The sequence below is a fragment of the Glycine max genome, chromosome 4, assembly GCF_000004515.6.
Source record: "Glycine max cultivar Williams 82 chromosome 4, Glycine_max_v4.0, whole genome shotgun sequence".
NCBI lineage: Eukaryota > Viridiplantae > Streptophyta > Magnoliopsida > Fabales > Fabaceae > Glycine > Glycine max.
Window position 1 is genome coordinate 41,437,628 of NC_016091.4, and position 72,089 is coordinate 41,509,716.

At 36.2% G+C, this 72,089-nt stretch overlaps 3 protein-coding genes and 1 pseudogene across 4 annotated transcripts; 3 read left to right on the forward strand and 1 right to left on the reverse strand.

Moving 5' to 3' along the window:
* Nucleotides 1–10,571: 10,571 nt before the first annotated feature.
* On the reverse strand, nt 10,572–19,829 carry LOC100788623 (glutathione S-transferase U9; annotated as a pseudogene).
* A 683-nt stretch (nt 19,830–20,512) lies between these two features.
* On the forward strand, nt 20,513–27,652 carry LOC100807547 (probable methyltransferase PMT2). Its single transcript, XM_003522976.4, has 7 exons — nt 20,513–20,871; nt 21,659–22,329; nt 22,608–22,818; nt 23,285–23,570; nt 24,086–24,451; nt 26,847–26,924; nt 27,170–27,652. Exons 2-7 carry the CDS (start codon nt 21,682–21,684, stop codon nt 27,399–27,401), a joined length of 1,821 nt encoding a protein of 606 aa, XP_003523024.1. The 5' UTR covers nt 20,513–20,871; nt 21,659–21,681; the 3' UTR covers nt 27,402–27,652.
* A 14,301-nt stretch (nt 27,653–41,953) lies between these two features.
* LOC100808081 (NAP1-related protein 2) lies at nt 41,954–46,793 on the forward strand. Of its 2 annotated transcripts, none has more exons than XM_006578514.3 (10): nt 41,954–42,178; nt 42,439–42,561; nt 42,681–42,731; nt 43,263–43,334; nt 43,475–43,588; nt 43,682–43,743; nt 44,523–44,583; nt 44,721–44,780; nt 44,921–44,968; nt 46,480–46,793. In XM_006578514.3, exons 1-10 carry the CDS (start codon nt 42,056–42,058, stop codon nt 46,552–46,554), a joined length of 789 nt encoding a protein of 262 aa, XP_006578577.1. In that variant the 5' UTR covers nt 41,954–42,055; the 3' UTR covers nt 46,555–46,793. The 2 variants fall into 2 exon arrangements, with proteins under 2 accessions (XP_006578577.1, XP_003523025.1); XM_003522977.3 differs by having other exon boundaries at nt 44,724–44,780.
* A 1,130-nt stretch (nt 46,794–47,923) lies between these two features.
* LOC100808610 (1-aminocyclopropane-1-carboxylate oxidase 1) lies at nt 47,924–50,694 on the forward strand. Its single transcript, XM_003522978.3, has 3 exons — nt 47,924–48,671; nt 49,389–49,710; nt 50,171–50,694. The coding sequence occupies exons 1-3, from the start codon at nt 48,319–48,321 to the stop codon at nt 50,438–50,440; spliced, it is 945 nt and encodes a 314-aa protein (XP_003523026.1). The 5' UTR covers nt 47,924–48,318; the 3' UTR covers nt 50,441–50,694.
* The last annotated feature ends 21,395 nt before the right edge of the window (nt 50,695–72,089 follow it).

Sequence of the window (72,089 nt, forward strand, 5' to 3'; positions counted from 1 at the left end):
AAAAAAGAACAAGGGAGGGTACATCCATTGTGGATCTTTGCTTGTAAAAGGATTTCTACAAGGTTGAAAGAAATCTCAAGGACCGCAGGTCGCTTGGGGACTGGATGTAGGCACGGGTTGTTGCCAAACCAGTATAAAAACTCTTGTGTGTTTGTCTCCTTCTTCCCTACTCTTGTACTTTCCGCTGTGCATTTTAATTTTCGCTTTTACTTTTGGTTAAGTTTCTCTTCTACTCTTCCTTCACTTAAAAACATAGTAAAAGCCTTAGAAGAGTAAATTTTTAATTAGTAAAGGTTTAAGAATAATTAATTTAACCCCCCTTCTTAATTATTCTGAGGCGACTCAATCCAACACATGAAATGGCTGAGAGCATTTCGAGTTTTACAAAGGGACATCATTTTGAAATTTCGATCACGCCAATGTGATCGGGGTTCAATGAAGGTCACAAAAATAACACCCATTTCAGAAAAGGATAACTTTTACAAAGTCTCTTTGCTCTAGGGTTTTTCAGAGGAAGCGTAAAACATGAAATGGCGGTTTCCAAACTCAGAATGATGTAAAGGTAAGATGAAACTAACAAGAAAAAAGCGTAGAACCATGGTTACCTCAAAGAAAAATGAAAGGTCAGATTAGGGCTTCGTTCTCTACCGAAACCGCGAGGCAAGTTGGAAGATTCCGCTTCGGTTGAAGGGTTCCTCTCAGTGTGGGGTTTCAACGGAGAACAATAGCAGTTTGTGGTGGCTACTAGTGGCTGTGGGTGATGGAGAAAGTGTTTGGGATGTTGGAAATGGTTTTGGAGGAAAGAAGGAGAAGAAATGGCGTTTTTCCAAAGCTAATTGGACTACAAGGCTCAAAACACACAAGTGACTAAGGCTCTCGGAAACGGAAACGTCGCGCACACTCCAGATGTCTTTGCAAAGATCCCAACGGTCAGATCATGGACAAGTGTTCTGTAAAGCTCCAGACCAAATTTCCAGAAGATTCAACGGTTAATGAAGGTTGTGCAGCATTTTTACTGAGACAGCTTCATGTAGCTTCCTTGAAAAGCTTCATTAAGAGGCTTCCTCGAGAAGCTTCCTTGTGGATTCTTTGAGAAGCTTTCTCGAGAGGCTTCTTGAGAAGCTAGTTTTTTATCTACCCATATTTGCTTTACTGTATTGTCTCACCTCTTGAAAATAAAAACACGGATAAAATAACACAGCAAAATAATCAAACTTCAAATATAATTACTAATAATATTTCAGGATGTTACACATATAGCCCATCATCACTAGTTCCTAGTTTTCCATCGCCAACATCTATCAGCCACAATGAAAACCTTTTAATTTCTTGTGCATTTGTGATTGTTAGGTTGGACTGCAAACACATGTTTTTTGTCAGCTTTAAAACTGTGCAGTAGTCCCACAGATACGAAGCATTGATAGTATTCACTATGTTGGACCTACTTCCTCTTGGGATGATGGGAAGAATTTATCTGAAATCACCTCCAAAGAATACAACTTTTCCACCAAATGGAACATAGTCGGAATTAGACATGCACATATTGTCATTCAATGTTTTATCTAATGCTTCAAAACAGTACTTATGAGCCATAAGAGCCTCATCCCATATGATCAACTTGGTTGCCTTTAGCAATTAAGCTTGTTTTGTTCCTTGGTGAATATTACATGTGGAGTTCTCTAATGTAGGCACAGGAATAGAAAATTTTGAATGCGCAGTTATGCCATTAGGTAATAACAATGAGGCTATACCACTTGAAGCAAATGTCAAAACAATATCACCTTTCGAACGCAATGCAACAACTAATGTCTTGCACATAAAGATTTTGCCAGTACCTCCATATCCATACAGGAAAAACATTCATCCACCTTGTCTATTGACAACATTCATAATTACATTAAAGATATCTCGCTGCTCATTTTTTTTTGTAATTGAACAAAAATGTTATCAGATTTACATGATTCAACCATAATTGTTGCTGTTGAATTGATATTACAATAATACAAACACCAACTTTTGCTAACCTGTTAGAGAGGCAAAGTATGTTTGGAAATCATGTTGCAATTGAGCCTTGTCATAATTTTGTTCAGCATATATATATATATATATATATAACCAAGAAACGGATGTAACACATTTCTTGGAAAAGGCATGGTTAGATAATCCTTTAACAATTTTTTTGTTTGATTGTAAAATCTCTTCAATTTCAATCAATGCCAAATTCTATAACTCTTTTTCTTCAATCTCTAAGTCTTTGGACATAAATACAGAGAAGAATTTGTAAGTATTAAACAACAATTACAGTTTACAAAAAAAATACAATGTTTACTATTCATTACCTGACATGTTTCTTATTCTTCTCTGTAGAGGAAGAATACCATCAATTAGATACTCCCATATTTCAGCCCATACATGATTTGGCCTCTCAATGCTATTAGATATGAGCATTGTAACAAAAAATCTTCTTAGAAATTAGCCAGAACCCCAATGGTATACTTCTCTTAAAGCCTCAATATATTCCTTATCGTCTTGCAAGAAGCCTAAGCAAGCTTCTCTAAATGAAGAATAGAGTTGACCATTAACTGTGCAAATTTTTTCATAAGTTGTTGGTCCTTTAACCACAACCAACATCATCCTAAGGTAATATAATTCACCAGTACTTGGAGGCACCCAGTTAAGTCTGCCAATTGTATTTCCACCTTTATGTGGCCTCCAACATCTAGACTTGACAATGTATGCAAACTTTGAAACGAATTGCAAGTATGTTATATCTTTTGCTTCCTGAAAAAATACTATTAGCTTGGAGCCAAGCTGTAAACATAGACTCTTTAACAGTTGGCTTGGACAGCAAAGCATCAATGTCATCATCATCTTCAAATATTACTAAGTTTTCACCAGGAAAATGAAAGTATAACCTTTCAACAGTAGGCGATCTTTTGTGAATTTGGAATGAAAATATTCTCCAATAGGCTTCACAAGGAGAAACATACCTGCCATCAAGATAGTGTGCTTAATCTAATCGGTAGTCTGTCCAGTAGTTCCATCGTCATTCTGCACAGGTATCAGAGTTGCGATTATCCAATCATTACCTTTATTAATGTACTTGAATAGATATTTCATGGATGTTGACTGATTGCACCACTCTATGTTGATGTGTGCCTGGTATTTAAGTAATAGCTTTGGATTGTATGGAACAACATATCTATTATCTAGTGCTATCCCATTTTTTTCAACATATTTACCATCATTACGTCTTCTATAGATAGGATATCCCTCTTGGTCAACAATAGTTTTAGGTTGCCACTTTTTAGGAAAATATTTGGAACACTTTTCATCTTTCTTGCGGGAGTTGGAAACTTGCTGACAGGATCCAAAAACAGCAATATATGAGCATGTGGCAAACCTCTTTTCTGGAATTCTATTGTGTAGATATCTGCAATTGTAATCTGGTTAGTTTAACAATAAATATACATGCAATAGTTAAATGAGTACTAACTGTATTATGAACAAAAAACTTACAAGCAAACACATTGCCTAATATTTTTTTGTCTTTCAAGTCAGACATTAGTTGTTGTAACTTGAGTTTAAAAACTCTTGTGACAATATCTGGCCGATCTTGGGCAGTTAAATTAAGAGCTGCAATGGACCGTTGACTCTCTAGCCATTTTGGATTGCAAGTAAAAGTCAAAAACAAATCTGGAAATCTAACAGTGCTACATATGGCCATTCCATAAAAGTACAATTGATCCATATACATCTGACTACCAACAAAGGACGAAGGAAAAATAATGTGCTTTCCACAACTGGCATTCTGGTTTTCAATAGGGTGTTGTGAGTTCTTTAAAGTGTTATATGTGAATGTATGAGTGTAAAGGTTTTGATGATGCCAAGATGTAAGCAACACAAGATTACTTCAAGTCAAAATTCAAGATTAAGAAAACAAGATCAAGAAAAAGACAAGACTTGTTAAAAGAATCTCATATTGGTTAAAGAAGGTTTAGCCTCAAAACTTGATTTCCAAATGATTTTATAAAAAGCCTTGAAATAGTTTTTAAGTACAAATAAATATTTTTTCTACTGGTAATCGATTATCAGACATTGCAATTGATTACCAAAAACAAATTACTATAAAGGCTTTTCAAAAAGAAGTTTGAAATTTGAATTTTAAAATGTTGTAATCAATTACCAATAACAAAACTTCAGAAATTCAAATTGAAAAGTCATATGACCCTTCAATGTGTAACTGTGTAATCGATTACCAAAAGGCTGTAATTGATTACCAGTAAGAGAATTTTTGAAATATATTCTGAAAAGTCACATCTCTTTAAAAGTTTTGAAAAACCACCAAGGGCCTATAAATATGTGACTTGTCTACGAAAATCTTCAGAGTTTTTCAGAACCTTATTGTCTTATTCTCTCAAAAACAAATCATTGGCCAAACACTTGCAAATTAATTGAGTATTCTTCTAATATCTTCAACTTGTATCATCTTTTCTAAAAGAGAGTAATACATCTGTACTTTCTGGAAAAGATTTGTTGTGATCAAGAGACTGTTTGTCTCTTGAATTGTGAGAATCCTTAAGATAAGGAAGAGGGATCCCTAGGTGGTTCAGAAGTTGTAAAAGAGTTTTCCAAAGATAGTGAAAATCTCAAGTGGATTGCTTGAGGACTAGACATAGGCACGAGAAGTGGCCTAACCAATATAAATCGAGTTTGCATTTCTCTCTTCCCTTATCTCAGTTATTTTATTACAATTTACTTTCTCTTGCACATTTAAAAGAACATTATTAAATTGATTGCTTCTTCTTCTTCTTCTGCATTCTAAGCCTGTCATATATCATTTAAAGGGGACTAAAATTTGTTAGTAGGAAATTTTTAAAACTTAATTCACTCCCTCCCACTTAAGTTATTGAGGCCACTTGTCCAACATTATATTGAACACAATGTAGTTGGCTTTGATGAGTTCTGATAAACAACAATCATTCAGTTTCCATCATTGTGTAACCATCAACAATAAATTGCTAAAACAATCATCCTGACCTCAATAAAGTTTGTGCTTCATCTTTTCTGGACTACAACCTAAAACACAAAAACTCTCTGATAGTTAGTTTGTTTCTCTTTCTCTGACCAGAATCACCTATATCTCTATGTTTAATATCACTACGATACCCATCTTCACCATAAGGAAGCAACAAAGGATATTACAATCTAAGATAACTTGGATGAAACTCATTGATTCTTTGTAAATGTCCACTTTGTTTTTCAAGTATAATGTCCCGGTTGATAGGTTGACTTGCATCACTAACAATGATTGCAACAACCTTTGAAACTATGGGCAAATTATAGATTTTTCCATCCTTTTTTCTGTCAGCTATCAATTGCAACTTAAGATTCTTTATCTGTAAGTTCATATCTATCTTTTGCCATCCTAAAAGACTTAGCAAAGACATTCTGGTCATCAAGCATTCCTTTTAACTTGGATACCAGTTGTGAATCCAGTACATTTTCCTGACACAAATTCCCAAAATGTCATGCATATAGTCATCCATTTAATGATATCACAACTGAATAAAAACCTACACACGGACAATTGATGCAAACAAAGTAAAAAAAAAAACACAAATTACCTTACTACATCAATTCTGTTTTGAGTTTCATTCTCCGTAACATATATATACAGCTGGGAAAATTTTTGAGGTTTCACGAGCATTGGTAATAGTCTTCCAATCAAGTGACATGACTGTTCATGAATTTTATAAATTGATGGACCTTTTCCATTCACCACACTTATATCTATCTTGGCTCTAAGAGAGCTGAAAGAAAACATCATATTATAAGCCATGATATCATGTTGGTAATTTCTACTTTCACGTGATTCTTGATCACATAATAATTGTTGCAGAAGCATTGGAGGATTGTTGAGAAAAGGCAGTTGTACCCTCCCCATGTTGCAACAAAGACTATATTTGGCATTAGCCTGATTTCTATCTTTTCTTGTTCTTTCTTCATACCATATAACAACATACCAATATGGACATGTTTCAGAAGGATCTCCTAGATCAACATATCCTACAAAATAGATGTTACTTAGTTTGACATTAACAACATATTTGTGAAGCTAAAATGTCTGCATAGTGAGACTAAAACTTGTGCTAATGTCATAAGCAGATTCATCACCACCATCACCCAAGTGATTCTCATCATCTAGCAAACTGTCAACATTTTCTTTATTACACCTAACAACAACACAACTATGATTATTACTTGATGTCTAATTCGTTTGATAAACAATTTCAAATTATTGTCACTTGCTATTTCAGTGTTGTCATATGAATAACCTTCATTTGTATGCTAAAGTGGATCATTTGCATGTTCACATACAAAGGAATTATCATGCATTTCACCATCTACTACTCTAGTAGAAGTTGAAGATGCAGCTTCCAAGTCATTGTACAAATTATTACATAGGCTACACATGTTATTCATAGTTTTCCTCTTTCAGGTTTGAAGGTGTTGGCTATTTGGTTGAGTATTAGTCACATCTGCTAATGACATTTGAAAGCTTTTTTGGCTGCCACTTGTTCCAGATCCATTAACAATTACTATGACATTAATAACAGAATGTCAGTGTTTACATCATATGTAGCAACACACATTTAACAACAATACAACATGACAATATTAGTATGTAGCTGCAAAACCTGTATTTTCAATGAATATGTGTGTCTTCTTTGCACTGTCAAGTTGACTTCTTTTTAAACACCCTCCTTGAAATATTAGTTTTCTTTTTAATCTTTCACATTTGGCAGAAACTGTGTTGTTAGATCCCATTTCTTCCATGGTTAATAACATGAAACTATTACTTTGTACAATTAAGAACTGGAGATGTCTTGGAAAAATATCACGCACCAAATTTCTTAATGAGCATTTGAAGATTAATGTTGTTTGTTTGAAGATATACGGTTGTGTGGATGGGAACCACACTGTTACATCCACCGTAATTCACCTAGCACATATAACAAAGTTCTTGCATAAGGTTTTAGCCTTGAAAAATAATACACCAATTCTACCACATCGATAATTTAGTACTCTTAATCACGGTTTTTTTATGGTATCATGATTAGAAAACAAAAAGTGACTTATTGGAACTCTTCCACCACTTATTTGACAGCTTTCATTGGTCACACCAGTTTTATGATAGATGGTAGACTTAGTAGACTTATAGCCATCTCTTAGCCAACACTTACCTTATTCCTGATAAAAAAAAAAAGGCTAATAACAGGCTACACATGTATAGAGCTATCCCATCCAATTGGCAATAGGCTAGAATCACATGTGCAAAGGCAACCTCCATTTCCTTTTGATAATAAGTGCCTATGACATCTAACACCTCTTGAGTAATATTTCTTGGGCACTGATCTACTTTGCTGTCATTGGTTTAAACTATATTATGAATCTCATTTCTAATGCTTTGTGATTGATAAACTATATTATAATAGTTAATTACAACTAACAATAAACATGTTGCGTGGTTAATTGCACTGTTTTGATTGTATTGTATATATAAATTGGCCAGTTAAAAGTGCACGGGGGGAACGAAGAAGCAAATTGAATTTTGGATAAGATGCATAAGGCAGATGAGAATAGGCTCCCAGGACACCTAACACCTCTTCTATTATATTTTTGTTGAGTTGTAAACAATAATATAACAGTTTATTACTACTAACACTAAACTTCATACACAGACTAATACATGGTTTTTGTTTCTATTTTAGAAAAATATTAATTAAACATGGTCATACAGTTGACAATGATCATATTTTGGACATCTAAAATTGGCATGTATTTCGTATTTCCATCTCATATTATTTATGAGCACTATCTTACATTAAAGCATAACAAAAAAACAAAATAATATCCTAAAATGCGCTGGTCTTAACATCAAATTTGAGAACAACAGTTACATGTTACAATCATGAACCAATTTGTAATACTTAAGAAGATGCAAATTCCTCATTCCAAATTAGTGTAGCCTAGGGTGCATTATTCCTGATTCTACCAAAACCCTCACACCTGAGGTCTTCCTTTTGCTTCTTAATCTAATCAATTAACACTGCAGGTGGAGCAGGCTGCGTAATGATCGTCTTATTATTTTCAATTGATGATCTCTGTGCAATTGTCTTTGCACCTAACTGCCAATATGATATTGTTACATAATCAGTAAAAGCACACTTTACTAACCATTATTAGAATATAATAACATTCAATACTTCACATACCTCTTATGCCACAGTTAGGAACTCCTTGGAATGAAACATCCTTAGCACTTGCTTGTCATGACAGATTTGATTTACCGTATATGCATTATGATTGTTAACAAAATCTCTAAGACATCTACCTTTAGCACTTTCTCTTTCTATTAAAAATAGAAGATGTTTGCCAATAAGCGATAATACATGTGGTGGATACACTCTAGAATCAGGATCCTGCATGAATAAGTCAGCAAAGCAACTTTAGTCAACATTGGTTATACTATGAAAACCATCACATGTCCATGATAAATCTGTAACTACCTCCGTTGTCAAAATAATATTATGGCATTCCTCATTCATCAACTTTGATACATCAAAATTTGGTAATTTTAACCACGCAGTTCCAGATTCATCGTAAACTTGAGCTATTAATGAGTACCTGTAACTTATTGATGTTCCACGGTATTGTTCAGAGGTTCAACATGGATAAAAAACAAAATGTATCAATTAAATATGTTTACCTAGGAATAAGTGGAACACTGAGTTCAACCTGGTAATGTCTGGTGTCATCATATTTGACCAATCGTTGGCCATTTTTTATTTTCCACCAAGGTTTATTATCCATGAATCCAACAATTTTTGCTCAAACTACACACAAATTATCTTTAACATTGTACAACACCATACTTAGATATTAGTGAATACCATATTATGTGTAATTGACAATCCAACTAAACGGTTGTATACCGAGGAGTGAAAATATTGACTGATCCAAACAAATGCAAATCTGTAATCCTTTTGTGTGCATTAAGAATAAGGAATGTAAAATACGCGTCTTTTGCAAATGGTCCAAGATTAATCACATATACTTTGCTAGGCCTGACTCTGCTATAACACATGTAACATTAATTTCACCGCAAGCATAAAACAGTTGACAAACAAAATATACATTGTGCCAAGATCACAATTGCAGTATCAACATAGTAAATCAATGGATACCTTATTCCAGAATTATACATGGTTGGTAAACTTGGATCCAATAATATGTTGCTGACATTGGCCACCACAGTTTCAACATACATTTCACCTAATTCATTGACATGTAATTAGTTAATCGCCACTTACAAATACATGTAGCATCATCAACCTACAATGATTTTCAAATTTTTATTAATGCATACCATGAGTCAATGCACCACATCCTTGTAGTCTGCTATGTTGAATTACCAAAAAAGGAGCTGCAACATTACTATCTCTCACTAACTCTATTATAACTTGAACATATTCATCACAGAAAACACTCAATAGTGTTCTTGCACATGCAATTGACTATCAGACACAAGTTATTATACAAAATGTAATCTGAAAAAAAGTGAATCATACTCCCCATCAGTAAGGTGAGCAAATATACTTTGAGTAGTTATGCCATTTTCACAAAGTTTTCCACTGACGATATTGCTGAAATCCATCCAGCTATGTCTGCATTACATACAATATTAAACAAATAAAATAACCAACTTGCTCATAACATTAAACCTAAATCGTATTACAATAAGACAACTACTATACCTCTACAATACGTAGGAATTTGAAAATGTTCAGTAAAGGCTGCTAATGGAACTGGTCTCAGGCAACGAAATTGATTCAATGATTCAGGCACCATTGTTGTAACAACAGAGAATCTTGTTATTTCAAGCTTATATTCATGATTTGCAAAGTGAAAATCAACACCTTTTCACAAAACGCTAACATTCTACAAAATATAAAGCTTTCCTTCTTCCATATTTAAACTCAGCGGGTTTCTAATATCTTCTCTTATAGATGTTTCAATTTGATCACCCTTATAAAAAAAATGGTGTAAGTCAGAAAGACAATTTTGTCACAACTTCCAAAAGCACACAAATAACCCGTACACACAATAAATTCATACGTGGCTATCAAACAAAATCATTTCAAACCTCCCAATTGCATCTCCATTAGCATGCTCAATTGTTTTCCATAGCCTACTGACTTGAGCCTTCACAACCCAACAGGTAATGGAAGGAGTAATAACCTTCATTGGGATTAACGTGTATCCTAAAACTACCATCACCTTAGCACAAGGGTGTTTCGAAGCCAACTGTGTTGTGTGCTTCTGAAATCAGCTTGGTGAAATGAGATTTTCACAATCACACCATTGCACCTCCGTTGTATCCTTCTACACTGCAATTTCTAACTTCACAATGTTTGTAATACCCAAAGTTTTAACCTATCATTTCATAAGTACAAAAGTTAGTAGCCTCTACCAATAGTGATTGTTGTAATCTACTTATCTAAAAGCTAAAAGATTTTCGTCATAGCCATCAACCAAGAAAATAGCATATGAAACTTTTCTGGCACTATGAACTTCATGCCAAGAACTTCTTCATGAGCGTTGTAGGCTCCACATAAAGCACAAAATGCAATGCCAAGGTTCCAGTTGTTTTCAACACTAGCATTGCCTTCTCCCAGATAGGTATTCATTCCATCTTCTAGTACTTTTAGTTTCTCATACACGTGGTCAATGGTATTTTGTTGCACTTCTCCATTAGCTTTGACTACTAGAAAACTGCTCCCCATCAACTAGAACAAAAAAATAAAGGGGAAAAAACATGCATTAGAACAAAATTAAGATTATGGTTTAAGCAAGAAGTTTGATTTTCCCTAATTCAAGATAGGATATCCTATATATTCCAGTTAGGATTAGGCATGACAATTCTCCCCACAACTCGGGGATCCCCGCGGGGACTGCCACATTCGGGGCCCTACGCCGCAGGGTCATAATTTAAGTGTAGTGAGCAAAACAATATATTTTTCCATGTATAGTGAATTAATTTCGTATTCTCCAAGGAAATTTTAGTTTCTGGTAGTCAACTGCATATTTTTCTAATGTTTCTTTATCTTTCAAGTGATGATAAGACATTAAACAATCTAGGTAAATAAGCTTCTAAGTCAAAATAGCATTAATATAATATAAGAATGTCATGATAATGTAAGTGTAATATTCTTCAACATTTCAACTATATAGTATGTGATGAGAATCCTAAAACTGCTTAAATACAGGGACATGTGACTAGGAGTAGGACCAAACAGTTAGTGGATACCCTCCAACAAATGGTAGCAGACATACTTAACAAGGCCCAAGTGGAGAAGGATGAAGGCCCAGAGGTAGAGGCACTACTAAGAATATTAATTGTTGTTGAAGGCCCAAACTAATTTGAAGGCTCATGCCAAATATATGCTCTTTTTTATATTTCTATTTTTTTCGTTGTCATTTTGGCCTAAACTGATTTGAAGGCCCATGTCTATTTCTACTTTTTGTTTAGATACATTATATGTATTGATTTCGTTTTCAATAAAAGGACTTTTGGCATTTTGTGAATATTTTGTGAGAGCTTCTCTTCGAACTTATCATGGTAATTCTTATGGCGTCTACCTTGACTTATATTCCCTCTTTGGAAGAGGCGTCATCCAAAACTCTGTAACATGTATCAAGCGATCCACTCCTAGTAAGGATCACATCATCTAGAATCAGAGCTTTGGCTCTTGTTACAGGTTCTATCCTATCCAATTTTTATTTTTTTTCTCTTTGTAATTTCTCTCAGGTTCGTGTTCTGTTCTGTTATTTGTGTTTCCTTTTGCGTTTTTGTTTGCGTCTTGTTGCGTTCTTTTTTGCATTCTTGTTTCGATCTTGTTTAGTTCTTGTTTTGTTGTTGCTTCGTTCTTGCTTGCTTCATTCTGTTTCAAAATTTTTTTTTACAAATTCTGTTTCAAATTCTGTTTGGGAACTAATTCTGTTTGGGGGCTAACTTGCATATTTGTTTGTTTTCCTATTGAATGAATTGCCTAATTGTCTATTGAATTTGGACCAGTGGAATTGATTGATTGAGGAATAGTCTATTATCCTAGACAAACTTTGAAAAAAAAAGCATTGTGTGTATATATATATATATATATATCTAAAGAAAAGTTGCAAAAAGTTTGAAAAAAAAGAAAAAAAAAGGTGGGTGTTTGATCTTTGAATGTGAATTTGAGGCAGTTCTTGGCGTGTTTTTGGGAAAAAAATCATGGACCAAACCCTCTTTGGGATTTTCCTCTGAATTCTGAGCGTTTTGATATATAGTGAGTCTCAAACGGACAACCGTAGCAAAAGTTATGCCCATTTGAAGTTTACAGGTCATTATGCTATTTCTGTTTTCCGTGTTCTCTGTAACTAAGTAATTTAGTTGACTCTTTGTTTCTTCTATCTGTTATTGAGTTTGTTAGTTTGTTGTCCAATCTGTTAGTTTGTTGTCCAATCTGTTAGTTTGTTATCCAAGTTTGTTATCCAATCTGCTATTCCATAATTAAGTTGTCTTTTCTGTCTATTACCTTTGTGCATCCAATTTGATTCATCTAGGAACTTAAGAGGGAGTGAGTGCTAAAAGGCAAGAGTGAAAAAAAACATCACACAAAAGCCTATATTGAGACATCAAACATGAGTGAACTACCATCAAAGAGAGAAACACGTGAGTGGAGTGTGGCGAGGTCCTGTAACCTTTGTTTAAATTATTGTAGAATTTTTTGTTCCTTAATTATGGCAGGAGCTGGTGACGTTGGTGGTGAATATCATCAACTGGATGGATCTCAGTGCTTGTTATTGGACGTGATGACTACACAAATGCAACATTTGTTGAACCGTAACAATGAAGAGCTCTGCGGACGAATAGAAGGACTAGAGCACCAAATGAATCAGAATGCTGGAAGACCTTATGGTGGGAAGAGAAGGGGCAATGATGGACCGAGGCAAAACAAAATTGAGGGGCAAAATAGAATGGAGGGAGTAAAACTCAATGTACCTTCTTTCAAAGGCAGGAGTGACCCAGATGCCTACCTTGACTGGGAGATGAAGATTAAGCATGTATTCTCCTGCAATGATTATACTGAAGAACAGAAGGTGAAGTTAGCAACAACTGAATTCTCAAACTATGCCCTTGTTTGGTGGAATAAAAATCAAAGAGAGATGATGAGAGAGGAAGGGCGGGAGATAGATACATGGACTAAGATGAGAAGGGTTATGCGAAAGAGGTATATTCCAACTAGCTATAATAGAACCATGCGACAAAAACTCCAGAGGCTGTCCCAGGGAAGTCTGACTGTGGAGGAGTACTACAAAGAGATGGAGATGGCACTAGTGAGGGCAAATATTGAAGAGGAAACTGAGGACACAATGACTCATTTTCTGAGTGGCCTAAATCCTGAGATTAGAAATGTTGTTGAATTACAAGAGTACGTGGAATTGGATGACTTGTTGCATAAGGCAGTCTGGGTTGAACAACAACTGAAGAGGAAAAGCGTGGCAAGAAGGAACTCATCCAACACCTTCAACCAGAACTGGACCAATAGATCCAAGAAGGAGGGAGGCAACTTATCCAGCCTATCAACACAGTCTCCACATGGAAAGTCTGCAGCGCCCAGCACTGGAACCAAGCATAATTTTGCCTCATTATCCAACAACGACAGAGGACATATTGCTTCTAACTGTCCAACCAGGAGGACCATGATCATGAAGGCAGATGGAGAAATCACCGGTGAATCTGAAATCAGTGAAGAAGAAGAAGTGGAAGAAGAGCTTGAGGAGGAAGCTATGCAGGGTGATATGCTCATGGTGAGGAGGCTCTTGGGAAGTCAGATGCAACCACTAGACGATACCCAAAGAGAAAATATCTTACACACCAGATGCACAATTAATGGTAAGCTTTGCTCTTTAATTGTTGATGGAGGAAGTTGTACCAATGTTGCAAGTTTTAGGTTAGTGTCCAAACTGAATTTGGATACTAAGCCCCATCCTAGGCCATACAGACTTCAGTGGCTTAGTGAAGATGAAGAGGTAAAAGTGACTCAGCAGGTTGAGGTGTGTCTCACCATTGGAAGATACAATGATAGGGTGTTGTGTGATGTGGTTCTAATGGAGACACATATACTGTTAGGAAGACCAAGGTAGTATGACACCAAAGCAATGCATGATGGTTTCACCAACAAGATTTCTTTCTAGTACCATGACCAGAAAATTATTCTTAAACCTCTATCCCCTAGAGAAGTGTGTGATGACCAAATCAGAATGAGAAAAAGAGAGAACAAGAGAAAGAAAAGAGTGAAACACCAAAGAGGAATAGGAAAAAGAAGAGTGATACACGTGAGGGAAAAAGTGATACACATGAGAGAAAGAGTAATACACATGAGAAAAAATTTAATTGTGTAGAAAAGGCGAGTGAAGTGAGGAAAGTGTTACTTGCTCGTGAGCCACTCTATCTACTGTACTGCAAAGACAGTAAAGTTTATGTTGATAATTCTAATGAGTTAACTATTTCTGCTTCTCCTAGTGTTGAACCCTTATTGTAGGAATTTAAATATGTCTTTCCCAAGGAGATTCTTCATGGACTGCCACCTTCAAGAGGCATAGAACATCAAATTGATCTCCTTCTAGGAGTTTCATTACCTAACAGGCTAGCTTACAAAAGCAATCCCCAAGACACTCAGTATAAGGACGCACAGGCTAAAGTTGAGTATGTGAAAAGATTGCATGAGCATGTGAAGGCTCCAATTGCAAAGAAGAATGATAACTAAGCCAAGCAAGCCAACAAGAACAGGAAGCAAGTGGTACTTGAACCAGGTGATTAGGTTTGGGTACACATGAGGAAGGAGAGGTTCCCTAAACAAAGGAAGTCCAAACTTCAACCTAGAGGAGACAGACCTTTCCAAGTACTAGAGATGATCAATGACAATGCTTACAAGATTGACATTCCAAGTGAGTATGGAGTAAGTTCTTCATTTAATGTTGCTCACATGACTCCATTTGTTGCAGGTGATGATTTTGAACATTTAAGGGCAAATGCTTTCCAAGAAGGAGTGAATGATGAAAATCCTAAAACTGATCAAATGTAGGGACCTATGACCAGGAGTAGGACCAAACAGTCAATGGATACCCTCCAACAAATGGTAGCAAACATACTTAACAAAGCCTAAGTAGAGAAGGATGAAGGCCCAAAGGCAGAGACACTACTAAGAATATTAATTGTTGTTGAAGACCCAGACTAATTTAAAGGCCCATGCCAAATATGTTCTTTTTTTATATTTCTATTTTTTTCGTTGTTATTTTCGCCCAAACTGATTTGAAGGCCCATGTCTATTTCTATTTTTTGTTCAGATACACTATATGTATTGATTTCATTTTCAATAGAAGGACTTTTGGCATTTTGCGAATATTTTGTGAGAGTTTCTCTATGGGTTCCTTATTGAATCAATCTCAGACTTATCAAGGTAATCCTTGTGACGTCTACCTTGACTTATCTTCCCTCTCTGGAAGTGGCATCATCCAAAACCCTGTAAACTGTATCAAGCAATCTGCTCCTAGTAAGGATCACATCAGTATGTCTCTTTCTCTGTCTAGTACTCTCATTATCTCAATGTGAAAAATAAAAGAGGTCAAAATTAGCTGCTATAAACCAACCTGGCAACTAGCCTCTTGAAAGGGGTTGTTAGCAAATATGATACTTATTCTATGTTTGAATTTAGAATTGTTTAGTGAATTTGGTTGGCAAACTGGAACATATATCATGGGTTTGGATATGGAGTTGATCTGGTCCATAATCTAATAACTCTGATTGCATTTGAATAATTGTAAAGATTGTCAGTTTGCATGCTTTCATTAATCTATTTGTAAATTTGACAAACATATTTTTGTAATCTATCTATTCCACCATAATCGAGACTAACCAAACTACCATAATGTTAGTGCATATGTTGTATGAAGATTTTGATGATGCCAAAAGATTAAAGCTATTCAACATTGATTCAAGTCAAGATCAAGAAATCAAGAGAAACGATTTACAAATAGTCCTTTATATGTTAAAAGAATCTCTTAAAGAGGTTGCAAAGGTTTGGCCTTAAAAGACTTAAGTTTTCAAATATCTTATAAAGTTTTAAGTAAATATTACATTTTGAAAATCATGCGTTTTGAAGACGACATGAGCTTCATCTGGCGTTGCTTTGATCCTCTTGCGGATTCTTAGACGTTTCTAGTATTATAAGTCCTTAATTTTCTGGACATTTTCTAGACATTTTTAGTTATTTAGCACCTTGGTTAATTTTGTTTTTCTTTGGATCTTTAGCATTTGGTTGGTTTATGCTTTGCTTTGGATATTTAGCATTTGGTTGGATTATGCTTTGCTTTAGATATTTAGCATTTGGTTGGATTATGCTTTGCTTTGGATATTTAGTCTTTGTTTTGCAATGGATGATTAGTTTTTGTTATTGGTTGTGATGCTTGCTCTAGATATTTTGTGGCTTTGATATTTTCTCCGGTCTTTCTAGCTTTTTGATGTTGCCCAAGGGGGAGAGAAACTAAGGATAGATCTTATCTAAAACTAGGCAATAAATTGCAAATTTAAGGGGGAGTAAGGGTGAGTGCACGCATTGCAAATCGTATATCGTTTATCTTGTTTTCAGATTGTTGTCATCATCAAAAAAGGGAAGATTGTAAGTGCATATGTTGTATGAAGATTTTGATGATGCCAAAAGATTAAAGCTATTCAACATTGATTCAAGTCAAGATCAAGAAATCAAGAGAAACGATTTATAAATAGTCCTTTATATGTTAAAATAATCTCTTAAAGAGGTTGCAAAGGTTTGGCCTTAAAAGACTTAAGTTTTCAAATATCTTATAAAGTTTTAAGTAAATATTACATTTTGAAAATCATGTATTTCTCTTTGGTAATCGATTACCAGAGACTGTAATCGATTGCCAGAAGCAAAAATGGTTTTAAACAGATTTCAGAAAAATTTGAATTTAAATTTTAAAAGCTGTAATCGATTACCATTATTGTGTAATCGATTATCAGTCACGAAAAGTTTTGAAATTCAAACTAAAAAGTCATAACTCCTCAAAAGTAATTGTGTAATCGATTACCATAAATTTGTAATCGATTACCAGTGAGAAAATTTCAAAAATAACTCTGAAAAGTCACAACTCTTCACAAGTTTTTTGAAAGGTCACAAAAGGCCTATAAATATATGACTTGTATTCAAAATTCTTCAGAGTTTTTCAGGACATTCATTGTCCTATCCTCTCACAAGAAAACATTTGGCCAAACACTTGCAAAATCATTAAGGATTCTTATAAGTTCTTCAAGTTGTATAATTTATCTCTAAAATAGAGAAAAACATTCTTGTGTACTTCAAAGCAAACTATTGTTAATCAAGAGGCAATGAGTCTCATGATTTGTAAAGTTTTCTGAACACAAGGAAATGGTATCCCTGAGTGATTCAGAAGTTGTAAAGGGATTTACAAGTGTAGTGGAAATCTCAAGTGGATTACTTGAGGACTGGACGTAGGCATAGGACGTGATCGAATCAGTATAAAACTGAGTTTGCAATTCTCTCTTCCCTAAACTCTTTTATTTTATTGCAGTTTAATTTTACTTTGCATATTTAAAGAAACATCAAGTAAATTGTTCATTACTTCTTTTCTCCATACTAAGTCTGTATATTTCTTTTAAAGAGAGAATTAAAATTTATTAAAGGAAATTTTTTAAACTTAATTCACTCTCCTCTTAAGTTATTGAGGCCACTTGCTTAACACATAATGTTACACAATTTTATCTTAGAAATGAAGTCAATGCATCGATGCAACTATACAAAGTGTGCTTATAATTCAAGTTCATTTTTCATAATTGTGCTTTTTTACCCATGATTATTGCAGGACTTGATAGTTTAATTTGTGTATTGTCATTGTGATTATTCTAACGTTATTATCTTCTGTATATATAAATTATAATAATTATCTTTAATGAGAATGACCTTAGGAGTTATTCTATAAAAAGAGTGTTTTTTTTTTTGAGGTAAAAAAGTAATGGTATATCATTCAAACTGGATATATAGGATAAGTTTGGTATTCAGAAAAAATAAAAAGACTGAATCTGGTGAGGGTAATCCTCTACCCAATACATATCATTGCAAGAAAAAACTAAGTTGGCAAGCTCATGAGCAACTTTATTTCCAATATCTCTTCGTGAAAGATAAAGAGCAGTATGAGAACAGTTGGGTAAGAGAAAAACAATCATCCAAATTGTCCTGGAAGTAACTTCTCTGGTGGAACAATTGGAGACAATCAGTCTCACAAATAATGCTGAAGAACAGCAGATCCTTTGCAAGTTGTAGAGCCCATCCGAGACCCAGTTTCTACTAATTTCGGCAAGAAAGCTTGTGATAATTTGTGAGTGGCTAAAAAGGAAGTTTCTGCAAAAACATTTCCATCATGGTCCCTAAAAAAGTTGTAAAGAGAGTGTTTTTAGGAACTATCTGATAGAAGTGTTTTACGTTTTAAGATTTTTTCTTTCAATGAAAACGTTTTTAGAAGTTTTTCTTTAACACTTTTTCTTTTTTAATTTATCATTTTTTTCATATTTTTTTCAAAATTAAATTTAAATGTTTTTAAAATTATCAATAATCTCAGAAAAATGTACTGCAATATAAATTATTTATCATAAATCTAAAATATAATTTGCATGCTAAAAATGTTTTTTATTATAAAATTAATTTATAATATAATTTATATATTAAAAAGTATTTAATTATTATAAATTTTAATTATATATAATAAATATTTATTTTGTTGAAATATAAGTGAGGTTAAGTCACACATATAAATAGGAAATTTGAGAACCATATAAATAAAGAAAAAATTTATAAACATAAATATTAATGTTTTAGATTAAAGGGTGGTATCAAATTGATTTATGTGATTGTTGTAAATCTGTTCAGCTCTAGTTTTCCAACAAGTCTATTTAATAGATAACAAAAAAATAAACTCAAGCATCAAAAGAAATCGACAAAGGCTTTTAGTTTTGGAAGTTTTCCTCGTATATGCTGCACAGAGCTAAGTAACTAAACATCTCTTCCAAGTTCTCCAACATGAGAAATTTTAACTTGCCCACAAATTTTTTTTTGTCATAATCCTCCTATAATACTTATTTTCCAGCAGTTTAATCTTTTTATTTCAACGATATAGACTTAAACTATTAATAATTAGCAGCTCTCTAATTTATGTAGATTTTAATATTTCCTTAAAATAAAATCTTAGCTCAAAAAGTAAGCATTTAAGCCACTAATTTCAAATACTAAAATAAAATTAAAAAAATTATGAGACTTGCTTGCTTCAATAACGAAGCTTAGTTATATAATTACCTTTTCAATGAAATGACACCAGAAACGTGCTTGTGCTCTTTTATAGCGATCATCAGGCATCAATTTTGGGCCATCTTTCCATGTTTCATCAATATATAATCAAGGATCACCACGGACTCAGAAATGACGTTTCCATTGTGAACAAAAACAGGAACCTTCTCGTAGACAGGATTGTATTTTCGGAGCAGTTCACTTTTGTTAGCTAAATCTTCTTCCACATAATCGTAAGGTATACCCTTGAGTTTAAGTGCCAACTCCACCCTCTTCACAAAAGGGCTAGCCCACATCCCGTGTAGGATCACCTTGTGTTGCTCTGCCATAGCTAGCTCTTGATTTCTTTCTATTGTTCTCTATTAGTATACTTCAATATGATATGAATGGCAAAAGTGGGGGGTTATATATATTCTAATTTGTTATGTCAGGACTTGTTCTTCAAGTTATTAATAAGAACATATAATTCATGTTAGGATACAAGAGCACTTCTAGTCTTATATCCAAAGAGACTCATAGTATACATCTAAATCTTGGATTGCCATTTGAAATTTTGAACATAAATTATATGGGTAGGCAGTTTAATATTATATTCTAAGCTTCTAGCTTTGACTGAACCGATTTGGTTATCCTCAATGCAGCTTTGGTCAGTCATAGACACTTGACAAGTTCAGCACTAATTCAAGAAGGAATATACAAGGGAAGACTACATTAAACCAACTAATAATAAAAGTTAACTTTAGGTACCATTACACTAAATCAACTACAGTATTTCAAGTTTCAATCCCATTTTTGTTCAATTTTTTTCTGACAAAAAGTGAATGTTTGTTATGATAATAATAATTTGGATTTTAAGGTAAACAAACGCATAAAAACTATTTAATTTGGATTTCCTGGCAATATTAATAATAATAATAATAGAATAAAAACAAGGGCTAAATTCCAACGGATCCGGCGTGGACGGTTACAATTGACCAAAAGTGAAAGGGTCACACCTTCGGAATAAATGGATAAGAATAAGATTAATTGAATTTCAATTTTCAAGTGTTAGTTAACCAACCAATAAAAATGTTTCCAACGAAAGAGTGAAGAAGCACCCGCACTGAGACATTTCCGTACCCTCGAATTTTTCGGAATTCGTATCGTATGTTAACAAACCAGAAACAAAGACACCCATAATTCCACTTCTGCGTCCCAAACACAACAACAAATCTAATTCCTTCTTCGTCTTCTTCTTCTTTTTTCTTCAAATTTTCATTCTCTGTATCATAGATCCTTCTTTCTTCGCTTACGCATTTCCAACGAAGAAGTTGCGTAACTTGATTCCATAGGGGCCCCACCACCACCCAAGATTTTCATCATTTTTTTTGCGTTCGTTCTCGTACCAGTAAGTGACAAAATCTCTCTTCTTTCGTTCACATCTTGTTATTTTAACGACCTTTGTTAACCGCTATAACAGATTTTAATTTTCTGATTCTTTTTCTTTTTCTTTTTGTGTTTTGTTTATGAAAAGAGAAGATGGATTTAATTAGAGGAACTGTTTGATTGAATTAAATCCCAAAGTTTTGCTTCATTTTCTTTCCTTTGAATTTGCACAGTTGCTTGATTTGTTATGCTTTAAACTGAAGATTTCGAAGGGAGCCGGGGGAATAACATGAGGTTGTGGTCCATTTTAATTTAATTGATTTACAGTTTGATGTGTTGAATGTTGAAGATCAATTTAAATGAGATTGGTGAAGGAATTAATTTGTCGCAAGGGTTTGAAATTGTGGATAGCATTGCAATGTGTGATTGCAGACCGCATCAAGGTTTTAAATTGCGGTTGTGTGATCCTTGATTTTGTGAAAAATTGCGGACAAATGGGGCATCAATTGCAGTTGGGATGCGGTCACAAAGACTCCAAAAGCCTTGATGTTGCAGCTACAATTATGGTTGCAAATCGTTTTCTAAAACCCTGGACTGCATTAGGCAGCAGCCGGCAATAGCTGCAATGCAAATTCAACCACAATATGAAACCCTTATATATTTGAATTATATAAATTATTTGGTCTAGAGTGATTTTTAGTTGCAATGATTGTTGTGGTCATTGACTGAATTGATCTAAATGGACCATCTTGCTTGCTAGTAGTTCAATTCACATTTATGCCTTAATGTGTTTCACTTTAACAATGCAGAGTTTACATTATAAATATTCATCATGGTTACGAAAGGGAACCCTGGGGACAATAGAAATAACAGGAGTTCATTGTCTATTTTCATCATAGTTGGTTTGTGTGGTTTCTTCTATATATTGGGTTTGTGGCAACGAAGCGGTTTTGGAAAGGGAGACAGCATAGCTGTTGAGATTACTAAACATACAGATTGCAGTGTTCTCTCTGATCTAAACTATGAGACCCACCATGATGATGATTCTGGAACACCTAACAGTTCTGACACACAAGTCAGGGAGTTCAAGCCGTGTGATGATCGCTACATTGATTACACGCCTTGTCATGATCAAGCGCGAGCAATGACATTTCCCCGAGAAAATATGGCTTATAGAGAAAGGCATTGTCCTCCTGATGATGAAAAATTGTATTGTCTCATACCTGCCCCCAGAGGATATTCAACACCATTTTCATGGCCCAAGAGTCGTGATTATGTACCTTATGCAAATGCGCCTTACAAGAGCTTGACAGTTGAGAAGGCTGTGCAGAATTGGATACAATATGAAGGAAATGTTTTCAGGTTCCCAGGTGGTGGAACGCAGTTTCCCAAGGGAGCTGATGCTTATATTGATGAACTTGCATCTGTTATTCCATTGGACAATGGGATGGTTAGAACTGCATTGGATACTGGTTGTGGGGTACGTCAAATTATAAGTAATCATCCTTGTTTTGATTGCATTTATTTTGTTGGCCTCTACATAATGTTTGCATGAAGAAACTATTGTCCATAATGAGACATTCCTGGCTAATTGTAAGTTTTCCTAGGGGAACCTCCCACTTTTGAATGCTTCACCATGCAACATTTTCTTATTCATTGAAATACAATTTGTTTCTTTTTCAAAAGTTGAGTTTGAGCCCATATTTGTGCCCATTTGTTGTATATTATAGCTTATTTGCTGATTATTGATGGTGCTAGGTTGCTAGTTTTGGTGCATACCTGTTTAAGAAAAATGTTGTTGCAATGTCAATTGCCCCAAGGGACTCTCATGAAGCTCAAGTTCAATTTGCTTTGGAAAGAGGTGTTCCAGCAATCATTGGTGTTCTTGGAACAATAATGCTGCCCTTCCCTTCTGGAGCTTTTGACATGGCACATTGTTCTCGCTGCTTGATTCAATGGGGTGCAAATGGTGAGAATAACTAAGATGTTTCGGCCTAGGAAAATTAAAGCAAATCTTTTGGATCGATAAATAAATTTCTTGGTATCTCTTTTGGAGATGATTCGACATGTTATTATGGCTTCTATGTACGACAAATATACATTTTTTATGATATATGCATACATACTAATAATACAGCCTGATTCAGCTTGCATTGATTGTAAAGTTAACAACTTAAAAGGTTAGCTTGTTAATTACTTGGATTTGTTCACACTGGCCTTAGATAACCTAAATTAATTTTGAGTACTTAAACTATGGCCTGGTTGTTTTTTTCAAAGCCCCTTTTTTCTTATAATAGATTAATATCTGAGTTTTATTATTCACTGTGTTTCTTGGTTTCTTATTTACTGTTTGATGATTGGTTAACAAAAGTAGTACTTTGGATTTATTGTTGTGAGAAATATCTTTAAATTGTATATATCAACTTCTATATCAGATGGAAAGTACATGAAGGAAGTTGACCGGGTTCTTAGACCTGGTGGTTACTGGATACTTTCTGGTCCTCCTATCAACTGGAAGAATAGCTTCCAAGCATGGCAACGTCCTGAAGATGAGCTTGAGGAGGAGCAACGGCAGATTGAGGATACTGCTAAACTACTATGCTGGGAAAAGAAATATGAGAAGGGTGAAATTGCGATCTGGAGAAAAAAATTACATAATGATTGTAGTGAACAAGATACTCAACCACAAATTTGTGAAACCAAAAATTCTGATGATGTCTGGTAAATTATTTCTCTCATCTTTTGCCCCTTCTCTTTTTTTGTTTCACTAATTAGTTAATACTTTATGTTCGGAAAATTATATACCTATTATTATTATTATTACTCTTGCACCAGATTCTTTGTCAACTTGGAAGGACAATATGTATTTCAATTTAAATAACTGATTGAATTTCTTGCAAATTCATATTTTATAAGTAACAATAATACATTATTTTTGAGAAAATGATGAGCCTTTTTCTTCCTTGAGTTGCTACATATAGTGGCTAGTACCAAACTATTCCCTAAGCTTTCTTATTGGAATTTTGAAGGATACAAGAAGTTATATGCATTATGTAAGAATTATTTATTGGCTGGTAAAATGGTGTCTTTCAAGATGGAGAGTACTTGACAAACATTGTTTATCTAGGATCAGATTTCTTCAATCCTTTGTGGAAAGTTACTAGTGTAGTCCTAACCTTTGGATTATGGACTATTGGTTTCAATAATAATTGTCTGAAAGGTCTGACAATGTATAGGTACAAGAAAATGAAAGATTGTGTAACTCCTAGTAAACCTAGTGGTCCATGGAAGCCATTCCAAGAGAGACTCAATGTTGTTCCTTCCAGAATTACCAGTGGATTTGTTCCTGGTGTATCTGAGGAAGCATTTGAAGAGGACAACCGATTATGGAAGAAGCATGTGAATGCTTATAAACGGATCAACAAAATCATTAGCTCAGGGAGGTATCGCAACATAATGGACATGAATGCTGGTCTGGGAAGTTTTGCTGCTGCACTGGAATCTCCCAAATTATGGGTTATGAATGTTGTGCCCACAATTGCTGAGAAAGCTAACCTGGGTGTTATATTTGAGCGTGGATTGATTGGCATTTATCACGACTGGTAATGTGACATGGTTTCCTTACCTTTTCTTTTTCCTTTTGGTCTCTCCTCTGCAACTTTAATTTTTCATTGAGTTAGTTACTTTTCTCTGTAAGTATAACCTATCTATAAAAGTATAAATTAAGATGAAAACTCTAAGATATAGTAAACTTGACCTTCCACTGCATAAAGAAATGCAAATAGTTAGCATTTTGTGTGTTGGAATTTGTAAACCAATCAAATAGGAATTTTTTGGTGATTTAATCAGAATTTTGAATGGTCCATTGGTTTTATTAAATTAGAAAAAGATTGTTGAAATTATAGGAATTTTATGTAGAGAAGCAGAAGAAACAAAAGTTGAAATTATTGATATATGGTGTGTAATAATATGTTATAAAATAGAGAGCTACTTCAATTTATACAAGTACTAGACTTTTAATTTTAATCAAATACAAAGCAAGTCATGGAATATGGAAACCACTTCTAAGAATTTCTGCAAAATACTCTAAATATTCCAAGATACAATGATAATATTATCAGATATTTTTTAATATCATCCTTCAACCTAAAGTTTACTGTTTTAGGCTAGTTAACAATTTAAAACTCCAAAAGAAATTTAACCAAAAATATATCAAAAAATTTAGGGACTGTAAATGGGGCCAATTACATCTTGGGACAAAGAAAGGGCTGGTGTGAGTCATAGGCAACATGAGTCAGTGCTATGGGAAAGAAATCAAATCTCGAATGATAGTTGATGGAGAAGTCAACATTGATATGATTCCTTAGTGCAAAGGGGCAACATGACGTGACAAAAATCTTCCAGTGTTCTTTCCCTCAATGGTATGGTAGCATTGTAAAATAGCCACATATTAGCCACAACAATGACAAACTAGAGATAACTTCCACAAAAAGCACCAAGAAATAGCACAAGTGCATCAAATTGTGTTCCTCCAACTTATCAATTTGCAATTAGATATTTAGGAATAAATGTTTCTGATTCTCTAGAAAGCATACGAGAGCAAGAGAAAAAGAAAACAGTTTTTTTTATCAGCAAAGATAAAATATTATATATTAGACAGTACCAGGGGTACTGAAGGAGTACAATTGATGTCCAAGATTAGCAGAATTATGGTTTCCTAATACAGGCTTTAATACTAGAATTACAAAACCATAAATCTGACCATATTGTTGTCTATAATCTACCCAAATCCTATGTATGTATCCCTCCCCTGATTACAAAATCCCTCTCTCAAATTACTGGACCAGTGATTAAAAGTTATTTCAAAACCCTTTTCCAAGTTTTTAAACCACAACCAACAAAGGAAAGTGGCATCCTCCATCAATTTACTGCCATTGAAGCTATCATTTGAGAAAATTATCCCATTCCTATGCTGCCATATACTCCAGGTTAAAGCTATCCGCCAGATCTGCCATCTCTGAGACCTGACTCCAGAAGGCCTCCCAAAACCATGTTGGAGGAAATGATATCTCAGAGTTTGTGGAAAAACACCCGAAATGTTTAACCAAGACATCGATTCCCACCAAACTGGAAGAATTTTGCTGCAGTTGAAAAATAAATGAGCTGCATCCTCTTCATTGTTTCTGCAGAATGGGCAGAAAGAGTCATTGATTTCAATATTTCTCCTGTGCAAATTTGATTTTGTTGGCAGCCTGTCCCTGATTAATCTCCAAGCAAAAAAGGATGTTTTTCTTGGAATCTTTAGATTCCACAGCTCATTAAAACTCCATCTTGATTCTCATCTATGGAATCTCCCAAAAGCAGCTTGTACACGCTCCCCACTGAATAATTATCACTTGAATCTCCCTTCCACACCCACTTGTCCTGATGGTTAGGATGAATTGAGATGCCTTTTGTGTCTCCCAAGAATCTATCAGCCACGTCAATCTCAGCATCAAAAAGTGATTGCCTCCATTGAAAGCTCCACTCCCAGCCTGCATCTGAGAATCTCTCCATTTGCTGTATGAACTGTTCTTGCTGACAGGAAATGAGATATAACTCATCATTGTCCACAATAGAAATTTATTATTGCCCAATGTGTTTGATATCCATACATCCCTACTCTTGCTCAAGTCATTATTCCTTCTTAGTTCAAAACTGCACCTCCTAGGATTGTCAAAGTCATTTTCTTGAAGAACTTGATCTGAGTTAATTGTTGGCAGATGCAAAGATGATTAGTTAAAGGCCAAGAAACATAAGCATTGTATTAAAAACAATTTAAGTGCTGCTGAACTTTATGTACAAGGATTACATTCAGGAGTTCTTCTTTAATAAATTTTGCTAAATTTTGCTTTTAATGGTGTTTTATACAATCTACTCCGCAGAGATTTTTAATTTGATAAGGAATGGGGTGAAAGAGAGCCTTGTTCTGTTTAATAATTATAAAAAAATTTCCAGGTGTGAAGCCTTCTCCACATATCCAAGGACCTATGACCTTATCCATGCAAATGGCGTTTTCAGCTTGTACAAGAATGTGTAAGTTGATTTCTTTCTCATTTCCTTTTATATTCCCAGATGAAACATAGTTTTCATGGCTAGTTGCACTTGTCTAAGCACTTGGGTAGACTAAATGAAGTTTAGTAACCAAAAAGATAATTAATTACAATTTGGTAAGCCTTCTAAATGTTTATGAGGGACCTTGTAGTGGAACAACCTTGGAGACAGGTGTGCAAGGGAAACGAACTATTTCAGATTTTTGCTAACTCAAATGATCAATACAGATGTAATGTCGAAGACATTCTATTGGAGATGGACCGTATCTTACGGCCAGAAGGAGCAGTAATATTCCGAGATCAAGCTGATGTGCTAATGCAAGTGAAAGGAATTGTGAAAGGAATGAGATGGAATACCAAAATGGTGGATCATGAGGACGGTCCGCTGGTTTCAGAGAAGGTGTTGTTTGCTGTCAAGCAGTATTGGGTAGCCGGTGACAACAGCACGAGCTCAGCATGATGGCCCAAGCAGTATTAAAATGGAAGAACAGTTCCAGAATGACAGTTGACAAACTGATTCTAGTAGTGATTTGGATTCAAGATGTTCCCCAGCTGAGTAAGATACAGGGGGCATGAAATTGTCTGGTGTCTTAACATCAGCGATCATAGGTTTTTCTTGTTTATTTTGTTAAAATGTAGAGTTAATACATGTCCTATTTTTTAGAGTTCATAAATCATGGTCATAAGATTTATTTATTTATTTATTTGGCTTCTCCTGAGTCACTTTTTTACTTCTAATACAAACTAACAAAGGATTCTTGAGATCAGCAATCTATGTATATGATCTTGAAACTCAGGTCTTGAGAGAGCTGGGTTTTGGTTTTACATTTTCATCTCATTTTATAACTGAACATTTTAAATTTGCAGAGCAGCGTTTTCAATGTTCTCACATATTTAAATCATGTCTCTAAGGTTCCCATAATTTTCTTGGTAAGATTTAAGCATGTAACAGTACAAAAGTTTTTGTAACGTGACATTAATAATGGCAAAATAAGTGTATATTAAAATCAGTGAAATGTCTTGTTTTCGTTCCTCTAACAGAATTAAAGATGGCTTACCAAAAACAATATAAAACAAAATTAAAGATGACACATGTATTTTATTATGTGGCATGACAAATCTTTTTTTCCAGCAATTTTCAGAGGTTATCCTAGAAGAAAATTTTCAATGGTTGGATTAGCAACTGCATAGCATATCTTATCCGTATAATGTAATAATATAAAGGTTTTCTAATATTACATTAATACTATAACAATGTTTTATTTAAATCACACCTCATGCTATTTATAATATTAAAAAGAAAATCAACATTAATTACAAGGATCAATCAATTAATGGTTAATAAGAAATAAAATATTCTAATAAAAAATATAATATCAGCAATAATATCAAAACACAATCTCTTACTCCTCCTCAAGCTAGAGCATATGTATGATATGAGTCAAGCTTGTTACAAATATGGTAAACACAATAGAAACTAAAGACAGTTTGAATAATGTAGTTTGCTAAGTCTAGTTGCGTCCAAGTCGCATTTGGACTATACCAAACAAGTAAATCCCTTAGGTTTTGATGTTAACAAAGTATACAAGCTTATGAACTTGTCATGGGCCTTTAGTTAGTGTTGACTCGACAATTGGCTTAAGACTTGTGACCATCTTGTACATTTAGCTGAGAACAGTAGCCACCTGGTGTATCATCCTCAACATCATATCATGATTCTCTTTTCCCATTTGTTGCTTAATCATAGCCACCTCTTGGTTGGTAATTCTTGCAGGTGCCACAGTAGAAAGGAAGGGGGTTGGTGGAGAGGAATGACTCAATCTTCCTGAGTAGCTTGTAGAATGGCCTTGCCTTCTTTATAAGCTTTAGGAGGAATCTGGACAGAGACGCGAGTCTATCGTTCAGCTTCTGAACTTCTTAGACATTAATAGGGTTGTGCATTTCAAGTATCGTCGTGCACTTGTCAGGGTTGACTTCTATTCCCCAATGGATAATCATGGAACCCAAGAACTTTCCACCACTGACCCCCAAGGTACATTTTTCAGGATTGGGGTGCATGTCATACTTGCAGATTTCTCTAAACACCTCTTTTAAATCTGCTACGTGTTGGGACACACTATGAGACTTGACGACTATGTCATCCACGTAGACCTCAACATTTTGGCCTATTTTTCATTTGAAGATTTGGTCTATTAGTCTAGTATGTAGCACCAGCATTCTTCAGACCAAACGACATGACTTTGTAACAAAAATTGGTGTCCTCAGTTTATGAAGGCGGTTTTCTCTTCATTTAGGGTGTGCATCCTGATCTAATTGTATCCTAAATAGGCATCCAAGAAGCTCAACAATTGGAACCTGGACGCGCTGTCGACCAATATGTTGATAGTGGGCAAAGGATACACGTCGTTGGGGCATGCTTTGTTGAGGTTGGTGTAGTCAATGCACATACACCATTTGTCGGTGGCCTTTTGACCATGACCACGTTGGCTAGCCTGGTAGAGTATTTGACTTCTCTGATAAACTAAGCCTTTAATAGCTTGTCAACCTCTTCTTTGACCGCCTTGTGCCGCTCTTCTCCCGTCTTTCTCTTCTTATGTGAGACTGGTTTGGCCTGAGAACAGATGGCCAATGCGTGGCATATGATGCTAGGGCGGATACCTGCCATATCAAATGGTTGTCGTGCAAATAAATCCTCATTCCTGCGTAGGACTTCAGTTATACGTTTGTACTCATGGCTAGTAAGGTCCCTGCTGAGTTGTATGCATTGCCCATGTGTTGGACCGAGTTGTAACTTGACAAGTTCTTTGATTGGTTTTGGGTCTTTGTCGATAGTATCATTGCACAAGTCTACATCAAATGCATCATCTTGATCTCCCCTAATTGCTTCGTATACGGTCAGGGTTTGGTTTGAGGATTCTTCGTCCACGCTTATGAGTTGATTGTCGTTGCCACGAGAGGTGGGATGAGGGTTGGCTAGCTCTCTAATGGGAGGATAAAAAACCACCTTTAAGCTTTCAGCATAGCACTGCCAGGCCTGCTTCTAGTCTGCCTTGACATGTACAATTTCTCCCATCAAGGTTGGGAATTTCATCTTGAGATGTGGTGTAGAGACGATGGCTCCAAGCTTGTTTAACTTTTTCCTATCAATCAAAGCAAAATAGGAAGTATCCGTATCAACAATTAAATATCTGACAGTAAAGCTCCTTGAAAGCTTGCCTTAACCGAAGGTGGTCATTAGGTCTACGTAACCTCTAGTGTCTACTCTCTCCCATGCAAAACCAAAGAGTGGTCCATGGCATGGTTAAATCGTATCGGGTGAGATTTCGAGTCTTTGAAATGTCTTCTAGTAAAGTAAATCTATGGAGCTGCCTTGGTCAATAAGGACCTTAGACACCATGAAATTGGCGATAAAAATGGAGATGACCATAATAGGGTCATCCTGGTTGACAGGATTGATGCTTTTGAAATCTCTGTTGGTGAACATTATGGGAGGAAGGCTCCTTGATGACTATATGTCGACGCAATTGATGTCAATATCTTTGATTGCATGTAGATGGCATTTTCGATACTGGCTAGACAGTGCTCCATAGGAAAATTCCCTCACGATGGTATTAATGACTCCTCTAATCTATTGAGGCGGGCTCGTTATCTTGCTCTTGTTGAGGTTGACGTTCGCGTCTTTGTTGGTGATGCCTTTGTCGCTTTCTCTCCTCTATTTTGTCCTTCCTTCTGTCCGTATCTTGGCTTTTGCGATTATCATCTTGGTGACCCTCAGGTGTTGCTCTTGTTGGGTTGTTGTCAGGTTTCTTCACGAATTGAGCTAGGTATCCGACCTGTATGAGTTCCTCAATTTTGTCTTTGAGGACCCAATAGTCTTCGATATTGTGACCATGACTGTGATGCTATCTACAGTGTTTGGTTCTCTTTAACTCGGGTCTGGGAGCTGGTACCAGGGGTAGCTGTATAGGTATCTCCTCATTGAAGGCTTCTTCAAGAATGGTGGCTCGATTTACGGTTAAGGGTGTATAACGCTCATACCTTGGTCTCCTCGAGAGAGGCTAGCACTTGTCCTGTTTGTGCCACTTTTCTAATTTGTGCAAGTCAGTCCTAGTGTCTCCTTCTCTTTTATCATGCTTTTGTCCGACTTCGTTTTTGAACCTCGACATTTCTTCCATATAGCCTTTGACTCGTTCGCACAACTCGTCCATGCTGTTGGGAGGTTTTTTACACAAGTTGTCTACGAACTTGCCAGGTCACAGGGCAAGCAGCATAGAGTGTAATGCCACTTCAAGATTAAGATTTCTGATTAGGAAAACAATTTGATCGAACCTGTCCATGAACTTATGAAATGATTCATCATCCACTTGCTGTAGAAGTCAGGCGGTGTGACTGGCTCGTTGCATACTGAGAGCTAAAATGTTCGACAAGGGTGTCAAAGCTGCCTACTAACTTCAGAGGAGTCCTCCGTACCATGTCAATGCTACCCCTTTAAGGGACGTAGGGAAGACTCGACACAGGATTGTGTTGTCATTGGTTTAGAGATTAGCATGGGTGAGGAATGTGTCTAGGTGGTCATCTGGATCAGTGGTTCCATCATAACGCTCTAGGTTGAGCGGTTTCCAACCTAAGGGCAAGTCGGCCTCCATAATTTAATCGACAAAAGGATGTCGACAAGTCGTCCTTCTCTAATCGCGATGTGCGCGTGAGGTATTGTGGTTAATTTGGGTATTGATGGTTTGTCGAGGGTGTGATTCCCTCTGAGTACATTTGTGTATCGTGTGGGTGGAGTGTTCGTCCCCTTGGGGGCGACTCACACGAGCCTCCAATTCATCATGGTCAGCCTTCAACTTTCTAAGTTTCTCCTCATGGTGTCACTCCATCTCCCCAATACGGGCTTGGAGTTGTTGGAAAGTGTCATTGTCTGTCATGGTTGTTGGGAGAGGATTGGAGCTTCCTAGGGGTGGCTTGCATTTGAGGCCAGACTGTATGCTAACCATTGGTGAAGAGACGATGCGGGGAAAGTTTTACCGCAGCCCTATGGTGGGCGCCAAATGTACTTACTAAAATCTGAAACGGATTGACGTCAGGGTTGACATAGCCAAGATGGGCTTCACGATCTCTCACGTTGGACTAAAGGTACCCTTTACTAGGAAAGCACAAGGGGGGACCAGTAAAGCAAAAGACTTTGACGCTCAAGTAAGTACGTGAGTGAGTTGAGAATGAATCGAAAGGGGGAGATAGAACCTAGTATTTATAGTGTTGAATGGGAGCTTCGAGTCCTTGATTGTAGGAATTGTTACAGTGGCATAACAACTTTTGTAGATAATTCATTTCAAGTAGATAAGTAGGTACTTCCAACTTGATAAGGGAATAATAGCATTATCATTAAAATTCAAATATATATAGATATTGTCATACCCTAATTTCATCTGGGGACTATCGTTCGTTGATCTTTTGATCCTTGCTAGTCGACTTACGGTATTGCCCACCAGTTACAGTGCAAAACAGATGATCATTTAGTGCTTTGATCAAGAATGCAAAAAATACCAAACAAAAGGGGGGCAAAAGGGTCTTTTCCTTGGTTTTCCTAGACCCTAGCTCTCCCAGGCTAGCCTTTGGCTCGCTTGGGCCTTCATGGTGTAGAAACCAGCTCGCCTAGGCGAGCTCACTGCTTCAAGGTTAAGTTTCAGCTCGCCTGGGCGAGCTGCAACTGCCCCAAAGTGATCATTTGCCTATAAATAAGCGTCATAGGGGTGTTTTAAAGGGTTCCAAGGTTCAGAAGTGGAGAGAATTGAGAGAATTAAGAAAGAAGAAGAAGAAAGAAGAGGAAACGAAGCCGAGGCGCTTCCGAATAGCGACCGCGATCATTCCCTACATCATTCCTTGTTCGGTGTTCTTCGTACAACTGTCGGTTAGTTTTGTTTTTAAGATTTGAATGTGATCTACGTACCCTTAGGGGTCCCCCTTGTTATTATGTGTGCATCCATCTTCTTCATCTAGGAGTAAGGGTAGCCCCCTTGTCGACCCCAAAAAAATTAAAAAAAATTAAAAAAGGGAAAATAAATAATATTGAAATCACGTTTTTGCACACTCGATTAAAGGCTGACGTCCCTTGTGACAGGCATGTGGGGTGCTAATACCTTCCCTATGCGTAAACAACTCTCGAACCCTTCTTTTCGAAATTCGCAGACCTCTTTTTGGCTTTTCTAACGTTTTCCTCGAATAAATGTTGGTGGTGACTCCGCTCATTTTCTCCCTTGGAGACGAACGCTTTGGCTTATCGATTTTGCTTTCATCGTTCCGTTGTGAAGTAGGTTGCGACAGATGACGACTCCACTGAGGATTCCTTGTTAGAGAGTTAAGCCATTCGATCAGTGTGCAATGTTTTATCTTGACTTCTTCTTTATTTATGTTCCCTTTTCTTTGTTATCTTTTGTTTTTATCCATATTTGTATATAACCTTTGTTATGTTATTGTGTTTGGTGTGTGTCTGCCTATCTATTATATTCGTAGTTAGAAATATTTTTGTTCTATGCACACATGGAACCTACACCTTTACACACACATTGAGATGTTAGGCCTTATACCTAGGTCTATGTGAGCCATAGGGAGTGGAGGTCGATTTGTGATCATGTCGGGTCTCCGACTCGCTTGATAATAGTGAAACCTCATCTAGAGTTTTCCTCTTTTGGTATGGCATTGTCGTTGGTAGTCCCTACCACCACAATCTTGTTACCTAAAAGGATGATATCTCTAAAAGCCAGTAAAGTTACGTGAAACCATCCTTGAGAGTTGTCATTAGAAATGGACTTTTGGATCCCTTCCATTAGGTTCCTGAATTAGGGACACAGAACAAACTCACCATGTTTTGTTTCCTTGATCAAATTGTGCATATCTTCATAGCATCGTAATGGACATATCATTCATGCATTTGTCATTTATCATATTCATGCATTGCATTTGCATAAATCATTGCATTATCATGCATCTTCATTTAGCATGCTTTTCTTCTGCTAATTGCATACATTCTATTTTTATCATTCGCATGTTATGTTCATTCATGCATGATCTTGACACATAGTTACTCATGCCTTGCATTTTCCAAAACAAAAAAAAAAAAAAAACAAACACAAAAAACAAAAAGAAAGTCACAATAAAGCGTGGAAGTTTACACCACATTCTTAGTTACATGTGTTGGGTACCATGATGATAGCTATAAACAAATCATGTTGGGATTACACACTTATTTCTTGTGAACATGGTACCTAATGCATTTGTTAACTAGGAAAGGATGGTTCTTCGGGCGTCTCATGTCGATCTCATAATTACATTTGTCATGCATAGCATAAGTATGCCCTAGTCATTCATCTCTATGATATGTTGTCGAAGTATTGACAATCAAAATTGCTATTCCTTGGATTATGGGGTCGAACTAGGCACATGCTTTTAAAAAAAGGGTTTCATCAAGTCAACGTCAAGTATGGAAGTAACCAGCTTGCAAAAGTTGGGGCAGAAGATGGATCGAGTTTACATAGCTTCTTTGGCTACTGCCAACACATGATTGAGCTAAATAATTTACAAAATTATGGATTGATGGTGTCCATGTTTTATTTCCAGTTGCACTTTGACTCTAACAAGATGTGATGAACAATGTTGTTTTAATGAAAATCTGAATTGATTTGACCCCATGTTCTACTAAATGTCCTATGTAAAAATTTGCAATACTTCAACAATGTATCATTCACATACATCCATGCTTATTTCTCTTTTCACATTGGTTTCATTGCTCATCATATGCTTTCCTTGGAATTAGAACTATAATCATTGTAATCAAAAGGAAAAAATGCACTTTACGGCACCCTTACCGAACGCGTGCCATAGCTAGAGTGATGAGTGAAATATAGGAGGTACAGGAACAGATGAAGGCCGACATAGAGGCCATGAAAGAGCAAATGTCCACAATGATGGAAGCCATGATGAGTATGAGAAAATGATGTAGGTCAACATGACTACAGTCGTTGCCGTAAGTACCGCCACTGAGGTGGACCCGACTCACCCACCTGGCCTCAATCAAGTAAATCGTCTAGTCTCGGATATGGTAGGTCAGGGAGGCGAAGCGTTGGGAAGTATGGGCGACCCCATTTTGTGCAGGTCCAGAGCCAGCATTCCTTCCCACCATATGGCTTGCCTCCCAACTATACACCAGTGTACCCAATGTTGCCCACGCTACCGATGAGAATGGCGATAACTCTACTCCCATACCCATTGAGAGCCAGCATCCTCAATCTGATCATGCACAGGTCCCTCAACCCATAGGGGAGACACATGAAGTACCCCGAGACCACACTTTAGCCGACTTCGAGCCTCACCTCAGATATGCCACCGAAGGGCAAGCATTTGGTGGCGTACCCCTGCCAAACACTTTGGGGGGCCCTCAGTATCGCCCACAACCACAACATTTGCATTTTGCGGTGGGAAGAGTCCCTCCTGCTATGGTGGAAAGGGAAAAATTTGATCATATAGAGGAAAGGCTAAGGGTCATTGAAGGAGGCGGAAATTATGCCTTTGTTGACATGGCAGAACTGTGCCTAGTGTCCGATGTCGTTATCCCTCCAAAGTTCAAGGTACTGGATTTCGATAAGTACAAGGGGACTACTTGCCCCAAGAATCACCTAAAGATGTACTGCAGGAAAATAGGGGGGTACGGGAAAGATAAAAAACTTATTGATGCATTTCTTCTAGGAAAGTCTTACTGGGGCAGCCATCACCTGGTATACTAATTTGGAACCTTCCCAGGTCCATTCTTGGAAGGACCTAATGGTTGCCTTCATTAGGAAGTATCAGTACAATTCTGATATGGCTCCGAATAGAATGCAACTCTGGAACATGTGTAAGAGGGAGCATGAATCTTTCAAAGAATACGCCCAAAGGTGGAGGGATCTGTCAGCTCAAGTAGCGCCCCCAATGATGGAGAGGAAGATGATAACAATGATAGTAAACACGTTATCGGTGTTCTACTATGAAAAGATGGTGGGTTACATGCCTTCAAGCTTTGTCAATTTAGTGTTCACTGGCGAAAGGATCGAAGTGGGTCTGAGAAGCAACAAATTTGATTATCCTGCTTTGATGAATAGGAAGCCTGGGGCAAATGGAGAGAATAAGAAGGAGGGAGGAACCTATGTTGTGACTGTTGTTCCTACATGGCCAAATTTCCCACCAGCTCAACAATATCAATACTCAGCCAATATCAACCCTTCTCATTACCCATCACCCTATCAGCCAAGAACACCCAATCATCCACAAAGGCCACCCCTAAATCAACCACAAAACCCACTTGATGCACATCTGACACCAAACACCACCCTTAACCCAAATCAAAACACCGACCAGGGAAGGAATTTTCCATAAAAGAAGTCTGTAGAATTCACCTCAATTCTGGTGTCATATGCTAACTCTCCTTTATCTACTTAATAATGCAATAGTAGCCATAAGGTGGGACATGTGCTTATCATGGAAGAGTTTCAGGGCATTCTATTAAGCATTGTATGACCCTGAAACATAAGGTGCAAAGTCTAATTGATGCAGGCTGGCTAAAATTTGAGGAGGACAATTGCTTGTGAATTCTGGCATTGTTAAGCGACACTATGCATGGGGCAATTTGAAGGTTGTTGTTAGATGTCTCCAATGACTCATTAGGATTTTCAAGTTTATGCCATTACTGTAAACAGCAGTCACAATATTAATAATATGGATAAATTTGATGTCCTTGTCTCTTATTCTCTCACAATTACATCTTTGCTTATTTAACTTTCACTGGAATGTGAATGTAAGCCGTTGGTTTGTTTGCTCAAGTGACCTGTGCTACTGAGTTGATCTCCAAGTCTGTTCAATCAGAAATTGCTCATTCTTCACGTTTGGTGAGGGTGTCGTAAACAACGAGTAAAGAAAAAAGTTCAAAGAAAAAATGTTTGATTGAATGTGTTTCAAATCAAAATAAGAAGTACAGACATTCATGTGACCTCATTTTATCATTCTTAAAAGTTTCTTTTTGAGAGAAAAGTGAGTTGTCAAGAACAAGAGTCATTCAACTTAATCTGTCAATTGAAAATCTTTTAAATATTTCTCGAGAACCTACACAGTTTCTTTCATTTTTCCTTGCTACAAGGTCATGACAAAAGACATGAATAGATACCTTAGAGTTCGACCTAAGAGTTGAAAGGAACAAAAGTACAAGCAAGACTCTCAAGGTTCTTACTCAATATAACTCTCAAATACTCTTTGAGCCTCTCTAATTCTTTCTTTCATAGCCCTCTTACCCTTGACCACGTTACAAGCCCAATAAAGCTCATGAGGATCAAGGAATGACTAATTTTGCTTTTAAGTTGGGATTCTGGAATGAAACCTGCACACACTTGTGATTGTTGAATATATATATATATATATAAGAGAGAGAATCCTCGAGGTTTCACACTTGCACATTTGAAAAGAAAACTCATTCGACTAGGAGCTCGTGGAAAATGCCCAAAGACAATTATGATAGTAGGGTATATTTGATGTTAGTCGCTCATGTAGACTCCTTAGGATTCCTTTTGAATCCAAGGGTGGCCTTTTTTGTATAAATTCTTTCGAGATCAATCCATGTCATCAAGTTTTAGTGGGATTGACAAACCCTTGACATCACTCTACGATCATAAATTGGGAAAGTTTCACTTGGTCACATACCAAAGTGGGACAATCCATTGCCATCCTTCAATGGGGTGCACGATTGATCCCAAAGCCTTATGTTTTCTTGTTGTGTAGAATAATCAAAGTTTTTAAAAAGAAAGGGGAAAACCCTAGGATCAATATTTCGGTTGATTGATTAAATGTCAAGCGACTCCGTTGCTGTCACTCCAAAATTGTCAAGTGATTAAATCAAACAAAACATACACTCTGAGGGAGTCCCCGAAGAGATTTGCAAAAAGATAGGATGAGGTCTCATGAGTTATCATGTCTTTCAGAAAGAGACAGTCAATCTATGTTTTCCACAAAAAAAAAACAAAAAAAAATCAAAATCACAAAAATAGGAAAGAATTTCATAAGCATTACACAATTTTCATGATTCAAAACCTTTTGCATTACTAGCATTTCAAGATGAAGGTGGCATGCATCTGCATCCCAAAAATCAATCAAAGTCCTTTGTCATTTACATTTCAAAAACTTCAATGTCTTCAGTCATTTATGCTTTCAAAAGACTACAATGTCTTCATTTACATTTCAAAGACTTCAAAGACTACAATGTCTTCATTTACATTTCAAAGACTTCAATGTCTTCAGTCATTTACGCTTTCAAAAGACTACAATGTCTTCATTTACATTTCAAAGGCTTCAATGTCTTTAGTCATTTATGCTTTCAAAGATTACAATATCTTCAATTACATTTACAAGACTTCAATGTCTTCTATCTTTTACATTTTACAAGACTTCAATGTCTTCTATCTTTTACACTTTATAAGACTTCAATGTCTTCTATCTTTTATAGGACTTAATGTCCTTGTCTTTGTGCTTCTTAAGACTCAACGTCCTCTATTTCTATGCTTTGAAAAAAAACTTCAAATGTCTTCTGCTCTACAGGACTTCAATGTCCTCCATTTTACGTTTTATAAGACTTCAATGTCCTCTTGTTTTTTCGGTTTCACTTCCTTGGTTTTCCCCAATTTCTCGGTCGAATAACAAGGTCGCTTGAACGAAATTAGTGTCCTTATCTTTACTTCCCTTTCATTTCCAATAAAAGATAAGTAAAGAGAGGCAACTATCATACCCTAATTTCATCCGGGAACTATCGTTCGTTGATCTTTTGATCCTTGCTAGTCGACTTATGCTGTTGAAAGCCAATTATAGTGCGAAACATATGATCATTCAGTGCTTTGATCAAGAATGCAAAAAATACCAAAACAAATAGGGCAAAAGGGTATTTTCCTTGGTTTTCCTAGACCCTAGCTCACCCAGGCTAGCCTCTGGCTCGCCTGGGCCACCAAATAGCTTCATGGTGAAGAAACTAGCTCTCCTGGGCTAGCTCACTGCTTCAGGGTTAAGTTTCAGCTCGCCTGGGCAAGCTGTAACTGCCCCAAGGTGACCCTTTGCCTATAAATAGGCGTCCTGGGGGTGTTTTAAAGGGTTCCAAGGTTCAGAAGTGGAGAGAATTAAGAAAAAAGAAAAAGAAAGAAGAGGAAACGAAGCCGAGACACTACCAAATCACAACCGCGATCATTCCCTACATCATTCCTTGTTCGATGTTCTTTGTACAACCGTCGGTTAGTTTTGTTTTTAAGATTTGAATGTGATCTATGTACCCTTAGGAGTCCTCCTTATTATTATGTGCACATCCATCTTCTCCATCTATCATCAGTGATCTTGTTTTTCTTTGTAAAGTTCAATCTTAACCGATCACTAGTGTTGTAAAGTTATCTTTAAAGAGATTGAAAGTTAATAAACAAAACTAAGATAAAACCGACTCATAACTAATTTCTTTTTATCAAATATCACTTGAGATCATTTCAAGGTCTAATGCTTTAATGATTCTCTCTGCTTTTCAAATTTAAAAGATCGTTTCAAGGTCCATCGCCTTAATGATTTTTTCTGCTTTTCAAAATTTAAAACATCGTTTCAAGGTCCAATTACTTAAACAACTTTTTGTTCGCAATTAAAATGAATCTTTAAAAAACATAAAAAAATCAATTTAACACACAAACATTCAAACTTAAAGAACTACGTAGGTCTGAATTCCTCATTGCACCTGAGGATACGTAGGAGCAAGGACAGCCCCCTTGTCGACCCCAAAAAAATAAAAAAGGGAAAATAAATAATATTGAAGTCACATTTTTGCACACTCGATTAAAGCTTGTTGTCCCTTGTGACAAGCACGTGGGGTGCTAATACCTTCCCTATGCGTAAACAACTCCCGAACCCTTTTCTTTTCGAAATTCGCATACCTCTTTTTGGTTTTTCTAATGTTTTCCTCGAATAAATGTTGGTGACAAATCCGCTCATTTTCTCCCTTGGAGACGGGCGCTTTGACTTATCGATTTTGCTTTCGCCGTCCCGTCGTGAGGTAGATTGCGACAGATATTAACAACTTATCGACCCAATAGTCTGACTCTTAAAGGCGTTGTGTCCATTCTCCCGTACTAGGGCTAATGTGCATATTTTAATGCCACATCACTTGCCATGTCAATTTTGTGGACCCGAAACAATATAATTCCCATCCATGTATGCGTTAGGGGCTTATATACTCATACCCGCATCCACGACCCACACTTTACTTATGTATAAAGTTAATAAATCAATAAAATTTAATTAAAACAATTACTACAACTACAAGTGAATTAAAATGCATTCTTAAATTTAGAAAGTATAACATTAAAATCATTCACATATAATATTAAAAATAAGCACGCGTAACATTGATCCATCCAAACTCATGTCATAAATGAACAACATTACAAAGATAATCTTTCAGCACAACGATTCTAAAAGTTTATAATGTTCTAATCGCTTAACAAAAACTCTAATTAAACTTAGACATAATGTGGTGACGATATTCTCTAAGACTTGTCAAAAAAGAATAAACTGAAACTAATTAGCTTATAAATATATATTATAAATTATAAAAGAAAACAAATGGATAAGATTTTGACCTTATTAGAATAAATTTTTTCATATTTTTTGGACATGCTTATCTCCGAAGTCTATATATTATTTTGGTCCATTAATACCAACATAAACTAGAACATGATAATAAGGCTAAGGATTAGACTATCATAAACAATAATTAAACTACCAATAGAAGATTAGTCACAAAATTAAACCACAAATGAAGGATTAGATTTAGGGTTCTGCTGCACTACTCTATGTCTTTGTTGTTACTATTAGAATATTAGTCACAAATTTTTTTTAAAAAATACATAATTTTTTTCAAAAAAAAAATTATATATGTAATATATATTATTTACTTATGTAACATATTATAACTATATATTTGACATGTGTGAGACGAGACGGGATGAGTACTATAATACATGTACTTGTACCCATATCCATGTAAATTTGTGGGTAAATATCTATTCCCATCCCAGTCCCAATATGCAATTAATTAACTTCCTTGCTATGAATATTTTTGCGGGTATCCATAAGATCCAATACATTTTGTCATCCCTATTTGTATGTATATAATAATTAAATGCACTCAAAAGATATCAAATTGAAATAATATTTGACTAATAGAATTAAGGATTTTAATGCTAATATAATATTTTTATTTTAGATTGAAATAAAGTATTGCATTAGCATGAGAAAACATAAACAAAATTAAGACAAAGATAAAAACAATAACTTAAAAAATAAAAAATCATGTATGGTTTAGTTTAATAATTTAATAAACCATGTGAGATAAAAATTAACGTATTTTGTATTTGATAATTCATTAATATAATTATATGATATTGGTTGAGTTGAGTCAATTAGGTTAAAAAAAAATCCATTATCCAATTCCATCGAATCTAAATTGGATTGAATCAGATTTAACCCAAAACACTTAGAAAATCTAACCAATGTAACTAAGTTTGTTTGGATCACATGTACACCAGATATATGAACCCTAGTGATTGCTCAACCATAATTAAGTATTAACTCATCTAATGCAAACAAATTTCTTGGCTTCAAAATGACAAATTTACCCCTACCACAAACAAGTGTCACACAATTATTGATTTTGAATTGAATCAAATTTAATCCAAATATTTAAAAAATTCAATCAATATAATTGAGTCTATTTGAATCAAAGTACACCTAGACCTTGAATGTGGTTCTCAACTATAATTAAGTATTAACTCATTTCAAGCAAACAAATCCTCTGACCTCGAAATGACGAATTTACCCCTATGATGGACACGTGTCACACGGTTGTTGATTTATTCGGTACACCCGCACACTGCGGTGACGCACGAATGACACATATAAACCCCCCAAAACCCTAACTAACTCTTTCACTTCACACACTCTCCTCACTCGCTCGACCTAGTTAGAACTGTGCTAGGGTTTTACGAAACCACCGAAGTTGCAGAAAGAAGAAGAAAAATGGTGGCTGACAGGAGCAAGAAGCCGAAGGTCTCCGACAAGGGCGAAAACCTCGATGAAATCGACGGAGAACTCGTCCTCTCCATCGAGAAGTTGCAGGAGATCCAAGACGAGCTTGAAAAGGTGTACCGATTTTGTTCAATTTTGTTCGGCTTTCAATTTCGCGAAATTCGGATCATCCTTCGGGTTTTCCGAGGTTTTTATGTGATGTTCGAAATGTGACTTTTGCTTTTGGAGCCTCAGAGTTACGCGAGCTCAATTTGTTTGGTTTTGTGTTTGATTATCTGTTTCTGGTCTCAGAACGTGATTTAATTAACCTGTTTTTTTTTTTTTTTTGCTTTTGTGCTCTTTTTTTTGTTTTGTTTGGTTGGGTTATATTATAGATCAACGAGGAAGCCAGTGACAAAGTTCTGGAAATAGAGCAGAAGTACAATGAGATACGGAAGCCCGTTTATGATAAGCGCAATGATATTATCAATGCCATTCCTGATTTCTGGTTAACTGCTGTGAGTTCATACTTCATATGTCTGCGTGATTATGTTAAAACTTTAGTTAATTGAATTATGAAATTGTTAATTTTGATGTTGGAAATGCCTTATTTACTTTAGTAGTTGTTCTTGTGCAGTTTTTGAGTCATCCTGCTCTTGGTGATCTTTTGAACGAGGAAGATCAGAAGGTCTGGACTCTTTTTTCCACATACTAAATTTGGATTGGCTTTTTTTTCCGGCTTGTTTGAGTTTGTCTACCATAATGTGCACTTTTGAAAAGCTGAAACAGTGGTATCAATGGTGAATGGCGGAAGGCTAAAATTCCACCATCTAAACACGCCATTGTGCCTTATGGCACTACCATGGTGGGCCTCGCTTCACAAAATTGTCTATGGTAGTCGGCAAAAAATCTGTTTGCCTCTATTTAACAACACTGAGCTAAAAGCAAAGCAGCTTAGGTGGTGGCTGTTTTGGAATATTTTTGTTTCACTAAAAAGAATTATGTTCCTTTTAATAACTGTGGACTTTATTTCTAAGGTTCCGAGGAAATGCTTCAAATATTGTTGTTTTGGTTACAGATAACTGATGAGTAATTCTAATTTGTTACAGACCCTTATTTTTTATTACTTTGGACCTTGTTTTTAAGGTTATTGTTGATGTTTTGGTTACAGATGCCTGATGAATAATTCTAATTTGTTACTGACCCCCTTATTTGGTAGATATTTAAGTATTTGAGTTCTCTTGAGGTTGAAGATTTTAAAGATGTCAAATCAGGCTACTCAATCACCTTTGTAAGTTGCTTTTCCACTTTCCCTTGGTGTATACCTCATAGAATGTTTTTCAATCACTTGTTGGTTTTAAAAGTTTATGTCTTACTTGAACTGTTCACTTAGTTGAATAATAACCACTTTTGAAATTGTTCTTTTTTCAGAATTTCAATGCCAATCCCTATTTCGAGGATACAAAACTTGTAAAGACTTATACCTTTCTTGAGGAAGGAACAACTAAGGTTACTGCTACACCCATAAAATGGAAAGAGGGCAAAGTAAGGCTATGAACGTCACTTTGGGTGTTCATCTATCAGTTTGTACAGCTTTTATTTTGTTTGTTTCTGAAAACTTAATCCTCAAACATGCAGGGCATACCCAATGGAGTTAATCATGAAAAAAAAGGGAACAAGCGTGCTCCTACTGATGTCAGGTTGGTGCCTAAATATGTTTAAGTATTTTTTTCTAGAAAATATTGAAAACAAAGAAAGCAATGTTTATGCAGGCAATGTTAACCAGCAATTGTTCTGGCTTCCCATTCTTATATATGATTGATTCCAAGACCTGAGTGTCTGAGTTAAAGCAGACCCACATAAGCAAAATGCTTATGCGGGCACTGTTAACCAGCAATTGTTCTGGCTTCCCATTCTTATATATGATTGATTCCCAGACCTGAGTGTCTGAGTTAAAGCAGACTCACATATGAATGGGTTAAATTTTTATTTTTTTGAGTTCACTTGTGATTGTTGGCTCCTTCAGGGAAGCTAAGAAATATGCCTGACATGATCACTATCAGATCTGTTGGCATTACAGATTATTTAATTATCAACTCTCAGTAAATGGTTAACTATAGTGCGTGTGAGACCAATTTTAATTCCGTATGTACTAACAAAAATTTTCTTTTATAAATTGTTCTCTCATAGTTTTGTTCTAATGTTATTCTGTTATAGTTAAAATCTGGAAATTAATTCAATTTGTTGACAATTCACTAATATATGATACCATCTTACTGGAACTTAGTATATTCTAAATTTACAAATGATTTTACTCTATGATGGATTAATAAATAGAACAATTTCTTTATTACTTCATTCTTGTTAAGCAATTGTCAAATAATAATTTATGTAAAAATTATTGTCCAAACTCCTTTTGTAAACACTTCATGAAACCAATAAAATCACTATTTTGATTTTCTTGTGCTAATGTATGCAGCTTCTTTAGTTGGTTTAGTGACACTGAGCAGAAAGATGATATTGATGACATTCATGATGAGGTATATTGTCTGGTTTTGTATAATTAGTTGTGCATCCCTGGTATTGATTTGCCATATCTCTATGATAATAATTGATTTTCTATAGCTTGTGTAAGTTTCACATAAATCCTAATGTGATAATATTTATCTCTAAATAGCAGGTTGCAGAATTGATCAAGGATGATTTATGGCCAAACCCACTTACCTATTTCAACAATGTAAGTTAACCTTCAGTTCTGATATCCTTTTCTCTTTCTCTAGTGACAATTCTGCTTCTAGGTTTTGCATCATCATTCATTTTACTCTCACCATGGTTTCTTTCCTTTTGTCTCTTACAATATTGATTATATTGGAATAGGAAGAACCTGATGAAGAGGAAGGTGATGAGGATGAAGCTGATGATGAGGTAATTTTCTCCTTCTTAGAAAAAGCCTAGGTGATTAGCAAATGCTGTAGAGTTTTGCTTTTATTGTTCTATGGAATGTCTGTTTCTGGTTATATCCTTATTATTTATCGGGCACTACCAGTTAGTGGGTAGTGTGGATATGAATATTAAACTAAAAGAAGCCTAAAATTAAACAGAAAGAGGCAAAATTTAATGGATGGATGATGAGGTTCAGGATCCCAATGAAGTGACTGCTGTAAGTGCCCAATAGTGTAGTAGTTAACTCATGGCCCTAAGATATATAAGGTATATTCAGAAAGCAATACTGACCTTAAAAATAGTGATACAAAAGGAGATAATATTGAACTGAAATTGTGAAAAACAAAGTATATCAGCAGAAAATGAAATCAAGCATAATATTTAAGAAGAGAGGAAGATCACAAGTAGCTGTGGATGGATGCAAACTTCCTGCCAAACCTAAGGCCGATTCCCAATCTCTCATAAACCAAATTATCCCCTTCCTCCCTCAGTCATGACACTGCACTTATAACTGCCTCCCATCTTGTTTCCGGGCCCCACTGAATTTTCACTTTGCATAACACAACCGACTCTCCCCCTACATATCCACATGTCCCATTTTCCCCCTTTGGAATATACCTTCTGCATCTTGGGGCCATGACCTTAACTGCTGCACTAATGTTCCCTTAACACCAGTCACTGCTTTGGGCTGTTGAGCCTTATCAAAGGACGCTTAACTAAATGCATTATTTAATCTTTCCTTTCTCAATCTATGCCATTGGACTGTATCAAAATTCAATAGATGCTACTCATACTTTCTCCTGGATGCATTTGATCATATTATGGTCTTATGATGTATGCTCATTTACCTCAACATTCCTGTCTTAGCTACACATTTAATTATTTATATTTTTAGCACTTGTTGACACTTGCCTAATATTTTACCTACCATTTCTGGGTTGTATGGACAAATTTCCCTTGATTTTTTACACTCACAAAATACACATACAGCATCACTCCATTTCATTAACCTAGCACAAATGTGTGATATCACTGACTATTTTCTTATTGTTTTATAAGACAGATTCAAAATAACTTAGCCGAGCAACTTGTGCTATGATAATTCCCACAATCCCACCATTAAATCAATGCTAACCGTCTTGTTGAATGTCAAGTGCAACATCATTAAAGCATGCAATTGGTTTGGTGCTTCTTGTGAATTTTATGGTTTATCATTTTCTTACTGTTGATCTGTGTGGAAACTTGTGAAGATGTTTATGTGAAGAAAAAGGGAAGACCTCAGCACTAAAATGTAGTAAATGAAATGCTTTTGGAGGCAAAATTGATTTACTAAGAAAGTTACCAAACTTGCTGTTTTTGTCAATTCTTAATTCTCAATTTGACTTGGGTCTTTTGGGTTTTGCATTTGTAGTTACTTTACTACTTTGAAGATAGCATGTACAACTACAAATATTTTTGGTGTATTATAAAGTGCATATTTTCCTTATTAACAGGGAAAGGAGGATGAGTCTGATGATGATGACGACAATCAAGAGGATGACGATGAGGGTGAGGAGGATGCCAAGTGAAAAATACATTATGGTCATATTACTTTTTTTTGGGGTTGTAGGAGTATGTAAGCGTTCTTTAGGGGATGATCATGGCCACCCTTTGTGGTTGTCGTCTTATGTCAGCAGGTGGAGCTACCAAGGCCAGTTATTGGTTCTCTCTCTGACTATAGTCTATTTATTGTCCTATGAAGTTATTTCTGGTTTCATCCCTTGTGTACTTTTTCAGATACTAATGTTTCAGCGGCTTTTTTCCATAACCCTTCGTCGTGGAACTACATGGTAAAATTGCAGTATTTAGTGTATAGCTGTTTCCAGTTTGGTATTTCTTAGCATGCAGGATTACCATGGGAAGCATTTCTACAAACGAGAAATCATTCCCTAGGCAAATGTTTTCAATGTTGTCCAATTTATATCCTCATACCAATGACTGTTGGGATCTTTCACAAAAAGAAAAGAAAAGAAAAGAAAAGTAATGCTACTTGCACCAGTCACATTTACCGACTTTTTTCCGAGATTAGTGGTAATCACTGCTGGGTATTGTAAGATTTAAAATTTACACGAAATTATTATAAAAAAAGATGAAGTATAAAATGCTTATTATAAACATTGTTAAACAAAATACCGATACACCTGACGACACTAGCAAAAACTCCAAAACTTACAGAGCCTGAATCTAAGAAAGCAGCTAGTGACCTCTGCTTACAATAATTCAGACAAGTTATTTTTTTATTTTAAAGAAAAAAAAGCTATAACTAGTCATGCTTCAGATTGAAATTATACATGATATTTTTGTTTTGGTTCAAGGGACAAAGAAAGAAAAGAAAGGCTACAGACGCAAAATCTGGACTCCTATAGCATCAGCCAGGAGACACGACATAATACCCGGAGGCGGAGACTCGAAAGAAACACAAACCTCTCCCTGACCAGCAGCAAACTTTGCCCATACATGATATATGAATTTTTACATAATTTTATAACCTAATAGATTAATAATTTATTTTTAATCATCTATTAAGCAAAATAATTTAATCCATCTAGCCTTTATTTTTTAAAATAGATTAATTAAATCAGACTTAAGCATGGATATACTGTATTGAATATATTGAATTCTTTTTACTCCTAAATCTGATTGTGAAATTCATCTCCATCTTGCCTGATGAATTTTAAATATATCGCAAATAACACTTGACAATTATTATAGAATTCGCTTTAACTCATGAATTTTTATAAAACTTAGATGGTAATTGAGTCGATAAGGATAAGAAATTAAGTCAACAGATTAGTAGTTGAACCTGGTATATAGTTCCCAATCTGATTTCAATGCAAAAAAAAGAAAAGAAATGCTGTTAACCATTTTATTCTAATTTGTGATGCTTATTATAAACGTTGTAATGAAATACCAGTTCAGGTCACTATACACATTGTAAACAAGATGCTTATTAAGAAAAAAGATGCTTACTATAAACCTAGTATGAGTTCAGTTTACTCTATCCCACAAATCAATTATAAATGCTTATTATAAACATTGTTTAATAAAAATCGCAAATACCAATACACATTGATGACACTAGCAAAATTCCAAAACTTACTGACCCTAGGAAAGCAACTAGTAACCTCTGCTTACAATAATTCAGACAGATTTTTTTTTAAAGAAAGAAAACAAAAAAACAGCTCTAACTTCTCATGTTTCAGATTGAAATCATATATGATATGTTGGGTTGGGTGCGAACCACAACACTGCACAAAGATTAGGGTTTACATTTGGGAGGAAGCAAGAAAGAGATGGGTGAGGCGTGCATTCCAACAGTTGATCTCTCTCCTTTCCTGAGAGAGGATGAAGATGGAAAAAAGAGAGCCATAGAAGCAATCACCCAAGCCTGTTCTGAATATGGCTTCTTCCAAATTGTGAACCATGGAGTTTCCCTTGATTTGGTTAAAGAGGCCATGCAGCAATCTAAGACCTTTTTTGATTACTCTGATGAAGAAAAGAGCAAGAGTAGTCCTTCCTCTGATGCACCACTTCCTGCTGGCTACAGTAGGCAGCCTCTGCACTCCCCAGACAAGAATGAATACTTTCTGTTTTTTTCCCCAGGTTCCAGCTTCAATGTCATCCCTCAGATCCCTCCCAAGTTCAGGTTAATTAATTCAATCACTTTTCAATTTCATCAGTTTATTTGTGATCACTCATTATTACCATACTACACTCCTCCAAAAGTAAATAATGTTAATCAACAGATAATGACGGGATGAAGTGAAACTGATTCTTCTTGTTTGTATGGAATCATTAAACAAATTAGTGGAGTTGAATTGGGTTAACTATCTGCCTTTGAACACTTTTGTGAATATGATAAGTCTTGATGTTCAAATTTACATTATCTCCGTCATGTATCGAGATATAAGGTGGATTGAATGGTTAAGGGAGAAGGAAAGAGGGAAAAGATTGCGGTTGGATTCTCTCTGTTAACCAAACTAACATTTTCACAACTAACATGATAAAAAAAATCTCCATCATGCATAGTTAAAAAAAACTTATATAACTCAACAGTTTAAAACCGTATACAAAAGTTTATCTTCAGATTGTTAGCTAGATGTTCTCTTTTTTGGGGTATTACGTTGGATTTAGTATAAGGGCTGCTGGTAGGTTTATGTGTTTTTATCTTTACTTTCTTTGTAAACTTTTTTCTAGTTGAGTATCTCTTTTACAGTGTACTCAACTATTCAATATATTCTCTTCTGATTATAAAAAAAGGTTCATCTTTAGATATTAGTAAAGCTTTTCACACATTAGTCACTTGTTGAATATTCTAGATCTGTGACTGAGGTATGTAAAATATGTGTGCCAAATGTGATAGGGATGTACTTGAAGAAATGTTTGTGCAAATGAGCAAGATGGGTGTGCTGTTGGAGAGCATTATAAACGAGTGTTTGGGTCTCCCTACCAACTTCTTGAAGGAATTCAATCATGATAGAAGTTGGGATTTCCTTGTGGCCTTGCGTTACTTTCCAGCTTCTAACAATGAGAATAATGGAATCACAGAGCATGAAGATGGCAACATAGTTACCTTTGTTGTCCAGGATGGAGTGGGAGGCCTGCAAGTCCTTAAGAATGGAGATTGGGTCCCTGTTGTTCCTGCAGAGGGAACTATTGTGGTCAATGTTGGTGATGTTATACAGGTAACTATGTTTTTAAATGCACCAAAATTGTGGGCTATTTGTTTGTATGATATCCGCACTATCACATAATTCCTAACTAGCGGGGTTTGAGTCTAGCAGAATGAGCTAGTATCCTGCAATGTGGTGAACTGAAGTTTCAATTTCTACTGATAGAAGTGCCCATTTTTAGTACCCAATATTTCATCGAATAGAATTGCCTCTAAAGGAGGATATATGTGGGAAATAATAAAAAATCACAATTCTTATGACATTGCATTTGTGTTTTCGGCTAAGAAATGAGGCAAGTATGCATGAATTTGATTTACTTACATGATTGCCCACCAACCGAAATAAGGTTTAGTATGTTATTGTGTGTTTCATTAATAATAAAGTTAGAACTTAGAAACATGAGATATGATAGCTTATAAGTTTGATCATATGTCGTCTTTGAGTCTAACTGGTTTTGTTGATATTTGGGAAGGTCTTGAGTAACAACAAATTCAAGAGTGCAACTCACCGAGTTGTGAGAGCAGAAGGACGAAGCCGATACTCTTACGTGTTCTTTCATAACTTAAGAGGAGACAAGTGGGTTGAACCACTGCCACAATTTACCTCAGACATTGGGGAGCCACCCAAGTATAGAGGATTCCTATATAAGGAGTATCAGGAACTGAGAATGAGGAACAAGAGCCATCCACCTTCTCGGCCTGAGGATGAGATCCACATTACTCATTATGCCATTGATAACTAGACTCTTGTGTAGATCCATTACTGCCAACAAAAATAATCAATTAATCATGCCTAGTTCTAGTTTCGTAGTAGGGGTTGCTTGGACCTATTTTTGGTTCATTGTTGCTCCCATGTTGGCTTAAGGGATATGGAAGAGGTCTTGATCAAAATTTAAATATCAGAGATTTAGTTGTATTCTGCAAGTGACATGTGTAGGAACTAACACTGTGCTGATCTTGAAGATTATGGGCATGAAAGGGCTCCAAATTCACAATACATTATAATAACTATTGTTCAGAACCTATAATGATAACTATTCTCCATGCATTGATCATTTGATGGGAACCACTATAGATAAGATAAACAATCATGCCATTAGCCTTCAACGTCTGGACTAACTCTTCAATGCCCGAGGAAAGCCTGCATATTAAGAAGTACAATCATAAACATTCAAAATCTGTCTGAACTAAACAGTTCAAGATACTTAATGGAGAAATAAAGATTAGAAGGTTAAGAGAAAGAAAGTATACAATCAATCTTTGGTGATTCAGATACCAACCCTTTATCTCATCAAAGTTTAAGCCGGTCTTAACTAGGGATAAGTCAATAAATCTTAATGTCATTAGAAGTGATAGAGTATCATTTCTTTACACCACTTTCAAATTATAGAGTGTAGAATGTTGTTCTTGTTCATAACTGAATTATCATTTAATAACTATAAGAAATATAATTTGAACAGAGGAATATAATTTTTGGCTCTAGAAACCATGCAGCATTTCTTGTTAGGGGTCAAAAGCTATTATATCTTAATACATGCATTTGGTGATCGAATAAGCTTTAGGTAGGGGAAAGCATACACCTTTTCTCAGATATTTGGTTACTGCTAGAAGTAGAAAGTGCCCACAAGGGTTGTGGTTACAACTTACATTTCCATCCTAGGGGAGAGTGGCTACACTCTCTTTGATTCTGTTTCTGACAGGGATGGATGGATACCTCAAACAGGCACCGAAATCTGGGTTTGATAGCCAATGGAAGACCTTAGTAAAATGCCTAAGGCAAGAATAATTGAGGAATTCACAAGGAATTATCCAGGCACCACTTTTTCACATTTAAAAGCCAAATCAAAAGCATATTACTCATACATTAATCAATCAAGTTTATTGCTTCTCTAGTGGGATAAGATTTTGTTGATGTGGTTGTTGTTGCTCTCATGTTATCTAACATCAATCACTAATTTGGAATTAGCTTAAGAAAAATTGAAAGATGAGTGTTAGCAATTCACTCCTAATGCACTTTTTATTGTTGTTAAAATTTATTAAAAACTATAAAATCACGAGCGAAACTCACTAAGTGAAATTCGTAAAAATTTGTTTTTTAAATAAATTTTAATCAATTATTAAGTGTTCAAAAAATGTATTGGAGAGCGTGTTATTAGTATTTGTCAAATTCAAATATGAGGTGCCCGAGTATGCTAAATGCTTGTTCTTAACTAAGAAATTTCCTTGATTTCTTCAACTCAATCGATGTTCTAGAGGAATTTTAAATAATAATGCTAACAACAAAATCTATCTTCACGATGAATTGAATAAAGTACGAATTCTAATTTGAATGCATAAACAATCGCTATTAAGCATTTTATTATTCTAATCGGTTGTTTTTTATTCTTAATATATAATCGAATTTTGCATTTGTTCTCTAATAAATTTTTTCTTTGCATTTGTTATTTGACATTTGAAAAGTTTTGATTTAGGTCTTTGCTGTCAATTAAGTAATAGCGTATATGCTAAATATTTGATAAAATGATTTTTGGCGGCTCAAAAAACCATCAATATTTGTTTCAAAATTAAAATTAGAAATTCTGGCGATTAAAAACCATTAGAATCAATTAAAGAAAAAATAAAAATTGAGAACCCCCTTCTAAGTCGTCGCACTAGCCCCTTCCCTACCTTCTTTTCTTTCAACCTTTATCTTCCAAAACATATTTCAATTTTTTTTTAAAAAAACAAATCTCAAATCATTTAAGAAAAAAAATCTCACAAACACTCTCATTCTTCTCAACATCCAAGATTTTGTTTCTCCAAACTCACATTCCAAACCTCAACATTCGACGTAAATGCGCAATCATGGAGAGGGATGACGACATTGCACAGTGATTCTGATAGTGCTAGCTAATGCGAAACTTTGGCTCATTGGTGATGAGAGTGACTGCGGTGTCTCTGGTGGCAAATGTCTCTGCTCTCCATCAGAATCAACATCATCCATGACCCCATTGTGCTCTTCCTCGACAAACCAACTTCCGCGATCTAATTCGTGTTGCAACCACCATGTTGCCACCGAACCTCGACCTAAACCCCACCACACCCCAAAACCAACAACATGAAACCTAAATCAACAACAACCTAGATCAGAGATCCAAGTCAACAACAACCTAGATCAGAGATCTAAATCAACAACCGAATCATTTCCTTGATCGCACTCTATTTTGTATTGATCTAGTGCCATTGTAGTTTTGGAGTGGGTTCGTGATTGCAGCTAATGGTAGTTAGGGTAGACTCACGGTGCGTGAAGGGTTGTGCAGTGATGCGGTGGTTTCCTTAGTTTCCATGGAGGAGGAAAAAAGAGAAGATGGTGAAAGAAAGAGAAGTGAAAAAGAAATTTATTTTTGAAAGAAATACTGGTGGTTTTGAGCCACCACAAATCGTATTATCAAATATTTAATGGACATGTCATCACTTAGTTGGCGACAAGAACCTAAAACAAGACTTTTCAAATATTAGGGAGCAAATGCGAAGAAATTTTTTATTAGAGAGAAAATGCAAAATTCGACTATTATTAGAGATAAAAAAAAAAAAACTAGAGTTTCAAGCCAAAAGATAAGGTGCATGCATATTGAGAATTGGATTTTTATCACTAAGGTTTAGGTGGCTTAAATGCAAAGTGGAAGATTACATTTTTCTAGATGAACCTTAGTTGAATGGATGCATTGGAAGTTGTTGGCAATCTTCACTATAAATAGAGAAGAGATTTAGTGGAGAAATAACATATAAAGAGAGAGTGTTTAAGAAGAGTGATTGTGAAACAAAGTCACTCTGTTGAGAGTAAAGTGTCTTTGTGTGAGAGTGTTATCATTTCTTGTAACCATTAAGTGAGGTACTCAGGTTTGTAGAGTGATACACTATTTGGGGTGGGTTACAATCTTGTAATCATTTTTGTGATAGTTAAATACTTTTTGAGACGGTTTCGGGGATGTAGGCAAGAGGTGCCGAACCACGTTAAATTCTTGTGTTTGTTATTATTTTTCCTATGGTGTAATCTTTGTTGTGTTCTCACAATCCTTTCTAGGTGTGGGTAATTTTATTTGAGGGAGTGTTGATTACCCAACAATGGTATTAGAGCTATGGCTAGGAGCACACAAAAGTTATAGATACTGTTGTTTGATGGAAAAATAAGTTTTATGATTTGGCCTACTATTCAAGACCTTTTGGTGCAGTAAGGTCTTGATCAAGCGTTAGAAGATAAAAGGCTAACTTCTATAAATGAAATCGAGTGGACTAAGATCCAAAGGAGGACTATGAGCATAATTCAGTTAGCCTTTCCTCCTGAGATAAAACACAACGTGTTGAAGGAGACAACACCAAAGGCCTTGTGGGAGAAGCTCGAGAATATCTATGTGTCAAAGTCGCTAACCAATCGCCTATGTTTGAAGATGGAGTTGTATCAACTCAAAATGGATATGGAAGGAGATCTCCATGGCCACATCAACAAGTTCAATTAGTTAGTAAGTCAATTGTTGAATGCATATGATAAACTCTTTAATGAGGAGCAGACACTATTGTTGTTGGCCTCACTACCAAGGTCTTTCAAAGCTTTGGTTCAAACATTGCTTGTGGGAAGATCAACTTTGAATTTGGATGAGGTGATCGCCGCTCTTAGAGAAAATGAGAGAATGATGAGAATTGAAAATGTTGATGATGAACATAATGCAATAGCTGTGGTGGAGTTTGAGCGAGGGAGGAATCATTCAAGGAGACATGATGGACAAAGACGAAGATCAAAATCGCAATCACGTCCGCAATGAGATATGAGTAACAATTAATGTTACGATTGTGGTGAGAATGGTCATGTGCAAGTGAGGCGCAAATAAATACAAGAGGACTTGAAGAAATAAGAGATATGAGTAACAATTAATGTTACGATTGTGGTGAGAATGGTCATGTGCAAGTGAGGCGCAAATAAATACAAGAGGACTTGAAGAAATAAGAGATATAAATAAGCTAGTGTAGTAAAAAGTGTTGAAGATGAAGATGATGTGTTTTTGGCAACAAATGATGAGGTTGCTAAAACAAAATGGGTGATGGATTTTGATGCCTCAAAGCACATTTGCAGAGATTGAGAGATGTTTGATACTTTGAAAAATGATGGAGAATTTGGCCATTTCAAGTTAGGGAATGGTGGAAAAATGAAGGTTGAAGGCATAGGGAGTGTGAAGATGAAGCTCCATGATGGTGTTATTCGAACTTTCTCAAATGTGAGGTTTGTACCTTCTTTGTTGTCAATATGATTTCTATGGGGAGATGACATCACAATGGTAAATATGTTGGTTCAAAGTGGGATGCAAGGTGTACAAGGGGAGACACTTGGTGTTGCGAGAAAGAAAAATAAAGGTAACATTTGCTATTTGGATGGTCAAGTCTTGAAGAGGAACCATGATAGCAAAGTGAAGAAGAAAGTGAAGTTTTCTAATGTTGTGGAAGTGTTGGGAGATACTTCCGTTGGAGGGAGAGTTTGTTCACTTTCAAATTGATTGAAGATATTTCTCTTTTGGCTTGAGGGGGAGAATTGTAGAGTTTCAAGCCAAAAGATAAGGTGCATGCATATTGGAATTGAATTTTTATCACTAAGGTTTAGGTGCTTAAATGCAAAGTGAAAATTGCATTTTACTATATGAACCTTAGTTGAATGGATGCATTGGAATTTGTTTTTGTTTCAACTTCCAAGAGAACTTATTTATTATAGTTGTGACAATCTTCACTATAAATAGAGAAGAGAATTAGTGGAGAAACACAACACATGAAGAGAAGTGTGTGAGAAAGAGATTGTGAAACAAAGTCACTTTGTTGAGAGAAAAGTTCTTTGTGTGAGAGTGTTATCATTTCTTGTAACCATTGAGTGGGTACTCGGTTTGTAGAGTGATACACTATTTGGGGTGAGTTACAATCTTGTAATCATTTTGTGATAGTGAAATACTTTTTGAGACAGTTTCATGGACGTAGGCAAGAGGTGCTGAACCCGTTAAATTCTTGTTTGTTATTTTTTTATGGTGTAATCTTTGTTGTGTTCTCATGATCCTTTGTAGGCGTGAGTAATTTTATTTGTGAGAGTGTTGATTATCCAACAAAAACATATTTAAATCATTCTAATTAATGATACTTATCATAAACATTGTAATAAAGCTCGAGTACAAACATTATAAACAAAGTTTGTTTTGAATATGGGTTCTTCAAAATTGTGAACCATTGACTTTTTTTATCACTTTGATGTAGAAAAGGGAAAAAACAGTCCTTCCTCTAATGCACCAATTCCTGTTGGCTACAATAGGTGACCTGTGCATTCCCCAGACCAAAATGAGTACTTGTTGTTTTATCCCCATGATCCAACTTCAGTGTCTTCCTTTAAAAGTCAAAATCCTCCACGGTTCAGGTTTAATACCCCAAGTCCTTATTATTCTACACTCGTCCAAAAGTTAATATTAATCAACAAATGATGATAGTGTCATACTAATTTCTTTTCTTCGTTTTTTTAATATCATATAAATTGTGTTAATGGAATCATTTTAAAAAAGGAATTGAATTAGGTTAACTCTCGGCCTTTGAACACTTTGGTGCATATGATAAGTAGGGCAGATATTGAATTGAACCAACTTGAACATAGTTCGAGACATGATTTGATAATTGACTTATTGAATTTTTGAACTTGAGTTATCTTTTATCGAGTCAAGTTGAACCTAGTTAGCTTGACTTATTTATAGCTCTAGTGATGAGTGTTGATGTTAAAATTACATTGCCTCCTCCATCATACATAACCAAAAAAGAAAATACTCAACTAACTCTAGAATTTAAGACCTTATATACAAAACTTTATCTTTAGATATTAATAGAGTTTTTCACACTAGTCACTTGTTATAAAGTAAATGGTCAATTTAGTCATTGAATTTGTATCTCGACCTCATTTTAGTATTTAAAATTAAGAAAAACTCAAATAAATTTTTGTAATTTTGTAGAGTTTAATTTAAGTATATAATATTATTCCTTTTTTTTTCTTTTCATTTTTATCCCTAAATTTCTGTTATTGGTGACAAATTAAACTCACCATTGACCTGGATCAATGCTTCTAGCTTGGGCTAATTTATTTTTGGAAATTGCTATTTCCACACCCATTTTTACTTGCACACTCCCCTTGCTTTTTTTTTTTCCAAACTACCCTCTTAAAATACACTCACCATCTCCCCTCCCCCCCCCCCCCCGCCTCCTTTATGCCAAAAACAATGCATTCCCCCTTTGCCATGTGCAAGAACCTTCGGATCAAGTGTTGGAATTCAAATATCGCAACCATTGCTGGAAGCACTATAATTGCGCCAAAAATCATAGTTGGTACTCCACATCAAATCTGTATGGTGGAATTTTTTTTGGGGTTTTATTGTTACAGTAGGTTGAATCCAATAGTTCAATCCTTTTAACCCACTACAATAGTTTGGATTGGCCTATTTAACATTCCTGGTATAGACCAAAAACGAGAGAATTTGATCATACCAGGGTCATGCATGTGCCACGAGGAAAACTTGGCATCCGACAACGTGAAGAAAAATCTAGAATCAAAGGAGGAAAGTTTAATAGAAAATTTTGAAATGCATGCCTCAAGGCTCAAGCAACCATTTTAAAGTATATTATGTATCAGTGATGGAACTTGCACTTGGAAATAAATTACTTAAAGCGAGTTTGGCATTTGCTCAATATATTTGACCATTTTCTATAAAACAGACTTAGATTTTGGAATATATATTCACTCCAATCCTGTAGGGGTATTTCCGTAGGCATAGATTTGATCCTATATTGATATTAATTCTTGAAGTTCGACTATTATTCCTTTAAATGAATATAAAATAAAATTTGACATTGTATAGCTTATCTCATAATAATATAATACATACCCAATAATTTAGAACTAGATATAGGAAAGGTGATACATGTGTATGTTGAAGGATAAAAAAAATTGAGGTATCTATTTTCAGATCACGAATCAATATCACCATCATCATCGTAAGAGAAGCTTATGATTATATGAATCTTCAGCGCCGATTTGATCTACACTACATGCATCAACACACTGGTGCCGTGTGTTTTTATATCTTGAAGTGGCATAAATTGAATCTCATGTTGCAGAGTTCACATAGAACTATAAAAAGTGGCAAAAAAGTATCATTTATTTTCTGCAAAGGTAGCAGCTCTAGTCTAACAATGTTTTTATTAGTATATATATATATATATATATATATATATATAAAAGTTATGTTAAGTTAAAAGACATTTGTGTCTTAAGACAAATCAGAACTCTTAATTATTTTGATTATATGTAAAAAACACAAAGTTTAAAGTTGTGTCTTTTGCAATATCAGAACATGCTTCGTGAGTCTGAGTCTGATGTTTCATATGATAGCAAGCTAGAATCATGATTTGATACAACATTAAAAGATGACATTTAAGACTCTATTTAATACTCGATGTCTGAGATTTGTTTTGCACAAATATTCTCCTATGATCTATCGAATCATATGAAGAATAAATGGATTTCAACTTCTAAAAGTTGCCACATCAAAAGAAGTGTTCTGCTATGTAGACCTGTTTTGATGCAAAAGGAAGTGGTTTCTTAGTGGAGTGCTCAACACAATAGCTAAAGAGTGATTTTCCAACATGAAGAAGTACATGCAATTAATGCAAGCATTAAATGCTCCAACAGACACAATCTTCATACTGAAGCTCAAGTGAAGAGATCTATCGTTTAGAGACAACAAACACTTATTAAATAAGACCTATATATATATAAGAAGTTTTGAAGACATGACACAAAAACCTAGGTGTTCATATTCAAATTCTTTCTATAATTTTTTTTTTTGTATATTCCTTTAAATTCTCAAAATCCTCTCAAAGCACCTTGAACACCTTGAGAGAAAAGACTAAATGTTGAGATTGAATATTCGTCTTTAAGATGGTTGAGTGTTAGTCAGTGTGCAAGCTAAACAATAAATATTTTGATTTGTATTAGACCCAACAGTGGCTTGGTAGGACAAAGAATACTCGTTGTAACAAGCCTAGTCTAAAGCTTGGTTGTAGAGCCAGAAGTGGTAGAGATTAATACTTGTAACTTGTTGAAGTTAGTGGAACTTGATGGTTTGCCAAGAACTAGACGTAGTCTCGGTGGCTAAGGTGAACCAGAATAACCTTCCGTGTCTTATCTTATTTGTTTTCTCTTTTGTGCTTTAAACTGACTTAGGGTTCAAAGTTGATTTTTGTATTTGAAAATTTTGTTTGTTTTACAAGATTTGGGTCTACCGTTAGAACCCATTTGCAAAAATCTAATATTTGTTTTTACGTGCTTTATCATCATGCAATAACGTTTATGTTCAAGGAAAAAAGTTTTTAAAAATTTCTAAAATCAAAATCCAACCACCCGTCTTTTGATATTTGCCTTTATAATTTGGTATCAGAGCTGAGCCTATAAAGGTTAAACACCAAACAATGTCTAAAGGAAAAGATCCTGATGGAAGATAACAACAACAACCAATTCGTTGTTGAGGTAGCATCTGTCATGAGGTCACCATGCTTCACAGGAGAGGATTATCCATACTAGAAGGACAAATTGGAGATGTACATCATGTCCACTCAGTATAATCTCTGGCTTATTATCGGGAAAAGAGACATACCCATTCTAGCCCTAAAGTATAATGGACAAATGCAAACCTTGCTATAATGAAGCTTAACACAAAAGCTCATTAAACTTTGATATGTGCATTGTCCAGGAATGAGTACAACAAGATTTATAGATTGAAAACAACCAAAGAAACATGTGACTCATTAAGAATCAACTGTAAAGGAACAAAATATTTCAACTATGAAAAACTGCCACTTTGACAAGGAATTATGGGAGTTTCTCCATGATAAATATTGTGTATAGGTATATTCTGTAATTAAGTCATATCAAAATTGTCGGATTCTTCTCTTTTATTGCTTCTTTCTGTGTGAATCGTTAAGATTTTGGCACCATTTGAAATTGTGTCTAATAAGTGCTTGAACTGGTAAATTTATACTGTTTTGGTGGTGTATTTTTTTTTTGTAGAAATACAGAATAAAGCTTGGAAGAGAAGTTGAATATTTGGAGATTCTCGCTCAGCGCACTATACGCACTCAGCGCGACACAGTCGCTCAGTGGACAACACTCGCTTAGCGCGAACAAGTCACATGGAGAGCCTAATATCACGTGAAGGAGCGCTTAGCGTGTGACCACTTACTCCTTGCTCAGTGTGAGGTCGCGAAAAAATAATAAAATAGAGCTGTGTTTTTAAGGGAGAAAAGGAAGGGGGAATGATTATTCAGTTTTTTCATGAAATTATTCAGAACCCATAGAGAGAAAAAGGCTAGGGGTCATGATGTAAGCTCCATTGGAGCTTGTAGGCCTAGGATCTTCTTCATCAATGGATTCCTTTGCTTCTTGGAAGATGAATGGCAACAGAATGGAGAAGGAAGAGAGAAAGGAGACACCACTTCAAGGAGAAGATGAGTCTAGAAGAAGCTCACCACCATAGGAGGCCATGGATAAGAGCTTGGGGGAAGAAGGAAATGAATGAAGGGAGAGGAAGAGAAGAGCATGAAATTTTGTGCTCTAAATGAGCTTTGAAATCTGAAGTTTAATATTCAATTGATCAAAGTTAAAAAAATGCACACACATGACCTCTATTTATAGCCTAAGCGTCACACAAAATTAGAGGGAAATTTGAATTTCAATTCAAATTTTACTTGAATTTGAAATTGAATTTGTGGAGACAAACTTTGGAGCCACAATTTCACTAATTATGATTAGTGAATTTTAGTTATGGTTCAGCCCACTAATCCAAGATCAATTCCAAGATTCTCCACTAAGTGTGCTTAGGTGTCATGAGGCATGTAAAGCATGAAGGACATGCACAAAGTGTGACTATATGATGTGGCAATGGGGTGTAGTAAGCAAATGCTCACCCCCCTCTAAAATTTAATTGGATTGAGATTCTACCAATTCAATTAAATTTATTTCCCAACACACATCAAATATTCACTTAGTGCATGTGAAATTACAAAACTACCCCTAATACAAAAACTAGTATAGGTGCCCTAAAATACAAGAGCTGAAAAATCCTATATTTCTAGGGTACCCTACCTACATTATGGAGCCCTAAATACAAGGCCAAAAAATAATGAAACCTTAATCTAATATTTACAAAGATAAGTGGGCTCGTACTTAGTCCATGGGCCCAAAATCTACCCTAAGGCTCATAAGAACCCTAGGGCCTTCTCTTGCATCTCTGGCCCAATCTACTTTGAGTTTTCTATCCAATGCCCTTGCGGGGTAGGATTGCATCATTCCCTCCCCCTTGAAAAGGATTTGACCTCAAATCTCGAGGTTCTTGAAACTCTGGGCTTTTTTCCTCAACACCTGTAAAAAGAACAAAAACATATGTATTAGTGGTGTTTAGTATGTTAAAGTAAGGTAAGGTATGAAAACTCATTTCCTAGGAATCTTCCCATGAAGGAACATGGTTCCTCACCAACTCAATGAGTGGTGCTACAAGTATAGAAAAATATAGGGCAAACCTTTTGTAAAAGTTTGTTAAGTCATGGAAGCCCCAAATTTTTCTTACACTTGGTGGAGCGGACCACTCAGGAAGGACCTTTATTCTCTTAGGGTTCATGGGAACCCCTTGATCACAATTTAAAAAATTAACAAAAGTAACGCAATAGAACATACCTTTTTTTCTGTATTTTCATGTTGATTATTCCTACCAAAAAGTATGAAAAACCTAAGGTGTCCCATATGAGTACCTAAGTTTGTATTGAAACTAAAAATAAGAACAAACCCACCTAATGAGTCCCTATGTACACAAATCATGAAGATGTTGGGTGCATGAGTGATTTTACAAAAGAGTGTTGCACCACCCAAAGCATTCATCATACCACCTATTTTAGGGATTTGGTGCCTAATAATACCTATTTTGGGCACCAACAAAGCACAAGGATTTAAGCTCTTTCGAACCAAACCCTCATCCAACAACTCCTTTACTTGAGGAATAAACTCAAGCCTAAGAGGTGTGACAATGCTAACAAGTGTCTTTTTACAAAGGAGAAAAATGTGGAGGTTGTTTAAGAGGGGAAATTTCTTTAATATTTGTCTTTATTTCAAAATGTCTTTCCTTCTTAGCTAACCTCTTGGAGGAGACACTTACCTCCTTACACTCCTTCTTAACCATTAAAGGTTTTCCTGCTTCTTGGGGGTAGATTTCTTCACTAGATTCTTCCTCTTTTGCTTCTTCACTTTCACTAGAGGAAGGTGAAGTAGTAGCCTTATCTTGGCTACTATAAATGTCTTGGCTCCTCATAATCATGGTTTTCTTGGTGGAGCATTGAGAAGTAATGTGTCATCTTCCAAGACATTTAAAACACTTTATGGAGCTAGTCTTTTCTTGCATACTAGCCTTAGGGGGTTGTTTTTCTATTGTCTTCCCCTTATCATCATTGGGCTTAGAAGGTGTTGCCCCTAAGATGCCTAGACCTTGGTCTTTCTTTGGATAAGAATGATAGCCATAAGATTTTAAAGTAGGCTTTCTTTTAAGTTTTTGCTCTACCCTTATTTCCCAATCTAACTAAGCCTCTACATTGTCCTTCCCATGGAAGTATGGGAGTTTAATGTTAACCTCTTGAGGCTTTCTTTCATTTTCTCTCCTATGGGAGTGAGGTCTAAGATGTGACCTATGCCTTCCTTCATAATAGTCACGAAGTTCTTCACTTAGGCTCTTGCAAGAGTTATGACTACTATAGGAGGCATGTTTTTCTCTTTTCATTTCTTTCCTTATTTTTCTTCTTTCTTCTTCTCTTATTTTCTCTCTTTCATCTTGACTTATTTCTTCCACTCTTTTTTTTCCTTTTTCTTTTCTCTCTTGTTTTTCTTTCCACAAGTTAAGGGATCTCAACTCATCTAATATCTTGTACAAGGGGTCCTTAGGAGTAGAACCCTCACCATTAACACTAGATGAAGAATGAAGACTCATGTTATTGGTTCCCAAGTTATGGTTCTTTCTTGTTGGGGGTTTAAAAAAAAAAGGTAAAAGAAACTATGGTTGAAACTAGCCAAAATAAACACTAAAAGAGGTGTGAAAGATAAGGTAAAAACTAATTGGTAAAAGGCAAGCTATCTAGGCGGTTTGACAATGGAGGGTAAAGGAAATAAGCTATGAAAATAAGCAAGAAATTAAAGTGCAAGAAATGCAAACTAGGCATATCCTAAGAGTGTTTGGATGACCTCATTGAAGGTTCCCAACAAAACACTCACTATCCTAAGGGGAAATTGCCTAAAATTATTACACACAAATAGAAGTAGGGTGACCTAGCGGAGGCTCCCAACTTACTCCCAATCTAGCATGTGAAATTACAAAACTACCCCTAATACAAAAACTAGTCTAGGTGCCCTAAAATACAAGGGCTGAAAAATCCTATATTTCTAGGGTACCCTACCTACATTATGGAGCCCTAAATACAAGGCCCATAAATAATGAAACCTTAATCTAATATTTACAAAGATAAGTGGGCTCGTACTTAGTCCATGGGCCTGAAATCTACCCTAAGGCTCATAAGAACCCTAGGGCCTTCTCTTGCATCTCTGGCCCAATCTACTTGGAGTTTTCTATCCAATGCCCTTGCGGGGTAGGATTGCATCAGTTCATGCAAGAAGAAGAGAATTAGCCATTAGGAGCCATTTTGTCTCTTTCATCTCCATTCGTCTCCCCTTCCTTCACTCATCTTCACCCTTTTTGTAATTGTAAGCATTTCATGACAATGAGAGGCTAAATCACCCATTGTTGGGAGTTTAGCAACCAAACACTCTTAATGTAATGACTCTTACTATCTATTTAATGATATTTCAGTTTTATTGTCTCTTTCTTGTGCTTATTTTCATGCTTGTGGCTTGATCACCCATATTCATGCTATGTTTTAGGGTTTAGGACTTGGAAAATGCTTATGTCTTAAGAACTGGGAAAGTGCATCTAAATAATTCATTTCTAGAGATAAAATGGTGTTATTGATCCTGTTGTATGCATCTCCATTAATAGTGCAATTTGACTAGTTTCTCTCTTAAGGGATTAGGGGAGGAATTAGGTAAATCTGACTCTTTCATGTGAGGAATCATGACTAGGGTATATGAGTAGATGTAGGTGATAATTGGAATAATATTAAATAGAGAAAAATCATTAACATTGGATTAAGAGTAGTTTTGGTAGGCTAAGCCCCAACATATCCGTATTATAATCAGATTTTAGTGGACCCCAATGACCAAGAGAAGACTGCTTTCACATGCCATTTTGGTGTCTTTGCTTACAAAAGGATGCCATTCAGATTATGTAATGCACCAACAACATTTCAGGGGTGTATACTAGCCATTTTTACTGACATGGTAGAAAAATGCATCAAAGTGTTTATGGATGATTTCTTAGTATTTTGTCTTTCCTTTGACTACTGCCTAACCAATCTAGAGCTAGTGCTGAAGCATATGTTGAAGCGAATCTTGTGCTAAACTGGGAGAAGAGCCACTTCATGGTCCTGGAAGGGATAGTGTTGGGCCATAAGATCTCAGCTCGGGGGATCGAGGTGGACATAGAAAAAATTGATGTCATTGAGAAGCTACCTCCACCAATCAATGTAAAAGGCATCAGGAGTTTCCTTGGACATGTCGACTTCTATTGGCGGTTCATAAAGGATTTCTCAAAGATTGCCAAGCCATTAACCAATTTTCTCAACAAGGATGCAACGTTTAAACTTGATGAAGAATTCCTGGTAGTTTTTCAGACTCTGAAGGATAGACTTGTGTCTGCACCAGTGATGGTGGCCCTTGATTGGAGTAAAGAATTAGAGCTCATGCGTGATGCTAGTGATTATGCAGTTGGTGTAGTTCTAGGACAACAGAGGGATAAGATATTTCGTACCATCTGTTATGCCGCAAGGTCCTGAATGATGCACAACTGAATTATGCAACCACTAAGAAGGAGATGCTGGCCATTGTTTACGCATTAGAGAAGTTACGGTCATACTTCGTGGGATCCAAAGTCATTATTTTTACTTATCATGCAGTGATCAAATATCTTCTCACAAAGGTAGATTAGAAGCCAAGGTTGATTAGATGGGTACTTTTTATCTAAGAGTTTGATATAGTCATTAAAGACAAGAAGGGATCCAAAAACTAGGTGGCTGATCACCTATCTAGGTTGGTCAATGAAGAAGTCACTCAACAGGAGCTAGAAATCCGGGATGAATTTCCTAATGAATCCTTACTATCTGTGGGTGAAAGACCTTGGTTTGCAAATATTGCCAACTACAAAGCTACCGGTATCATTCCATATGATCTCAATTGGAAGAAGTTTCTCCATGATCCACGTTTCTATGTCTGGGATGATCTGTATTTGTTCAAAATTGGAGTGGATAATATGTTGAGAAGGTGTGTTACCAAAGAGGAAGCCAGAAGTATATTGTGGCATTGTCACAATTTCCCTTATGGTAGACACTACAGTAGTGATTGGATAACTACGAAAGTGTTACAAGCTAGATTCTTTTGGCCTTCAATCTTCAAGGACGCCCATGATCACGTGATTCATTATGATCAATGTCAGTGGATTGGAGGAATTTCTTGGAGGAATGAAATGCCATTGTAGAACATAATTGAAATGGAAGTATTTGACTGTTGGGGTATTGATTTTGTGGGCCCTTTACCATCCTTTTATGGAAATGAGTACATCTTGGTAGCTGTTGATTATGTGTCCAAATGGGTAGAAGTTGTGGCTGCACCAAAGAATGATGCCAAGATTGTCATCAAGTTCCTGAAGAAAAACATTTTCTCTCGCTTTAGGTTCCCAGAGTGCTAATTAGTGATGGGGCTTCACATTTCTACATTAGGTATTGGGGCATTATAATGTCAAACATAAGGTGGCTTCACCGTATCATCCCCAGACAAATGGCCAGGCAAAGGTGTCTAATAGAGAGCTAAAGAGAATTCTAGAGAAGATTGTTGCATCCTCAAGGAAAGATTGGACTGTGAAGCTAGATTACGCCTTATGGGCTTACAAGACTGCTTTCAAGACTCCCATTGGACTATCACCATTTCAGATGGTCTATGGGAAAGCTTGTCACTTGCCGGTAGAGATGGAGCACAAGGCTTATTGGGCTCTCAGATTTCTAAATTTTGATGACTCTCTATCCAGTGAGAAGTGGAAATTGTAGCTATTAGAGCTAAAAGAAATGAGACTCAATCCTCCATAATTTATAAGCAGAAGATGAAGGTGTACCATAATCAAAAGCTGCTAAAGAGGAACTTTCAGCCAAGATAGTAGGTGTTGTTGTTCAATTCCTGATTGAAGCTCTTTTCAAGAAAACTTAAGCCCAAATGGTCCGGCCTCTTCAAAATCAAAGATGTGAAGCCCTATAGAGCGGTTGAGCTGATGGATCCTACCTCAACTGACCTTGAGCGGAGTTGGATTGCCAATGGTCAAAGGTTGAAGATCTATAATGGTGGCAACATTGAGAGATTGACCACCATCATCCACCCCCAGGACTCATGAGGGCACCTTACGTCAAGCTAGTGACTTTAAAGAAGCGCTTACTGGGAGGCAATCCAAGATTTCTTACCTTAATTTTCTTTTCTTTGATTGCATAGTATGATTTTCTGTTATTTTTTAGGATAGTTGTGTTTTAATTTTCAATAATAACGTGTGGTTTTTGTAGCTCTAGGGGGTTGTGAAAATCTTAGTAATGTTTGCATGAGTGTGATTGATGAAGTGTTGGTGTAGGATCATTGATGTCTTTCTGAAAGAGTCACATGTGCTAAAGGCGCAAACTCGTGCTAAGTGTAACGACTCGCCTCATCGCTACGATATAACCATTCTAAATACCTCGAGAAATTCAATTTTTTTTAAAACTCCCTTAATTTGCTTATGAAAATAGAAGTAATTTTTGTCTTGACATACATTCACCAAACAAGACACCATCACTTGAGTGAACATATATATATATATATATGAATAGTAACTCAATACACGTTATACACATAATGGAAAGTAAATTTGTTCATACATATAATTAAAAATCTAAGCTTTACATCTTTAGTTGAACAAAAGGAATCATGAACCAACTATACAGGAGTTGATTAACAAAACACAACTCTCTCTCAAAATAATCCCAACGTCATCACGTCGGCTCAGCGGCTCCTCAACAGAATCTCACTTCCTGCACCCTACTGCTGTCATTTTGCTCCCACGAACAAGGTTCGCGATCATCACAGGTATCAACCACACGATACAAAATTGCAAGGGTGAGTTCATTATAAAAAGAACCAATACTAAATCCAAATAACCACAATTAGTAAGAGAACATAAACAAACATCATGAGCTCACACAATATTCATTAATCAACACACACATCCAACAATTATTCATCATCCATCCATGGATCCAATCAATTATGCTCAGAATGATGCATGCACCTGACCTTCACTCTCAGATGCAATGTGGTACGTACCATCCCCAAGGAAATAGCCTAAGCGTGTCCACACGACACCTCACTTAGGAAAACTATGCAGTAAGTGTCGAGGCCACCCTGTTGTGCATTGTAACCCCCCCCCCCCCAATGGTGATCAGCCTGGGCCAAAGGGAGTTCCCAAATCGAGTGACACACCCCTAGTATAAGTAGTCCTCCTCACAAGGAACTACAAGTACATACTACCATAGTTTATACTATTTCCCGTGTCATATAAGGCATGGAACATGGGCACCATCAAGTGCAAGGACCATGGATGAATTCAAGATCCTAAACATCCCCTCAGAGATGTTTAAACTTTTTAACCACTCTATTTTCCCCCACCAAGGACACCCGACAAGGTCAATGCACCCCCCATGAACATACACAACATACGATGTATGAACGTGAGCACCATCAAGAACAAAGACCATTGATGAATTAAAGATCCTAAACATCCCCTCAGAGATGTTTAAACTCTTTAACCACTCTATTTTCCCCCACCAGGGACATCCAACAAGGTCAATGCACCCCCCCACGAACATACACAACATCCAACGTATGAAACATGGGCACCATCAAGTACACTGACCACGGATGAATTAAAGATCCTAAGACATCCCCTCAGGGATGCTTAAACTCTTTAATCACTCTATTTTCCCCCACCAGGGACATCCAACAAGGTCAATGCACCCCCCTCATGAACATACACAACATGCATCATCTCAATGCATTTCCAACATCATCAACATTTCATTTCCATATCATTCTCAACATAAACATCGTCTCATCTCAATGACATTATCAACAACAACAACCTTATTCCATATCAACGTAATAATCAATAATAACATCAATTCATGTTGACCTGATAATCACTAACAACGTTGTCTCAAATCAATATCATCATAAATATCAACATCACCACATATCAATTTAAGTCATCAATAGAAACATCAACAGTAAGTTGCATTCCACATATACATATATCTTTCATGCCTGGGATTCACACTCCCCAGGTCTTCAGACAACACAAGTCTAATAAAGACAATAACGTTATTCATCAAAAATAAATATATCGCATCCCATTCGTCAAAAACATTGTTTTCTACAAACAAAAATAACATGCAACAGGGACAGACATATATTCCCATAGTTAGGTTCCCTGACCCTAACCGTGGCATCAAAACAGTAAATTTATAATAAACTCTCTTCACCTATTGTAAGCTCTCCTTCAGTTCTTCTTTGCGTCACTCAAAGGTCTCTCTCGTTCACGCTCGTCAGCCCAAATGCAAGTCTCTATATGTCAAATTGAAGGAAATTCAATATAGATTTCAAAAGCAAGGTTAATGACAACATTCGGGGTCAAATACCCCTGTCAAAACATAAAGGGATGAGGGGTATTTCGGATTCTACAAAAAGCAAACATCATTTTAAAATTCTGATCACGCCAATGTGACCAGGGTTCAGTGAATGTCACAAAAATAACCTCAATGTTATAAAAAGATAGCTTTTACAATGTCTCATTCTCTAGGGTTTTTCAAAGGAAGTGTAAAAACACCCTATTAAAGTACCCAACACATAAGGGACACTAAGAGGAAATCAAACTAACTAGGAGAAGCTTTAGAAGTCAAGATTACCTCAGAGAAACTTTGAAATTGAGGATTGGGGGATTTTCTCCACCGAATCCTCGAGGAGGATTCTGAGGATTCAGCTCTGATTAAAGTGTTCCTCTTGGTGTGGGGGTTCAACGGCAAGCAATGACAACTTACGGCGGTCACCGATGGTCTTGGGTGGTGGAAAATGAGGTTTTAGGGTTTGGGTGGCATTTTGGATAAGAGAAGAGTGAAAAATCATGTTTTTCACATTGAAAATGTATTTATAACTTGCAAATCTCTCTTAGCAAGCTCATCTTGCTAATCCGGAGTCCACTTTTCATGCTTAGTGCGAGAATTTGTGATTAGCACAACTTCCACTACACTATGGCTTGCTTAGCGCGCTCCTGCTCGCTCAACAAAATTCCCTCTCGGGTTGGAATTGCGCTTAGCATGCCATGCTCGCTTATCGAGAGACCAAACTTTGTTATTTTCAAAATCCCAATGGTCAAGCTGTGGAAAATTGTCTTAGGAAACTCAAGACAAAATTTGAAGATGATCCAGCGGTTAACGAATCCGAGATTGCGATTTTATTGAACTAGGTTTAGGTAAAATCTAAAATCTCATAATTTCAACTTAGCTCAACAAAACACCACATAACTCAACATCCACATCAAGAAATTCACACATAACTAATTCAAGGCATAATTCAACTCATTCAAGTCAACCATATAGTTAAATAACACAATAAATACAATTAAACATTGATTTATAACTTGTAATATTTCAGGGTGTTACACTAAACGCGTGCATCATGTTGCGAAAATCGTGCTTAGCGCATGACAACTCGCTAAGCATCAACCTCTCGCAAAGCGTGCCTAGTCATTCTAAGCCCAAATTCTTCTCTGTCTGAAGTTATTCTCCAGTTGGGCTAAGAGCACCTCCACCAGCACGCTAAGTGCGACTGACGTGCTAAGCCACTGCACGATTCTACAACTTACACCATTTAATTCGCTAAGCGCTACATCTCACGCTAAGCGAGCCTCCTATGCTCACCAAGCACGTGATAGCTCGCTAAGCGAAAGTTGCAGGTTAATTTCACATCAACTCTTGCTAAGCGGACCCATTAGCGTTAAGCCTAAAACCCTCTCGGGTTTAGAATTTCATGAATTGGGCTTAGCGAGCACACTCGCACTAAGCGCGAGCTCATTGTTAAAAAAAATTGGAAATTCAAAATAAAAATTGAAAGGGAAGACCATAGGATGTCATCCATGGTGCGCTAAGACAGCCACGCTTGCTAAGCGCGGGGACCATTAAAGCCACTAAAACTATCAGGTCGCACACTAAGCGAGTCATGCTCGCTAAGCGCGAGAGCCATAAGTGCACACAGTTCAAAAATTGCCCTAAACCCATTAACCCATTCCCCTTCCAGCTTCCTTTTCTTTTCTTTCGTGCAAACCCTTTGCAAACCTCCCTCCCTCACTTGACCAAATTCTTTTCCTCCCTCAACCTTCATTTTCTTTTTCATTCATGCATTCCCTCTTTAGCCTTCACCTACAAACTCTTCTTTTTATTAATTTAGCTTTTCGTTGCATTAGGTATTGATTAGTTTTTTTTTTAGTTATTCATTTTGTGTTTCAGTTATGGTTTCCATTTTTATTGTTCATTCTGCATTTGTATGCATGTATACATTATGCATTCCATTTATGTTCAATGTGTTGAGCTCGCTAAGCCATAGAGGTGGGCTTAGCGAGTTCATACGATCTAGGGAATCCCTTGCATTTCTAGGTTTTTTGATGAAATCGCTAAGTCGTCATCGCGTGCTTAGCGAGTTCATGCCATTCTGGATTACTCGCATGCATTTTTGGGTTTTGCGTTGAACTCGCTAAGCCAGCATGCAACGCTTAGCGAGTTCATGTGTTTTGTGCATATGTTCTTGAATTTCTGGGTCTTTGTTACATGTCATGCCTGAGCTTAGCACCAGTTGTGCGCTAAGCCCTAGTGTCTTTTCAGTACATCATACATGGGTTGTGCGCTAAGCCCCAGTGTCGTTTTGCATCCTGTATGTCTTTTTGTTTTTCTGCATGGGCTTAGCATGCACTCTCGCGCTAAGCCCTAGTGCCTTCTGATGTGTTGGTGCATAGGCTTAGCGCCCATCACGCGCTAAGCACCACACCTCAGAAGCTTGTGCTTGTTTTGCCTAGGGTTAGCATGCCACCACGCGCTAAGCTCAATTCTTTCTCTTTTCACAATTAGGCTTAGCGAGCACCTCACGCTAAGCCCAAAACACTCATTGTCTCACATTGGGCTTAGTGCACAACCTCGTGCTAAGCCCAACCCTATGTTTATGGCACTAGTGCTAAGTGCCCACATGGCGGCTTAGCGCCCACCATAATTTTGTTGAACTGGCGCTACGCGCCCCCATCCTATATTTTGATTTTCTTTTGCTTTCTTTCACTTGCTTTAATTAATTTTACTTATATTCTTATTGGTCCTGTTTTGTATTGTTTTTGCAGATGGCCTCAAAGAAGCGTCATGCGGGTCTCGATCGACCTCAAAGGGGGAGCTTGCATGGGACTCCTCCCGATTTGTGTTAGAGATTCCCTGGCTCCGCTACCAAGACAACATTCACCTTCAGAACATTCTTCTAGAGAGGAACGTGGATCTCACACCCACATTATATGATGAATTTTATTACGAGTTGTAGAGGAGGCAATGGTACCGACAACTCACCCTCCTGCTGGAGAAGCAGATTGATGTGGCATTTGTGAAGAAGTTCTACTCTAACATCTATGACCCGGATGACGGCTCTTCGAAGCAGTGCCGGGTACAAGGGAAGATCATTAAATTTGACACTTAGACATTGAATGCCTTCTTGGAGACCCCCGTCATCATCCTAGAGGGGGAGCAATTGACCACTTACTCCTAGTACCTCCACACCTACCTGGACCACCAGGCCATCGCGGCGAAGCTGTGCACGCCGAGTGGTTAGTTTATTCTGAATGCTAAGGGGGCTCCGTGGAAGATTCTACAAAAGGACTTGATCACCCTGGCATAGACATGAATTGGCTGGTGATGAAAATGGACCTGGATCTGGGCAGCCTCATTTCCTTCCAGATTACATAGAGCACCCAGTCCAGTTCATCGTGGCTAGGCTTCCCCGCCCTGATCACAGCTCTTTGCGACGCAAATGGGGTCACTTCTGACTCTCTGACCATT

What these genes read in the sequence shown, in the direction of transcription:
- LOC100808081 (XM_006578514.3), top strand. Translation starts at nt 42,056, where the DNA reads ATGGTGGCTGACAGGAGCAAGAAGCCGAAGGTCTCCGACAAGGGCGAA. An exon ending in TGAACGAGGAAGATCAGAAG is followed by an intron (nt 42,732 to 43,262) that starts GTCTGGACTCTT and finishes CTTATTTGGTAG; the next exon opens with ATATTTAAGTATTTGAGTTC. An exon ending in TAAAATGGAAAGAGGGCAAA is followed by an intron (nt 43,589 to 43,681) that starts GTAAGGCTATGA and finishes TCAAACATGCAG; the next exon opens with GGCATACCCAATGGAGTTAA.
- LOC100807547 (XM_003522976.4), top strand. Translation starts at nt 21,682, where the DNA reads ATGGTTACGAAAGGGAACCCTGGGGACAATAGAAATAACAGGAGTTCA. An exon ending in CATTGGATACTGGTTGTGGG is followed by an intron (nt 22,330 to 22,607) that starts GTACGTCAAATT and finishes TGATGGTGCTAG; the next exon opens with GTTGCTAGTTTTGGTGCATA. An exon ending in GATTCAATGGGGTGCAAATG is followed by an intron (nt 22,819 to 23,284) that starts GTGAGAATAACT and finishes CTTCTATATCAG; the next exon opens with ATGGAAAGTACATGAAGGAA.
- LOC100808610 (XM_003522978.3), top strand. Translation starts at nt 48,319, where the DNA reads ATGGGTGAGGCGTGCATTCCAACAGTTGATCTCTCTCCTTTCCTGAGA. An exon ending in CAGATCCCTCCCAAGTTCAG is followed by an intron (nt 48,672 to 49,388) that starts GTTAATTAATTC and finishes CAAATGTGATAG; the next exon opens with GGATGTACTTGAAGAAATGT. An exon ending in ATGTTGGTGATGTTATACAG is followed by an intron (nt 49,711 to 50,170) that starts GTAACTATGTTT and finishes ATATTTGGGAAG; the next exon opens with GTCTTGAGTAACAACAAATT.